Below are 72,089 nucleotides of genomic sequence, written 5' to 3' on the forward strand. Positions count from 1 at the left end.
GCACAAGTATAAATGTTATTTAGGATTAAGGAGTGCTAACATACATTGACTTGCAAAGTTAAGGTTTTATCGGAACAATAAGGCAAAAATAATGGAAAGGCCTTATTTCACTTCAGTAACAGTATTACCCTAGACGAACATCTCCACGTCTTAGAAACACATGACGTTTACATAAAAAGTTAAACCTTACCGGGCAAGACTCAATTGAGATTAGGAAAACCCAAAAGCTTTGACACAAGCTTTATATTTGATTTTAAAAATCACATAAATAATATTAGTAATTGTCGTTATAGTCATAGTGCTATTACTAGCACTTAAATTACCAAGACAGGCCAAATAGTTACAAGCCGCCGCTGATAAAAATTTAGGAAAGTTTGTTCCATCCTTCTCTATCCTCATATGAGAAGTAGATCATAATGGTGGAAATAGCATATAAACAAACATGTTGAAATTTGGCTCGGTTCATTCCTTCAAGAGAGTCAGCAACTTCATTTCCTTCCCTGAAAGTACGTCTCTAAGGATTGGATTCGAGGGAATCTGTCTTTAATAACCTGCAATCATGAACAATATTAGAGCACCGAGTAAAAAATGAAGAGATTAGGGAAGTGTTCGTGAGTTGGAAATTAAATACTCCACCCGTTTCAATTTAAATGATATACTTTCCTTATTAATCTGTTCCAAATAGAATAACACATTTATATATTTGGAAACAATTTAACTTTATTTAAACTTTTCATTTTACCCATAATAAGAAGCTTTTATAGTCACACGAATGCATGACCCTACAAAGCTTTTACCCCTTAAACTTTTGGGACCATATAAATCAAGTCTCCTTTTTTTTTCTTAAACTTTGTGTCAAATCAAAGTATATCATCTAAATTGAAACGCATAAAGTATAAACTTAACACCTATTCTAGGGTTTGTTTGAATCACCTGATGTTGTTGGATGGTTGTATTGTGGATGGACAAGCAATACAACGAGTGTTTATTGCTGGGACAATTATAACTCAAATGATCTGACCTTGAATTTCCTTAAATCGACTCAGATATTCTCTTCTCCACATAATTTTTTTTTAATCAACTTTCAACAGGGGCGGATCCAGTTTGCGACTTACGGGTTCACGTGAACACAATAGCTTTTGTCAAAACAGTGTAAATTTATTCCAAAAATTCACTAAATATCTATAAATATTTGAATGTGAACCAAGTTACTATTGAAAATTTACTCGAGGTCGTTACAGAAACTCATACATATTAAACCTTGGATCCACCTCTGACTTTCAAGTGTGATGTATTAGCATTGATAAAAATAGACGATTGATCTATCATTTTCATATGAACTTCAAAAAAGACTACTTTTAAACCCTTATCAGCACTGATAAAAATAAACAATTGATCTATCAATTTCATATGACATTGAAAAAAGAATACTTTTAAACCCTTATCTTTGAACCCCCCACCCCTCCCACATAATTATCAGACATTGGCATGGATTGCTTATACTTCTTGCTGCCTTTACTTTGTGTCAATTCTGCTGTCGTATGCCTAATGCCTTGTGATTAAGATATAGCCATCGTCAAAATCTATTGCAGTACTGCAACAATCTTTCATATTCCAGGGAACTATATCGGAATAATAGCGTGCAACACAATAGCACATACCTGGAGATCGTACACGTACTCCAAAAACAAAGGAACCTCAGGAAAGCGATATTGGTCACTGTCTTGATTTCGAAGGGATTTCTGAAAGCAAATAATATCCCCATCTCCAAGCTGCAAAACATGAGTAGTATTGCACACTATTTTCATTGCAAATAAATCAAGAAACAAAAAGAAAAAACTATTGAAAGAAATTGACCACGCCATCAAATCCCAAGGTGGCAACTGGCTTGATTGCATATACCTGACTATCGCGAAAACTCAGATTACTGTCAATGTGTTCGCACATCACATTGGGTTCAAATTTTATTTCCTGAGATTAAACAAAACCTGAAAAATCACATATCATATGTTAAAGAGTTAAAAAACTGGTAGCGAGATAAAAGAAAACTAACCTCAAAAAGTTCAATTTCTTCATCAGGCGAAAAGCCAGCCAACTCATTTAACTTCGTTAATATCTCCAATGGCGTGCCACTTTCTTTTACAAAAAGCCGTCCAACATACCTGACAACAAAAAGGAAAGGAAAGGGAGAAAGACCAAAAGAGCATCATCTAAAGCATGGCTTTTCACATATGCAGGTCCAAGAAGTTGGACTTTAAAAGCATTTCATGTTTCAAATTAGAGTATTGGAAAGCCACCAAGTAATTGGAATTGGTGTAATTACTATGGTAGTAATTACACAATATTATAATTACGACAACCTGTTTGTTTGTCATAGTGTAATTACAAGTGTAGTGTTTGGTTGCACAAGTGTAATTACGCAGTTAGATTAAATTTTAAATATAAAGTTAATTGTCAAAAATTAAAAGTTAAGATTTAACAAATATATGCTTTTATAAATAATGTTAAATTTGACATTTAAGATAGATATTGTTTCTGGAAAATATATTAATTACTAATCATATATTTGTACTAATATTATATAAATTTAAGTAAATATAATTCAAAAGAAAAGGAAAACATAAGTCTATAACCTCATTCAACAATGAGATTCTACTTTAATGACATCACTCGTTATATGCTAAGTTTATTAATGATGTTATAATTTCTAATATTAAGAGGAGTTTCAAAACTAGAAATATTAAAAAGCAATCTATCATTTTAACATAGTTAAGTTTGCATATAACCCAATCCAATAACAAAGTTCAACATTAATGACATCACTCATTATAATTCAAGTTTGTGGATGACTTATTCTTTCTAAGATTACGAGGTAATTGTTTTTTAGAAAAAATAGAATTATAACATAGTTAAGTATAATAAAAAAATAAAGAAAAATACTTTAAAAAGAATATGAGAAATTATGTAGAAACACATAAAGTAAATGTTGGAAAATGGGAAATAAGAAAATATAAAAAAATAATTTAAAAGATTAAAAAAAATAATAGAAATATAAAGTAAATTAAAAAGAAAAGAAAGAGATTCAAAAAATAATCTGGTAATTACATGGGTAGTTACACCATGTAATTACCAGCAATTCTCAGCTCCCCTCGAGAACTGCAGAGTGTAATAACGCCCCCCTCAATTCAACCAATTACATGCTGACCAAGTAATTAGTTGGTCAGACAAACATGCCAAAACTGTGTAATTACACCCAATTACATCCAAATCCAATTACACGGTGGCTTTCCAAACAAGCCCTAAATTTTGAAATTACCCTACTATTTTGATAGCCTCATCAAGTTCAAAGCTTTGACCTGGTCTTCTTCTTCTTCTTCTTTCTATGTCACATTCAATTCTCTATGATGCTGTTTTAGACCTCTAGATTGAGTAAAAGTACAAAGCACTTTCCCATGCAGTCGTTTTTTCTCAAAATAAATGAGGAGATCCCAAATTCAAACATGAAAATCACTACTTAAATGAAAGAATTCCTACTATCCAGAAGCAAGATACAATACCTTATCTTTTCTTTCAGAGGGTCATAAAGTTTAAAAAATAGAAGGATTTCTTCTTTGGTCGTCCCTGGTGGAGCAAAAGGTCGTAAATCCTGCAAGAATGCACAAAGTAAAATAAACCGCAAACATAAAACATGTAGATAGGCCTCACAGAGAAAACATGCAACATGTGAATCGCCTAAAGAGAAGACAAGTAGGCAAGTGATGCATTACCAGGCATAAATCAACTTCCAGAAACAGTTTTAGCTCAGCACAATCCTGTTTATCTGAAACCTCTCTCAGTTGATCAACCTGAAAACATATCATGTAAGATCATTAACACTGAGTTAATCAAGTGCTACCATCGTTTAAAACATGGTAGAAACCATGCACTACAGAAGAATGGCAGAAAAAATAATCATAATGCCCTACATAATTGTCACGCTTCAAGAAAATCACTCTCAAGGGGGCCGAGGGGTTGCAATACTTAGTCCAATAAAAAAAATGACGGGTGGTGGGGGTGGGGAGGAAGGAGTTAAGGGGATACAAAGAGATAGAGAGGGAGCAATGGACTTGTGGACGAGCAATGAATGAACCAACATGAAATATCGATCCAATTGACTAGCAACAGAAGATATCTATTTTGCTAAGTAAAGCGATATTGGCGGATGTGAAGTTCATAATAAAAAAATTCAGGAAACAGAGTAAAGATTGCAATAAGTATTACATTCTTTAGTGGATTGAAGTCCACATAACTTTTTTTGTGACAATGGTATCCTGGCCAGCTAGCGGAAACCTCAACTATTCTCCGGCACAAGTATCGGGTTGAGTCCACTTAACTATATTACTTTCTTTATTCTTGCAAACATACAAATTGATTATCCTTACGTATAGCCTCTTTTTTCGGTGGAAGACAGATCAAGCACAAGAAATTAATGAATCAAACTGTCCCATCTAGCTGCAGAAAATATAAGAAATTGTCTGGTAATGACCTATAGCTTCACACGACTGACAAGAATATTATGCTAAGATCATTCCTTTTTCTCATGTGATGGGATAATCCAAGGAGAAATTGTTTTATGTGGAAAACCAAATATGAAATATAAAAAGAACATCACCAGTAAAACTGCAGTGATAATTCAGACCACAAGAATACTACAGAAAAATAGGATTGTCAGACAGAACTTACGGATTGAATTTCTTCTTGAGCTGTCAATGGACGATTAGGACGATATGAATGGTTTTGGCGTTTTGTCCATAGCCAGTAACGTTGAAATTGCACCGGTATACCAAATTCCTTAGCAACTTCCTCCTGGAAACAGATGTATCATCAGACACATGCCATAGTTAAGACTTATGGTGATTGACCAATGACAATCACAGGAAGTATGTTTATCTTGTGCCTGAGAGAGCATAAATAATTTTGTGAACCCTCATACCCTAACCATGAGAACTACTCATTCTCAATTTTAATGATTGTTTGTATTTTCTTTAATTGTTACTTACAATAACACTCATAGTTTGATGTTTTATCTTTTATGTCAATATAAACACAAGTACAGTTGTTTACATTCCATATTTCGAGTTGTATAACCAGCAAATTTCACATGACGCCTCTTTATTAAACAAGGGCAAACTGAATTGATTCTCAGGCAGTATATACAATTGCTCAGCATGTTTGAAAAGAGCAGTATGGATATGGCTTTTCAAATCTATAAGAAAAAGAAATGCAATGGAATGATAAACGTACCTTGAATAGAGTAAAAGGCATTTGTTTCCGAATACGAAAACTGTGCACTTTATCATGATCCACAAGATCAAAATAAATCTCCTTTCCGATCTGTTCACCGAGGTCTTCATCACGAGCTACCTGAAAATGAAATGACTAATTTCAGCTAAACATTTCCGAAGTATAAAGACGCAAGAACTAAAGGATAGAGACAAAAGGATGAAAGAAACCTTGATGATTTTGTAGAGATGAGCTTTTTCCTTTTTCTTCTGTTCCGGTTCTTCTTGCTCTTTATTTAGTTTTATCTGAAATTTGAGGTTGATAAAAGATTACTTTGACTGAACAAATAGAAAGAAACAAACAACAACATAACCCGTGTAATCCCACAAGTGGAGTCTAGGGAGGGTAGAGTGTACGCACACCTTACCCCTGTCTTCTAACCCCTGTCTTCTTATAGGTTGTTTCCGATAGACCATCAGCTCAGGAAGGGAAAAGGAGAGGGGCAATAACAAGCAAACTGATGTGACAACCGAAGCGAAAATACAAAACTAGCAATAGGTAATGCAATCAGAAACTGAAACAAAAGACAACAAGTAGTAACAAAAGTCTAGGGATACGAAAAAAAAACACGAAAGACACCAAGTGGTCTATCAAAGCTACTGTTACAAACAAGGACAACACTTGGTTAGCTAGCCCTTTACCTTTATTCATAACCTCCAAACTTTCATATCTATGGTCATGTCCTCAGTAAGCTGGAGCAACGCCATATCTTGCCTAATCACCTCTTCCAAATACTTCTTCGGTCTGCCTCTACCTATCCGTTGGCCCTCAAATGCTAGCCTCTCACACCTCCTCACCGGAGCATCAATGCCTCTCCTCTTCTCATGCCCGAACCATCTAAAGTCTCGCCTCTCGCATCTTGTCCTCCACAGGGGCCACACCCACCTTGTCTCTAATAACTTTATTTTTACTTTTATCTAACCTGGTATGCCCGCACATCAACATCCTCATCTCACCCACCTTCATCTTTTGGACATGGGAGTTCTTGACTGGCCAACATTCCACCCCATACAGCATAGTCGGTCTGACCACCGCTTTATAGAACTTACCTTTAAGTTTTTGGTGGCACATTCTTATCACACAGAACACCGGAAACGATCCTCCATTTCATACATCCCTCCCCAATACGATGTGTGACATCCTCGTCGATCTCCTCATTCCCTTGTATAGCATACCCAAGGTACTTGAAACTCTCTCCTAGGATGACTTATGAATCAAGTCTCACGTTTCCGTCCACTTCCTGAGTCGCGCCACTGAACTTATACTCCAAGTATTTTATTTTGGTCCTGTTCAACTTGAAACCTTTAGACTCTAGGGTCTGTCTCAATACCTCTAACCTCTCGTTAACACCACAATGTCTCGTCAATCAGTACAATGTCATCTGCAAATAACATGCACCACGACACCTTCCCTTGAATGTGACGCGTCAGTGCGTCGATCACCAGGGCAAACAAAAATGGGCTGAGGACTGAACCCTAATGCATCCCCATCACAACCGGGAAGTGTTCTGAGTCCCCTCCCACAGTCCTCACTCGAGTCTTAGTACCATCGTACATGTCCTTAATAGCCCAAATGTATGCAACAAGAACGCCTCTAGCCTCCAAACATCTCCACGACACTTTATCGTAAGCCTTCTCTAAGTCGATGGACACCATATGTAAATCCCTCTTCCTCTCTTTATACTTTTCCATCAACCCCCTAAACAAGGTGAATAGCTTCTGTAGTCGAACGCCCTGGCATAAATCCGAATTAGTTCTCTGAAATAAACACAATCCTCCTCACCCTCAGCTCCACCACCCTCTCCCATACTTTCACAATATGGCTCAGTAGCTTGATACCCCGATAATTGTTGCAATTTTGGATATCATCCTTGTTCTTATACAACGGGATCATCAGACTCCATCTCCATTCTTCGGGTATCTTCTTCGTCCTAAAAATAACATTGAATATCCCAGTTAGCCATTCCAAGCCCGCATATCCACGTTCTTCCAAAATTCCACCAGGATTTTGTCTGGCCCGGTCATCTTACGCATAACCTCCTCTACCTTCTCAATTTTTATACGCCAGCAATACCCAAAGTCCCGACGACTCTCGGAGTTTTCTAAGTCACCCAGTACAATATTCCTATCCCCCTTTTTGTTCAGGAGTTTATGGAAGTGCGTCTATCATCTCTGTCAAATCAGAGCCTCGTCCAACAACACTCTACCTTCCTCATCCTTGACGCACTTCACTTGGTCTAGGTCACAGCCTTCTTTTCTCGCACCTTGGCTAAACTGTACAGCTTCTTGTCCCCTCCCTTGCCTCCAAGTTCTTCATACAAGCGCTCAAACGTTGCAGTCTTAGTCGCAGTAACTACTAACTTCGCTTCCTTCGTAGCCACCTTATACCGCTCCTTGTTCATCCTCTTTTCCTCCTTGTCCATGCTCTCCAAATGTATCAAATAAGCCACTTTCTTGGCTTGTACTTTACCTTGGACCTCATTGCTCCAGCACCAGTCCTCTAATCCTCTTTGCGGCCACCAGATGGGCCCTTCGAGACCCCCAATACCTCCCTAATGCAATTCGCAGTTGCGGTACACATATCACTCGCGTCCCCGCTTCTCCTCCATGCTCCCATAGCCAACAACTTATCCCCCAACTCCTGGGCTCTGACCTTAATAAAAGCTCCCCACTTGATCATAGGAAGACCGTACGCAACCCACGTTCTTCGCTTCCTCGTAATCTCCAAATCCATGACCCTATATTGGGTCGTGAAGTTCTCACTCGGGGTGACCTTGTTGTCCGCGCACAGACATCTATCAGACTTTTTGAGAAGTAGATAGTCAATCTAAGTCCTGGTAGTAGAAACCCACCCTGAGATGCTCGGCTATGTCCTTTTCATCCAAATTGTGTATAACAATTTCCTTGTCACTTTCACGTATATAAACAAGCATATGCACATTTGAATATTTTACAAGATCGAACGGTGAATTGTTGCCAAATTGTAGACTACTAAAAGTTATCGAATTTCCGACGGCCTAAGATCTGATATAATTCATACGGCTGGAAATACTATGTTGCCAATGAATAGCCATCGGATCAATCTGAAGACATGTTGTGCCAGTTCGCAAGAGAATTTTAGCGCTACTTTTCCAGGCGGCTAGCCATATGAAATTTACTAAATAAATGAATTATTTATTAAATTTCACTGTCCCGAAATGTATAGATAATAAACAATTTAATTATTTAGCATTTTCCTACGTCCAGTCATGGTGTCTTACCGACATAAGTGATTTCCGAAGGGAAGTTTTTAAATTGCAATGACTAGCTTCCAGGTATGTCTTATTAACTCCCCGACCAGTACCTTTTCTTCCTCCTTTTTTCCTCTCTAACCCTTATCCCCCTTCCGTTACTCTCCTCCAATAGGAGAGTGCAGCACATACCTGGAAATTGTGCATGTACTCAAAAAATGAAGGAACCTCAGGAAAGCGGTATTGTTCACTGCATTGATTTTGAAGGGATTTCTGAAAGCAAATTATATCCCCATCTCCTATCTGCAAAGCCAGACCAGTATTGCATAATAAATTTCTTTGCTAATACATCCAGCCGAAGAAACAAAAAGAAAAAAACTATTGAAATAAATTGACTACACCAGCAAGTGCATATAAACCCCAAACAACTGGAAATTGATTGTGCATACCTCACAGTCACGAAAACTCCGCTTACTATCAATGTGTTCACAGATAACGTTGGGTTCAAATTTTATTTCCTGAGAATAACAAAATCTGAAAAATCACATATCATATGCTAAGAGTTGAAACAAAATGGTAGGAAGAGAAGAAGAAAACTAACCTCAAAAAGTTCAATTTTTTCATCAGGCGAAAAGCCTACCAATTCATTAATCTTTGTTAATATTTCCAGCGGCTTGCCACTTTCTTTTACAAGAAGCCGTCCGACATACCTGACAACAAAAGGAAATGAAATGGAGAAATACGAGAAACCATATCCATATCATGGCATCTCATATTTGCAGCGCCAAACAGTTGGACTTTAACAGCACTTCAAGTTTCAAATTCATTACTCCCTCCGATCCATATTAGTTGTCCTCCTTACTAAATATATCTGGTCCAAAATTATCAATTTAGAAAATCCAAGTAGTATAATTTATCATCCCCCCCTCCCCTTCCCCCCAATTTTGCCCTTAGTATTGAATGTCCTTGAAAGTAAAAAACTAGCATAGAAATTTAAATGGAAGAGTAGAAGTTAGTAATGTTATGATTGTTAAGATTGTAAAAACCTTGGTTTTCCAAAACATTTAGTCAAGTCCATTACTACTCCTGTGAATGCATTTAATTCAAGTTGAAATTTTTTCCAATATGTCATTTTGAATTTTCTTTTGGAGGAAACGATTATGAGTGCAATAGAAATTCAATTTAGAAAAGGTCAATTTACATGCTTAGTTTTCAACATTTGGGTGCAATGTTGAAGCCAGATTAGTGTTTTTTATATTTATTCTTCCAATGTGTTCTCATTTTGCTCTAGTGGTAAGCACACTCCACTTCCAACCAAGATGTTTTGAGTTCGAGTCATCCCAAGAGCAAGGTGGGGAGTTCTTGGAGGCAGGGAGCCGAGGGTCTCTTGGAAACAATAGAGGTAAGGTCTGCGTACACACTACCCTCTCCAGACCCCACTAGTGAGATTATACTGGGTTATTGTTGTTGTTGTGTTCTCATTTAGTTTATTCCTAAATGTCTGTTTATCTACTCTATGCCAGTGAAGTCTTCGTATGCATCATCTGACTTGTACATGTCGAAGTGAGTTTATTTTAGATTTGTTATTGGTGGATAAGGCACATAAATAAAGAGAATGTTTATTGAAAAGAGATTAATATGTTGAATGACTAAAGATATAAGTAAGGGTATTGTAGTAAAAAACCTCTTCTATTAATAGTTTCTTAAAGAACGTGTAAAATAGAAACATGACAACTAATATGGACCAGAGGGAATTAATTTTGAATTAAAAATATTAATATGATGGTGTCATCAAGTCCAAAGCTTTGACTTAGCTTCTTTTTACCCCTTTTTATTGTACATTCGTGCTAACTACAGTGTCGGAGTCAATTCTCTACGACGACCTACAGAAGTAAAACAACAAAGCACATTGCTTGTAGTCGTGCTTTGTCAAAATAAATGAGTAGATCCCAAGTTCAAACATGACAATTATTACTTTAATGAAAGTATTCCATCAATAGAGAATCAAGATGTAATACCTTATCTTCTCTTTGAGAGGGTCATAAAATTTGAAAAATAGAAGGATATCTTCCTTGGTCTTCTCAGGTGGAGGAAAAGGTCGCAAATCCTGCAAGAATGCACAAAATAAACAAAAATGCAAAAGTAAAACATGTAGAATAGGGCATCACAAAGAAAACATGCAACATGTGAATCACCAAAAAGGGAAGACAAGTAGGAAAATGATGCATTACCAGGCATAATTCTACTTCCAGAAACAGTTTTAGCTCAGCAGTATTTCCTTCTCTCAGTTGACCAACCTGAGAACACATCATGTAAGACCATTAACACCGAGTTGATCAAGTGGTCCCGTTGTTTAACAAGCTGCAGAAAACACAGGCTACTTTTTTTTAAGAAACCATGGACTACAGAAGAAATATTTCCATAATTGTCACTCTTCAAGAAAATCACTCTCAAGGGGGCCTGAGGTGTTCCGACGCTGAGTCCTATCAAAAAACATGTTTGGAAGGTGTGGTGGAGGGAGTTAGCGGCAGAAACAGAGAGATAGAGAGGGAGCAATGGACTTGTGGACCAGTAACCAGTGAAACATCATCAGAAAAAATTGATCATATTCACTAGCAACTGAAGACATCTATTTTCTAAGCAAGTCGAAATTGGGGGATGCCAAGTTCATAATAAAAAATTTCAAGAAACTGAGTTAAGATTGCAATTTCCGTAATGGATTGGAATCCACGTAGCTTTTTTTATTTTATATAATGGCGGTCCCCTTTCTAGATTGCACAAACCTCGACTATTCCACCGGGTACGTGCTATCTTTCATCAGAAGTACCGAGTTGAGTCCACTTAACTATATTACTTTCTTTATTCTTGCAAACATACAAATTTGATTAACCGTACCTATTGCCTTTTTTTCAGTAGAAGACATATCAAGAACGAGAAACTAATGAATCAAACTATCCCATATAGCTTGCAGATCACACATGGAATTGTCTGGTAATGGCCGATAGCTTCACACCACCGACAAGAATATCATACTAAGATCATTCCTCTTTACTTTCATGTGATGGGATAAGCCAAGGAGAACAAATTTTATGTGGGAGACTAAATATGAATCATGAAATGTACAAAGAACATCACCAGTAAGACTGCAGTCATAAATCAGACGACGAGCAACAACAACAACAAACCCAGTATAATCCCACAAGTGGGGTCTGGATAAATCAAACGAAGAGAACACTGCAGAAATATAAGATTTTCAGATAGAACTTACGGATTGAACTTCCTCTTGAACTGTCAATGCACGATCAGGCCGATAAGTATGGTTCTGACGTTTCGCCCATAGCCAGTAACGTTGAAATTGTACCGGGATACGAAATACCTTAGCTACTACATCCTGGAAGCAGATGTACCATGAGACAAATGCCATACTTAAGACTTACGGTGAATCAGTGATTGACCAATGACATTCATAAGAAATAATTTTGTGAACCCTCACATCCTAACCAGTAGAATTCTCAATTTTTAAGATTATTCTATTCTCTGCGATTTTACCTACATTAGAACTCTGAATTTGAAGTTTTATCTTTTAACTCAATATAAAACAGAAGTACACAAATTTACGTTCCATATTTCAAGTTGTAGAAGATGCAGATTTCACATGACTCTCTTTATTAAACAAGGTCAAACTGAATTCATTCTCATGCAGTACATACAATTGTTCATCATGTTTGGTAAGAACAGTATGGCTATAACTTTTCAAATCTATGAGAAAAATGCAACAGAGTGATAATTGTACCTTGAATTGAGTAAATGGCATCTGTTTCTGAATATGAAAAGCATGCACTTTATCATGATCCACAAGATCAAAATACATCTCCTTTCCAATTTGTTCGGCGAGGTCTTCATCACGAGCTACCTGAACATGAAAAGAAATTTTCAGTTAAAACGTTTCCTAAATATAAAGATACAAGAAGTAACGCATAGAGACTAAAAGTTGAAAGAAACCTTGATGATTGTGTAGAGACGATCTTCTACTTTCTCCTTTCTCTTTTGTTCCTTTTCTTCTTGCTCTTTCTTCAGTGTCATCTGAAAGTTGAGGTTGATAAAAGATAGAATGAAAAGCTAAATCAACAGTATTGAGTAGAAACCCACCTTGAGATGCTCGGCTAAGTCCTCATCCGCATTGCATAAAATATTTTCCTTGTAACTTTCACGTATATAAATAAGCATATACTCATTTGAATATTTTATAAGTTCAAATGGTGAATTGCTGCCAAAATATAGACTACTCAAATTTTTTGAATTTCCGACGGCCTAAGTTGTGACATAATTCATGCGGCTGGAAATACTACGTTGCCGATGGACAGCAGTCAGAATCCATCAGAAGACATGTAATGCCAATTCCCAGAAAAAATTTAGCCCTACATTTTTTAAGGCGGAAACTTACTAGAATTCGATCTAACAAAGCTTGAAAATTTTGATAATCTTTCCCATTAAAAAAGAGAAATTTACTGTCAACTTTACACCTTGATGAACTTCTGTAGACATAACGTAGTCAAGTAGAAGAACATCTTCTGCTGCCAGCGCTTGAAATCAATCCCGGAAAATTTTCCGGGTTTTTCTGCCGGTGCCAACGCCGGTGTTCGGCTTGTCGTTGCGTTGGCAGTTGCCATCGGAACAGCTTGGTTCTCGTTTTCAGTCATCATCTTTTCTGTAAAAGAATGACACAAACAAACGTTTAATACACGTTTTCAAACTGGAGTAAAAATCACGTAGATTTTAATATCCAACAAAACGCCACGAAGGCTTAACTCTCCAAAACGGGAGTACACAAACCACAAAGGTTTTAGTTTGCAGAATAATTAGAATACTACAAATACAGAAATAAATATTAAATTCCTTAAGATTGTTGTTTCCCGTCAATATAGCTGTATTTGTAAATAATAATTCTAATTCTGCAAAATATAAATTTACGTAATAAAACAGTAAATAATTCGAGCCCACTGAATTCACAGTGTTTCCTTAAGGAATTTAATCCCCTCCTAGTACCCAAGGTAATGGATTATTTCCTCCCAGGATAGAACGAATAACACACTGGTGTAGCGGTACTTCAAACCCCAGTGTTTCAGCGAACACAAAGTTCGGTAGCAAATCACACTTACAGTTGCTTTGTTTGAAGTTAAAAACAATGCAGAACGAAGGAGTATAAACTCAGAAAATCGTATGGAAATGCTGAGAGGAAGGAGTGCAATGTATAACCAATTTGTTGAGCGAATTGTGTATTGTGTGTTGAGTGTCTTTCTTCAACATCTGCTGCACATATATATAGCAGCAAAATGTTGAAGAAGACCAAACGTCCACCCTCCATGGTGGAGCAAGCATTACATGTTTGTGGAGCAAGCACATTCATGTTTGTGGAGCAAGCACATTCATGGTGGGAAGAGCATTAGGCGGCTGCCAAATGGTCAATACACGGATTGGAAAATATCCGTTACAAATGCGGATAATCTTACGTTAATATTTACTATTAACAAATAAATTTGGTCCAAAAAAATTAATCAATCAATCGATCATTTGACCAAATCCAAATCCAAATCCAAATCCAAAGCCGAAGCCGAAGCCGAAGCCGAAGCCGAAGCCGTAGCCGTAGCCGTAGCCGAAGCCGAGCCGAGCGACGACGACGACGGCGCAAGGCTTGCTTTTTTCTTAACTCTTTAAGAGCTACAAGAAGAGCAATTATATATATACCCATCAAAAATGTCTTCCTCTTTCAATATGGGACAATGTCTCATTGTTAAGAGGGGGAAACTTAAAATTTTACTCAAAATTTCATTTTCCCTCCATTTCCCATTCACCCTCATTTTAAGAATATTACATCTTAAAAATAAAACCTCAACAATCCCCCACATGAATGGGGAATGGCTATATCACGGAAGTATGCATGAAAAACTGTGTGATTTACAAGCAAGGATTAATTGCATCTGGATAAGTAGGTTTCCCTTTGAACTTTCCGTAGTAAACTTATGTCGGATATACTCGGTCAATCGGTAGATTTGATATCTTTGAACCGTCGATCTTTGGTGTATACCTAGACAACCATAAGTCACACAATCAACCCTTAACCGTCTTTGGTTCTCATTGTTGTGTTCGTTTCAGCCATGAACACCGCCTGGTTTCATAAGTGCGTAGAGAACTGGCCTTACAAAGTTCTCCTTGAAGCGGCTAACACTTCACACTTACATAGGTGATTCCTAAACGTGTCATCCTGTAGATACACTATTTGATATACCCCGTATCAAATTTAGAAATCATTAAAAAGCCTTAATGCTTTATCCTTGGTACTGAACATTGTCTCATCACGAGAATGGACTAAAATTTTATTTGACAATGTTGAACCGTCATTAATGACTTTGTTTGATCTCCTTGAACCTAGATCTTGGGATCTCCAGTCTTCTAGGTAGAGTTACCGCCACAATGACTTGTTCTCGGCCATAGCCCCATTCCCCTTGATGATTTCTCAACTACCTCTCTAGTTAGGCCTTTTGTAAGTGGATCCGACACATTATCACTTGACTTTACATAGTCAATCGTGATAATTCCTCTAGAGAGTAATTGCCTAACGGTTTTATGTCTTCGTCGTATATGACGAGATTTACCGTTATACATAACGCTCCCAGCCCTTCCAATTGCCGCTTGACTATCACAATGTATGCATATTGGTGCCAACGGTTTGGGCCAAAATGGAATGTCTTCTAAGAAATTCCGGAGCCATTCAGCTTCTTCACCGGCTTTATCTAAGGCTATGAATTCAGCCTCCATTGTAGAGCGGGCAATACATGTTTGTTTGGACGACTTTCAAGATACCGCTCCTCCACCAATAGTGAATACATATCCACTCGTGGACTTAGAATCAGTTGAACCGGTGATCCAATTTGCATCACAGTATCCCTCAATCACCGCAGGAAAATTACTGTAGTGCAATTCAAAGTTATGGGTATGTTCTAAATATCCCAAAACTCATTTCATTGCCATCCAATGAGATTGGCCTGGATTGCTCGTATATCGACTCAGTTTACTTATAGCACAAGCTATATCTGGTCGTGTACAATTCATGATATACATTAAGCATCCCAACACACGAGCATAATCCAATTGTGATATGCTTTGGCCTTTGTTCTTTGCTAATGCAAGATTCACGTCAATTGGAGTCTTTGCAACTTTAAAGCCCAAGTGCTTGAATTTTTCAAGTACTGTCTTAATATAATGAGATTGTGACAATGTCAGACCTTGAGGAGTCTTATGGATCTTAATTCCCAGAATTAAATCAGCAACTCCCAAGTCTTTCATATCAAACTTGCTATTGAGCATACGCGTAGTAGCATTTATGTTGGCAATGTCATTACTCATTATCAGCATATCATCCACATATAGGCAAACAATGACTATGTGATTTGAAACATTTTTAATGTACACACATTTATCACATTCATTTATCTTAAAACCATTTGACAACATTGTTTGGTCAAATTTCGCATGCCATTGTTTGGGTGCTTGTTTTAGTCCGTAAAGAGACTTAACAAGTCTACATACTTCTTTTCTTTACCTGGAACCACAAACCCTTTCAGGTTGTTCCATGTAAATTTCTTCCTCCAACTCTCCATTCAAGAAGGCAGTCTTAACATCCATTTGATGAATTTCAAGACCATACACTGCAGCTAATGCTACCAACATTCGTATGGACGTAATTCTTGTAACTGGAGAGTATGTATCAAAGTAGTCTAGACCTTCTCGTTGTCTATATCCTTTGACTACGAGCCTTGCCTTGAATTTATCAATAGTGCCATCATCTTTGATTTTTCTCTTAAAAATCCATTTAGAACCCAAAGGTTTATTTCCAGGAGGAAGATCAACCAATTCCCATGTATGGTTGTTCAATATGGATTCTATTTCACTATTGACTGCCTCTTTCCAAAACAATGATTCCGAAGAAGTCATAGCTTCTTTAAATGTTTGAGGCTCATTCTCCAATAAGAAAGTCACAAAATCTGGTCCAAATGAAGTAGACGTTCTTTGACGTTTACTACGTCTTGGATTCTCCTGATTACATGTACTTTCTTTTGTTTCTTCCCGAGGTCGTTTAGATCCTTCATCAAACGACTCACATTCCTTTTTATACGGATATATATTTTCAAAGAACTCAGCATTATCTGATTCTATAACCGTATTATTATGAATGTCGGGATTTTCTGATTTATGAACCAGAAATCGATATGCTTTACTATTTGTCGCATATCCTATGAAAACACAATCAACGGTTTTCGGTCCTATCTTTACCCTTTTGGGTTTAGGAACTTGCACTTTTGCCAAACACCCCCACACTTTAAAGTAATTCAAGTTGGGCTTCCTTCCTTTCCATTTTTCATATGGAATGGATTGTGTTTTGCTATGGGGCACTCGATTTAATATTCGATTAGCCGTAAGAATGGCTTCCCCCACAAGTTCTGTGGCAAACCAGAACTTATCAACAACGCATTCATCATCTCCTTTAATGTGCGATTCTTTCTTTCCGCAATCCCATTAGATTGGGGCGTGTAAGGGGCTGTTGTTTGATGAATAATTCCATATTCTAAACATATTTCTTCAAAAGAAGATTCATATTCACCACCCCTATCACTTCTTATCATTTTTACTTTCTTGTTAAGTTGCGTTTCAACTTCATTTTTGTATTGCCTGAATGCGTCTATTGCTTCATCTTTACTATTCAGTAAGTAAACATAGCAATATCGAGTACCATCGTCAATAAAAGTTATGAAATACTTCTTTCCACCGCGAGATGGTATTGACTTCATGTCACAAATATCTGTGTGAATTAAGTCTAAAGGATTTGAATTCCTTTCAACTGACTTATAAGGATGTTTAACATACTTAGATTCCACACATGTTTGACATTTTGATTTTTCGCATTCAAACTTGGGCAGTACTTCCAAGTTAATCATTTTCCGTAAGGTTTTATAATTAACATGACCCAAACGTACATGCCATAAATCATTTGACTCAAGTAAGTAAGAAGAAGCTGAAATATTATTATTATTTTTCACAACCATTACATTTAGGTTGAAAAGGCCCTCGGTGAGGTAACCTTTTCCTACAAATATTTCATTCTTACTAATTACAACCTTGTTTGACACAAAAACGCACTTAAAACCGTGCTTAACAAGAAGTCCAGTAGAGACTAAATTCTTTCTCATTTCGGGAACATGAAGGACATTGTTCAAAGTCATGACCTTGCCAGAAGTCATTTTCAGAAATATCTTTCCATATCCTTCAACTTTTGCTGTTGAAGCATTTCCCATATAAACTGTCTCTCCGGGTTCAGCAAGAGCATAAGTAGCAAAAGCTTCTCTAACTGCACAAACATGGCGAGTGGCTCCTGAATCAAACCACCACAGTTTAGGATTTCCCACCAAGTTACATTCAGAAAGCATGGCACACAAGTTATCAACATCATCATGGTTTACTACCATGTTTGCTTGACCCACTTTTCTTGTCTTTCTTCGGAGCACGACACTCCGTAGATTTGTGTCCGGTTTTTTCACAGTTGTAGCAGTTTCCACTGAACCGCTTCTTGGTTGGGTTGTATTTCGGACCAGAAGCCTTCTTCCTCTTTTTGTTAGCTTCAACAATATTTGCTCCCATTATTGTTGAATTTCCACGGCCTCTCCTTTCAGCAGCTTTATTGTCCTCTCCGATTCTCAACCGAACAATGAGATCTTCAAGGGACATTTCCTTTCGTTTGTGTTTCAAATAATTTTTGAAGTCCTTCCACAACGGAGGCAACTACTCAATCATTGCTGCTACTTGGAATGCTTCGTTGATGACAAGACCTTCAGCAAGTAGATCATGAATAATCACTTGCAATTTCTGGACTTGGGTAATAACAGATTTGCTATCTACCATTTTGTAGTCCAAAAATTTTGCGGCAACGAATTTCTTCATCCCGGCATCTTCAGTTTTATATTTCTTTTCAAGCGCATTCCACAATTCTTTTGACGTCTCCACGCTACTGTATACATTATACAGATTATCATCCAGTCCGCTAAGAATATAATTCTTGCAAAAAAATCAGAATGCTTCCACGCTTCAATCACGAGAAAGCGTTCATTATCTGGAGTTTTATCTGGCAGATCAGGAACATCTTCCTTGATGAACTTCTGTAGACATAACGTAGTTAAGTAGAAGAACATCTTCTGCTGCCAGCGCTTGAAATCAATCCCGGAAAATTTTTCGTGTTTTTCTGCCGGTGCCAACGCCGGTGTTCGGCTTGTCGATGCGTTGGCAGTTACCATCGGAACAACTTGGTTTTCGCTTTCAGTCATCATTTTTTCTGTAAAAGAATGACACAAACAAACGTTTAATACACGTTTTCAAACTGGAGTAAAAATCACGTAGATTTTAATATCCAACAAAACGCCACGAAGGTTTAACTCTCCAAAACGGGAGTACACAAACCACAAAGGTTTTAGTTTGCAGAATAATAAGAATAACACAAATACAGAAATTAATATTAAATTCCTTAAGATTGTTATTCCTGTCAATATAGCTGTATTTGTAAATAATAATTCTAATTCTGCAAAATATAAATTTACGTAATAAAACAGTAAATAATTCGAGCCCACTGAATTCACAGTGTTTCCTTAAGGAATTTAATCCCCTCCTAGTACCCAAGGTAATGGATTATTTCCTCCCAGGATAGAACGAATAACACACTGGTGTAGCGGTACTTCAAACCCCAGTGTTTCAGCGAACACAAAGTTCGGTAGCAAATCACACTTACAGTTGCTTTGTTTGAAGTTAAAAACAATGCAGAACGAAGGAGTATAAACTCAGAAAATCGTATGGAAATGCTGAGAGGAAGGAGTGCAATGTATAGCCAATTTGTTGAGCGAATTGTGTGTTGTGTGTTGAGTGTCTTTCTTCAATATCTGCTGCACATATATATAGCAGCAAAATGTTGAAGAAGACCAAACGTCCACCCTCCATGGTGGAGCAAGCATTACATGTTTGTGGAGCAAGCACATTCATGTTTGTGGAGCAAGCACATTCATGGTGGGAAGAGCATTAGGCGGCTGCCAAATGGTCAATACACGGATTGGAAAATATCCGTTACAAATGCGGATAATCTTACGTTAATATTTACTATTAACAAATAAATTTGGTCCAAAAAAAATCAATCAATCAATCGATCATTTGACCAAATCCAAATCCAAATCCAAAGCCGAGCGAGCGACGACGACGACGACGGCGCGAGGCTTGCTTTCTTCTTAACTCTTTAAGAGCTACAAGAAGAGCAATTATATATATATATACCCACCAAAAATGTCTTCCTCTTCCAATATGGGACAATGTCTCATTGTCAAGAGGGGGAAACTTAAAATTTTACTCAAAATTTTATTTTTCCTCCATTTCCCATTCATCCTCATTTTAAGAATATTTCATCTTAAAAACAAAACCTCAACAATTTAAACTAAAAAGGGTGCAAAACAGAGAAAAACTGGAAAAACAAATATTTGAATTCACACAGAAATACGGCTAATAAATTCATTCAGTAATGCATTTTAAAGAAATTTTAGGTCAATTTCACACCACAATCACAGCAGACTATGGGTGTGCTCAGTATGGAGGAAACTAATGTTTTTCAATTTTCTTATATTTGATTGGTCATTATACTTTGGAAAATATTTTCTCCAGGAAAACAAGTTCCTTCTCTGGTAAGTGGTAGGGGTAGAGAAAACAAGTTCTATAAGCGGCATTTCAGTTGCATTGTCTCCTCCGACCCCCAACACCCCACTCCCACCCTTACCCGCTTCCCCACCAGCCACCACCCCACTACCCCACCACTCCCACTCCAAAGTATTCGCCGGAAAATATTTTTTGTGAAAACCAAACACACCCTATATTCAGGGTATATATGTTCAAAACAACACCATGCAAAGCTGCAAAGTAAGAGTAATAGCCTGTTTCGTCAAGCTACTTTTTGGCCAAAAGTATATTTTTCTAAAATTAAGTTATTTAGTGAAGCTTTTAATAGAAAAAAAAAGGTGTTTTTTTGGTAGAAGCGATTGTTTTGAGTAGAAGCCAAAAAAGTATCCTTTCAAAAAACTTCAGAAAAAATATTTTTTAAGAACTTGACCGCAGCACTAATTAGTGTTTTTCAAATTAATTAGTCAAATATCAACTAAAAATCTTGGCCAAACAGGCTATAAAACAGTAAAAGCCAATGAATTCACATAGCAAAATTAACAGAGAAATGAAGAGAAAGATTATTACACCTACCGGATGAGGAGTGAGTAGAGTCATTGCGGAGAACTCTGACCGTACGATCGGCGGCTAAGCGTAGAGTTTTCGGTAATTGAGAATTAAATAAAAGGATTATATATGAGTTGGAGTTACTTGTATAACAAGGAAAAGGAAGGTTTAATCAAGGGGTAGTTCCTTGGTTCCAAAGGCTTTTTTTCTCCTTTTATTATTTGCTGCAGTACTTTTCAGCGGGGCCTTAATAATTTTAAAGGAAAAGAGTCAAAAACTGTCCCTCACGTATTGAGATTACCCTCAATAGGTCCATTCGAATAAAAATGCCCCTACCGTTATCTTATCTTTTGAGCTTAACATTATCTTTATTACCAACAGAAAATTCTGAAAAAAAAAATTAATTAATATCCACGTGTCACCGTCCGATCGACCTAACATAAACCCTAAGTCAAATTATAATTAAATCTACCCGCAAGCCGCCCGCATATTGACCCGCTCCAATCTTAAAATATCTCTCTCTCACACACCATCTGCCTTTTCGCCGTTTTTATTTATTAGTATTTTTGTACGAATTATATGGCTATGTATGACTGTTCATGAGGCAAATCCAAAATTGAGTTCTCTGTTATTTTATGTAAGATGGAAGGAAGTATCATATTTCTTCTTTATCCCAAAAGTTTAGATTCTTCTTTGTTTGTACAATGCGTAACCTTTATTGTGTAAGCTTTTTTTATTCAAAATTTCTAGGGGTTTTCTTCACCATTTTTTATCATTCCGTTATGAAAATCTGAGGATTATTTCCAAATTTTTACCGTATATGAATGTGCATTTCTATTTTAAATTTATTTCGTTATTTTCTCTATTAATATGTAAGTTTTCTCATTTGTGTAATGGGTATTGTGCAATTGTCACATTTCACACACTGTGTTCATATGATGTACTAATAATAGTTGACATTTTTTTAGATAATTTTTCACTAATATTTGTTTTCTTTTTTTTGAATTCTTTTTTTGTTATCATGGAATCCATTTTCTGAATTAGATTATTGGACTAAGTCTAGTAAAAGGGACTTTCTATTCATAATTTGCAAGTGAGATGAGACTGTTGTGTTTGTTGCTATTACCGGTGGATTCCGCCCAAGCAGCAACGAAGAGAAGAAGGCAGAGAGAGAGAGAGAAAGAGAGGGATGTATTTTAAAATCGGAGTGGGTCAATATTCGAACGTGTTACGGGTGAGTTTAATTATATTTAGGGTAAATTTTAAGTTGGGCAATGGGACAGTGACACGTATCCATTAATTAATTTTTTCCCCATAATTTTCTGTTAATAAAAAGGGTAATGTTGAGCCAAAAAAATAACGGTAAGGGCATTTTTATTCAAATATATGAACGAAAAATATTTTTGTACCAATTCCGATACTTCAGAGGCAATTTTGGCCTTTTCGTAATTTTAATGGTCTTTCTTTTTGGAGAAATTTGAATGGTAAGATCTTATTTTACATTTGTTCTGTTTTAAACATTAAAGATCGGTTACTGCATTATTTTCTTTTTTAACCAAACCAAAAAAACAAAAACAAAAAACAAACATGAAGATAGAGTAGTTTCTCAGTTACTCTCATCTTTCTAGAGATTTTGCATATAAATTGTCGAGAGCTCTCACTGTAATCCTGGGATAACTAATTACGGAATTAATTATACTGTAATTTTCTCTTAACCAAAATGAATAAACTCTTCTTAAATTTAATCTTAAAATAAATTATTTTTTATCTCACGTGCCAAACGAGCCCTAAAGAATTTAATATTCCCTTGAAAAGCTAACGGATGTGTACTGCACGCTCGTTCACATGTCAAATTTTAACTATATAATTTTTCCACTTCTTTTTTCCCTCTTTTTTCATTCCCCCCCCCCCCCTCCCCCCCCCCCCAAAAAAAAAAATCCCTCGTCCCTATCCTACCCCACATAAGATTTTAATGGTGCTAAAGTAAATAAGAATCAACCAAAAAGAAAAAGAACATGATACCCTCTTCTTAGAAGAACAACAAAAAGGAGTGTTAAAAAAAAAATCAAGAAAAATTAATCTTGCTCGAATGAAATTTTTCGGCCAAATCACACATAGGATTTTCTCACTTTTCGGTGTAATTTAGACCGACTTATTTTAGACCAATTATGAACTTTGAATTATTCCTACTCAAGTTCATTAACGGACCTTATTATTTTTCAATTATTAACAACTTTCCTCATATCTCTTGCAGCAAATGAGACAAATAATGTGGATTAGCCAAAAGCATTTTAATGGACCATTCTAATGTAATTTCTAAAAGTACATATTTGTAACAACAAGAAGGTCATGTCCTTATTTACTTTCCTAGAATATACTTGACTTACGCACAACTCTGCTTTAGCTTGATTTTGGGTTAGGGGCATATAGGGGGCGAGGATCTCCTCCTTTTATTTTGTTTTTATCTTTATTTTATTTTGATAAAGCTTCGTAAAATAAAAAGTGGACCCTCACTTGTTAAGTTTTATTAAGTCCCAATTGTAAAAAAATTTACAATATTTTATGTATGTTTTTTACTTTTCACGCGCTTAACATGGGTGAAGATTACTTTTTTTGTCACTTCACCACTTAAAGAGATAATAAATTTACTTGAAACAAAATTAGGGGGTAAAAGGTCACCCGTAAAATTAAAATATATAACTGAGCTTTCGAAATAAGTTTAGGTAGCAACTTATATATTTTCCTTGTAATTATTAAAATTTTATCGTTTTGTGAAACGGTTGAAATAGCTTCACCCTTAAACAAATATGTTTGAGTCTGGGTTTTGAAAACAAAAAATATTTTGGTAAGGAACATTCAACACACCTAAATAGGAGTTCTTTTGTAGTGAAATGTTGGAGAGTCCAATGCAAAGAATAAAATACAGCTATTACAATTTTACAAATAGACATATTTGTTAAAGGAAGGTGATATTATGTTGGAAACCTAGACTTAACACTTTATCTAAAAATTATTTTGAATCACTTGATGTCGGACTATTGTATCAATGGAATAGATAAGCAAAGAGAGTTATTAATGGTCCAATTACAACTCTCTTATATTGTTTTAGATTTTTTTTTAATAAAGAAAATGAGATTTTTGTACCTTAACGTAAAAATTTGTCTAACTTATCAATTTCTAACTATATTTTAAACAATTAACAACATAACAATATATTAGTATTGGTTAATATACGCGACTGATTTTTCATTTTCATGTAAACCAGGATTAAAACAAATATTCATAAACCTTATTTTTTACCACTCATCAACTACTATATTGCTACTCCCTCTGGTCCACAATAAGTAATTTTTTGACCTTTTTTATGGTCTAAAATAAGTGATTTTTTCAGATTTCATGAATGAATTAATTATTTTTTTTCCTACATTGCCCTTGGAGCAAATAGTGTTGGAATATGTGTTAGGAGTGTTTATGTGAAGAGATAGTAAATGTTAATATGATCAATTTCATTGTTAATTAATATTAAAAGGTGAATTTCTTAATCTATGTGAAAACAACTAAAAAATCACTTATAGCATGTTTGGCCAAGCTAGAAAAATCAGCTTATTTTGAGAAGTGCTTTTTTTAAAAGTACTTTTGGAGAAAAACAGTTTGTGTTTGGCTAATCACTCTGAAAAACACTTTTGAGCAATAATTTGTGTTTGACCAACCTTTTCAGAAAGTGTTTTTAAGTATCAAATTACGAATAAGGACATGAATAAATTTACTTAATAGTTAATATTATAAGTAAATAAATAATCTTAAAAATTTGTTATTACACACAATAATTAAATTATTTTATTTTATTTAAGTAAAATATGAAAATAAAATTTAAAAGTACTTAATTCTTTTAATATAAGTTAAATATATTAAAAATCATTTAACAAATATAAAAGCATTCACCCCTAAAGTCACTATATATTAGAAAGTTATCCTAAAAATAATAAAAAATATTTATACATAAATATCCTAAGTATTAGGTTTAACGGTTATTTTGGTATATACTATATTTTATTAAGGGTATTTTTGGTAAGAAAAAAGTCAAAATTGTTTCTGCTTTTGGGAAGAAGCTACTTTTTTCTGCTTCTCACAAACTGCTTTCTTCCCAAAAGCACTTTTTTCCCTAAAACAAACTTGGTCAAACAACTCAAGTTAGGAAAAAAAAGTGCTTTTGAGAAGAAAAAAAAACACTTTTGGCCTCTTGAGAAGCTTGACCAAACGAGTTATTATTGTGGACTAGAGGGAGTATCTATTTTACTCCTCAATATACCACATATATATTGGCATTTAATTTACGGCGAAGGGCCAAATATACCCATGTACTTTCGAAAATGGTTTTAGAATACCCCTCGTTATATTATTGGGCTATATATACCCTTCCCGTCATACTTTGGAATAAATATACCCTTATTTTGGATGGAGTGCCACGTGTCAGCACCAGATAAAAACGACCCATTTCTTTTTTTTTTAACCCAATCCGTTTTAAAAAACCCACCACCCGACCCGTTTTAAAATTTAATTTTTTAAAGCATATATTTTGTAAAAACTGAATTCTTTTTTTGTAAAAACTGAAAAAAGGAATTTGCAAAATATATATTTTTAAGTCTTTTCAGTTTTTTTAAGTATTGTTTTTGTAAAAACTGAAAACAATTTTTTTAAAAAATAAATGCTTTAAAAATCAAAAAATATATATTTTGTAAAAACTGGTAAAAAAAGAAATTTGCAAAATATATATTTTAAGCCTTTTCAGTTATTTTAAAGTATTTTTTTTGTAAAAACTGAAAAAATATATTTTTTTTAAAAACTGAAAAAAAGACTCTCCTAAAGCAGTGGACTACATATGCATTAGTTTCAAAAAAATAAAAATATTTTACAAAATAAATACTTTAAAAAACTGAAAAAACTAAAAAATATATATTTTGCAAATTTCTTTTTTTTTCTCCAGTTTTTACAGAATATATATTTTTCAGTTTTAAAGCATTTTTTAATTTTTTTTTCTAGTTTTTAGAAAACAAATGCTTTAAAAAAACTGAAAAAACTTAAAAATATATAATTTGCAAATTCCTTTTTTCCCCCTAGTTTTTACAAAATATATGCTTTAAAAAAACTGAATTTTAAAACGGGTTGGGTGGTGGGTTTTTAAAACGGATCGGGTAAAAAAAAAATGGGTCGTTTTCATCTGGTGCTGACACGTGGCACTCCATCCAAAGTAAGGGTATATTTGTTTCAAAGTATGACGGGAAGGGTATATATAGCCCAATAGTATAACGAGGGGTATTCTTAGACCATTTTTGAAAGTACATGGGTATATTTGGCCCTTTTCCGTTTAATTTAACTCGCACTCTTTTACTTTGTGTTAAATTTAGTTGCTGCATTCTTACTTATTTAGACAATTTCCAAAATAATAGTATGGAACTTTCCCTTTGTGGCAAGCGTTGTGGTTTTATTTTTGCTCACAGATGAGAGAAATCAATTTCAAATCCTTAAAGCATGTCCATTTTCAGTTAATGATTCTTGTGACAGTTCATTCCAAAATGTTTTTAGCTTTGAGTTACGAACTTTACTAAACTTAAAATACTACAAAATTTAAGCAATGCTAATATACATTGACTTGAAGAGTTAAGGTTTATTATATTGGAGCAATAAGGCAAAAATAATTGAAAGGCCTTATTTTACATAGATTACAATATTACTCTTGGCGAATATCTCCAACGTCTTAGAAACACATGACATGTATATATAAAGTTGAAACTTACGGGCAGAGCGACAATTGAGTTTATGAGTTCGAAAAATTTAGTAGCTTTGGCACAAATCATACATTTGTGTTAAACAAAATTCACTTAATATGTATAAATAATTTATTCAAAACCCAATAAATTTTATTTTCTAAAATCTAAAAAGGAAAAGCTCAAATCCTAGCTCCGTCTTCGAAGCATTTCGCCAAATTATTATAATTGCACGAAGAGATATTAATGTACATTGTTGGTCCTCACCTTCTCACATAAATAGGAATTTAAGGGGTATTAAAAAATTTCACCAGGCAAAATTTGGGGAGATATAATGATCCTCGAAGGGTGAAAAATTGGGTATTCATGAATTAGCAGATAAGAAGAAAGTGTTAGACACGAGTTATATATGTATTAAATGTTGAAATTCTTACGATCGAGAAGGTGTGACAAGATCGTTGCAACATTTTGATTTAGCTAGACATTTCGTGTCCAAGCTTAGCAATTCGAGAACCTATAGATAAAGAATGTTTACCTCCTTAGTGAACCGTCGCGACATGAATCTAAATTAGTCTAAGTGTGAATTTCAGATCTGGTTGCCTACATAAAAAAAAAATGATATTTTTTGATTTTTTTTCCACGGATATTTCTATATCTTCATTGTATTCATATCCAATATTATTTATTTTATGGTCATTAGGTTGAAAGGTGTAGTGTCTATTGGTGTCAATCTAGTAGATCGAGATTTCTATCAAAATCACATTTACATGTACATTACATTGTTTAAAAGAAAAAAAATTAAGTGGCCTTGTGGTCTGAAGAGGTCTTGTGGGCAGTGGATAACGCCAAAGGCGGCTGAGGCAAATGTGTACAGATTGTGCATGTCTGCAAGTGTTTATCACAACTGGATGGAGAGAAATTTGGGGGTCTTCCAAGGAAAGACCAGATCAACGGATAGCATTATAAGAATGATAGCTAAGGAGGTCTATTGTCGAAATGAAAGTACAACAGAGGTGAATTGTAACCGATTTAAAAATTTTAATTGATTATGTAGGAATTTAGTCGATTAGACTTTACATAGTGATTGATCGCAGTAAAAGTAAACTTGAGGAAACAGAAAAGTAAAGAAGACACAATAATTTTTATACTGATTCAGTATCGGTGTGGTACCTACGTTCAGTTCTCTTGGGTCACAAGGGTTCTCTTAGATCTTTTGTAAGTATTTACAACAGTGATGGTTTTAGTATGTTCACCACCAATGATATACATCAACAATGATTCTTTCTGATGTTGACACAACTCTCGTTTTGTTCTTTTGTGACACTTGTAGACTCAAGAATATATTGTTTGTACTAAGAACTAGAAAGACGTAGAAACAAATGATGTAGTTGCGTATCTTTAGATGTTCTTCTACTTCTTCCTTTATAGCTCGATGAGTCTTATGTTTGTCACGACCCAAAATCTCACCTGTCGTTATGGCGCCTATCTCAATACTAGGCAAGCCGAATATCTCAATAAACCACCATATCTTTTATGTTTAAAAACAAAGTGATTAAATTCAGCGGAAAAAAATCTCACAATTTAAAATCTAACACCCCCAAAACCCGGTGTCACTGAGTACATGAGCATCTAAATTAATACAAAGTCTGACTGATAAGCATCAATGTCTGAAGTATAGAACAGTACAATAATTGAATAGGAAGGGAATCAAGTCTGCGGTCGTCAAGCAGCTACCTTGATACTTTCCAACAGAAATAATTCCAATTTCTAGCAGTCGTCGTATCCGGGAGTAGGGCTGCTTATCGGGTAGATTGAACGGTTAATTACTCTTAACGGTTTGGCTTAACGGTTATCAGCTTCTAAATGTATTAATCCGCTAGCCACCCGATAAGATATCGGGCGGATTGGTATCGGTTTAGCTCTTATCGAGCGGTTTATCGGCCTAATTCAATCTATATTGCGTGCATTAATTGTTTGCTGACCGCCTAGCATACAAATTCTGGATAGAAAATTACACATTGAGTCCAGACAGACATGTTTGTTAACGCCTACATAAGAATGATGTAGTGTGTCATGTGTTGTAGAGTGAAAAAAAGCAGAATATATTGTAGGATAGTTCTAATGGATATGCCACTGTAACTCTTGCTATCTATAACATAGATCATACAAGGATATCAAATTTCACTGAGATAACTATGTGATTGCCTGGGTTTAGATGCAAAGGAACAATTTCAGTAGTTTAGCTCATTAAATATAATGGTATCTAAGCTTTTACTAATTTATTCATAGCACAAACGAAGCAAAATTACAATAAACGTGTGGTCCTTCCCTTTGTTTCTTGTTCATTTCTCTTAGAAAGGTAACAATATATTAATAATCAACACAAAGGATGTGTTGGAGCCATATTTACAATTTTAAAAAGCAAAAATATGAGCTTACTTTTCATACTAGGGCACTAAGATAGAGTGCTTGAAGTCTGGAAGTCGACGAGATAGAGTACTAGGGTGGCTGCTGGTTGAATTTCTACTGAAACTGGTTGAATTATGGTCGAATCAAGAGAACCATAATTCTGCTGGTGGCTACTGGTTGAAGTTTAGGCGTTAGGGTTCTGATTATTTAGGAATTAGGCGTTAGAACTTAGAGATAGAGTACAGGAAGAAGTGGAAGGGTTTTTGATATTTAATATATATATATGAATAAAAATAAATTACATATATATATATATATATATATATATATATATATATATATATATATATATGTTCTTAACGGATTAATGGATTATCCGTTAAGAAAATTGAATAATCCGCCCCCAAACCGATAAGCCGTTAATAAAAAAATTTTAATCAGTTCCCCGTCCATTTAATCGTTAACCCGATACCAATAAGCCATTAAGTTTCGATTTCGGTTCGGTTTTGAACATCCCTATCCGGGAGCACCTGAATCTGCACACGAGGTGCAGAGTGTAGTATGAGTACAACTAACTCAATAAGTAACAAGACTAACCTCTGGACTGAAAGAAATGATGAGCTCCGCAGGTACAGCCCAGTAAAAATAATGGTAAAGAAATGTAGGCATGCTTTCAAGTTCAACAGTTAAACTCAATACAAGTGAAATAGATCAATACTGCATGATATGAGGCATATGACATCTCAGTAGAAAGACCTCATGTAAATACTGTTCACAAATTATTCGGTCACTTGGTACTGTTTATGGCCAATCCAGCCCAGGGGTGTTCCAACCCGTATATATATGTACATCGACTGACAGTCAGTCACTCAGTACCGTATAAGGCCAATCCAGCCATGGGATAATTTATCACTAAATATAAATATAAGTAGTAAGTAAGGCAAGTCCATGCCCTGGGAAAATCCATCCCAAATATATATATAAGCAGTAAGTAAGGCAAGTCTATACCCTGGGAAAATCCATCCCGTATATCGATGATCATCTACGCTCACTGGGGTGTGTACAGACTCCGGAGGGGCTCCTTCAACCCAAGCTTAATACAAAGCCAATAAGGCTTGCTGCAGGCGGGCAACCCCGATTCATAAAATAATAAAGCCAATAAGGCCTGCTGCAGGCGGGCAGCCCCGATCCAGAACAATAATAATGTATAAAGCCATTCTGGCCTGCTGCAGGCGGGCAACCCCGATCCATTTAATAATAACATATATAAAGCCAAATGGCCTGCTGCGTTGCGTAACTCAATCCCATAAATATCCTTACAATGGACAATTATTACTGAGTGTGAAATGTATTTTTTTTTTGAACAATTAATTCAACAGCATCACGACCCCATAGGTCCTAAAATATCGGCACATAGCCTAAACATGATCTTTATTACTAGCCTCAGCTTAATTCCTCTAACACGTGCCACATGTTTAAATAATCACATGATTCTTTAATTTTACTACTTCACAGGATTTATTCAAGACACACTTTCTGTGGTGCACGTCTACATGTTTGTCACCTATCGTGTGTGTCACCTCCAAACAATTCATATCATACCAAATTCGGGGATTCATACCCTCAGAACCAAGATTAGAAGTGTTACTTACCTCAAACCGTGTAATTCTTTACTCCGGTATGCCTTTACCTCGTGAATTTACCTCCAAACGCCTCGAATCTAGCCACAAATAATTCATTTCAATCAATAAAACTTATTGGAATTAATTCCATAAGAAAATGTTAATTTTCCATAAAAACCCGACTTTTAGCTCAAAAATCGCCTGTGGGACCCACCTCTCGGAACCCGACAAAAGTTACAAAAAATGAAAGCCTATTCAACCACGAGTTTAACCATATAAATTTTACCAAAATCCGACCTCAACTCGACCCCCAAAGCTTTAAATCTTATTTTCAAATCCCTAAGTTCCAACCTCCGATTTACACCTCAAAAACATATAATCTAGTCGGATTATTAGATGATAATTCAATATTATAGAGTAGAAATGATCACAAGGGACTTACCTCAAGTTTTCCCGTGAAAACCTTGCTCAAAATCGCCCAACCCGAGCTTGAAATGCCCAAAAATGGCAAAAGCTCGGAACCCCTCTAATTTTGTACTGTCCATGGATTTTTGCATCTGCGGCAACTTGGCCGCTTCTGCGCCAACCGCATGTGCAGAAAAAGTCTCGCATCTGCGCGCCTATTTGTGCTCCTGTGCAGGCCGCTTCTGCGTGCGTCCCTCCGCATTTGCGCTCACGCAGGTGCGGAATTTCCTTCGCACCTGCTACCACTGCCCCATAGTCCATTTGCTCATCTACGCTTGCCAAGCTCGCTTCTGCGAGCTCGCACCTGCGATAGAATTTCCGCAGGTGCGATTGCAGCAGAGGGCAGAAACTTCAGCTATTTCTTCTAAGTTCGAATTTGATCTGTTAACCATTCGAAACTTACCCGAGACCCTCGGGACCTCAACCAAATATACCAACCAGTCTTACAATATCATACGAACTTATTTGAAACCTCAAATCACATAAAACGACGCTAAAACCACGAATTATGCTCCAATTCAAGCTTAATGAAGCTTAAAATTTCTAACTTCTACATTCGATGTCGAAACCTACCAAATCAACTCCGATTGACTTCAAATTTTGCACACAAGTCATAAATGATGTAACAGAGCTATGAAAATTTTCAGAACTGTATTCCGACTCCGGTATCAAAAAGTCAACTCCCCGATCAAACTTCCAAACTTAAATTCTTGTTTTAGCCATTTCAAGCCTAATTTTACTACGGACTTCCAAATAAAATTTCGATTACGCTTCTAAGTACAAAATCACCATACGGAGCTGTAGGAATCATCAAAATTCTATTCCGGGGTCGTTTGTACATAATTCGACATCTGATCACTATTTGAACTTAAATTCTTTAATTGTTTCATCAAAATTCCATATCTCGGGCTAGGGACCTCGGAATTTAATTTCGGGCATACGCCCAAGTCCCAAATCAAGATACGGACCTACCGAAACTATCAAAATACTGATCCGAGTCCGTTTGCTCAAAATATTGACCAAAGTCAAACTTGGCCTTTTAAAGCCAACTTAAGGAACCAAGTGTTCCGACTTCAACCCAAACACTTCCAAATCCCGAACCAACCATCCCCACAAGTCATAAATCTTTAAAGCACATACGGGAAGTTTTATTTAGGGGAACGAGGTTCTAAAAGTCAAAACGGTTGGTTGGGTCGTTACATTCTCCCCCACTTAAACATACGTTCGTCCTCGAACGTGCCAAGAGTTGTTCTTAACCTTCAAATCTCTATTCCACTTTACCACACACATAACCTGGGTGATCCCACGCCACCCTATTCCACATAGGCCTGACAACACAATACAATTGAAAATCTTTAATTTAACCTTAGCCCAAAAACCTTCGAATTCAATTCCCAACCTTCAGAATTTCTTTTCAAGACACGAATCTTACATTTACACATTGTATGAGTCTGAATAAGTTACATCGAGATATAACTATAATCACGGATATAATCACCTAGCATATTACACAGCTTGCCCGCTCGTAGCACCATTCCTGATCACAATAACTACTTCAAACCAACCAAGTACTAGTATAAAACCCTGCATGCAATAGAACTTCATTCTAAAACCTTCGTAAACTGCCAATGATTAAAGAAACAATCAAAAACTCATAACCACTCATCAGATCAACTAACCATGGAGCTCTCTTGCTCCCACCAAAACCACACTCCTCTCCTAAGCCGACTTTCAATATTATCCTCCCGAATATACCATAACCAAGCCTGATAGTACCCATTCTAGGTCCAATGACCTTATTTTATTAAACACAACCATTCCACGGACAAGCCACATCAATATAACTCAAGCCACAACTGGGCAATCCGTGTACCCAAATATGGAAGATGTCTCAAAGAAAAGAACCGTATTGCAAGTTCAACAACCACCACTACAACTGTAATATTATAAGCTCATTATATATAGTAGAACCAAGACACACAAATTTAATAACAGTAACCAGCTCTTCTAGAGCTCATATTAACATCACTCGCACGGACAACTCACGTGCTATAGTATCAATACCTTGAATATCATTAGTCTATCAACCAGGAGAGTACCGTAATACCAATGAATATCTGTAATTCAAAACAAAAAACCCCGTTTCAACCGCACACCGTTCTTAGGGATTACCGAGCAACTATGGCATTCATCTAAATATATAACACTGACCATTTGGTTCAGAATTTGTGATCTTCCTTTCAAGAACGAATCTCTACCTCGTACTTATAAATCTAAATCCCTCACAACACACCGCTATGCTCAAATCTAAATTGTACCTCCCTAACAAGCCGAAGGACATGTGCTCTTTTAGCACAATCAACACTCAAATAAGTAACCATACCTTCACACGACCAATCAAATTCATACTTCGTGTGCACTACATCCTTCAAAATAATAATTTACTCATTCCATAATTTTCATACTTTCTTAAAGCGCAATATAACCCGCATTCAAGAAATTTTCTTACTCGAGTCATCCCCGATCTCAACCTCTGCAAGTCATAACTAATCAACAAGTATGCTTCGGACCAAAACCAATACCACACCTAATCATGCAATCAAATCGTAGATAGCAGACTCCCCCACTTGGCCCAAGGCCATATAACAAAACATATGATATCCCACCATACCCAATTAATATCTAAATTGACCATGCTAAGCAAAATATCTAAATTGACCATGTAAGCAATAAAAGACCAACTCAAGTCTCGTCCCCCAATTATTCCTGCACACGACCGATACACCCGGTACACAATTATAGTGTCGCCCATTAGCATAGATACATGAACAGGTAAAACTAAGGACTCACGGGGCATATCCAGAAATGAACAAAATATGATGAAACCAGGGTCAAATAATATAGATGCCTCCCTATGGCACACTGAGATAATACATGTGATCACTGCATCTGAAGTAACAATATCTGGCCTGGCAGGAAAAGGATAGAATCGGCCCTGACCGCCACCGGATCGGCCGCCCCCTCTTGGGTGACCCCTAGCTGACTGAGCTCCACCCTGAGCTGGCTGAGCGGGTGGTGGAGCAACTGGTACAGAAGTAGTAGCCTGACTCCTCTGCAGAACTGCACCTCGCGTACGGCGGGGACAATATTTCCTCACATGGCCCAGCTCTCCACAGTCATAACACTCCATCTCGAAGAATGGTGGCGAGTTCTGAGGCGGACCTTGGGAACCAGAATGACTACTAGAAGGACCTGGTACATATGATCCTTGAACTGATGGTACACGGACCGTACTCGGGGCTGGAAGTGCACTGAGAAATGACTGACTCTGATGAGAACTGTATGAACCATGGTTAGATGATGCACCATTGTGAACTGGACGACTCGTCTGAGCGTGTCTGTAAGATCGAACCCTACCGCGGTAAAACTGACCCCCTGAAGGAACACCGCTGTAATCACCTGGACCACGAGGCCTCTTAGCCTCTCTCTCTTCACGTTCCTGGCTACGAACCATCTCTATCTGCCTAGCAATGTCCACTACCTCATCAAAAGTAGCACCAGATACTCTCTCCCTAGTCATAAGTAACTGCAGCTGATATGTGAGGCCATCAATAAACCTCCTAATCCTCTCCCTCTCAGTGGGAACCAACCAGACAGTGTGACAAGACAACTCAGAAAATCTCATCTCGTACTACGTCACGGACATATCACCCTGGCGAAGCTACTCAAACTGTCTGCGCAACTCCTATCTGCAGGAATGAGGCACGAACTTCTCCAAAAAGACTATGGAGAACTGCTGCCAAGTAAGGGGTGCTGTGCCAACAGGCCTTCGCCTTTCGTAAGTCTCCCACCATCTGAGTGCAGCCCCAGAAAACTGAAAAGTAGTGAATGAGACCCCACTGGTCTCCAGAATACCCGCTGTCCGAAGCATCCGTTGACACTTATCCAGAAAATTCTGAGCATCTTTTGACTCGGTACAGTGGAGGTCGAAGCCTCTCAAATCTCTCAAGTCTCCTCTGCTTACCATCTGTCATAATAGGAACTACTGGGGCCTGAGCAGCAATAACCGGCTGAGCTGGTAGTGCTCTCGGTATATGAAGTCTCTACATTACCTGGTCCGGAGTACGGGCAACAGGGGTATGAGTAGCTCCCCCGGCCTGAGAAATGGTAGGTGCGGCCTTAGCCAAAACCACCTGAGCAAGGCCATTGCAGGTTGCCAATATCTGGGCCAAAGTCTCCTGAAGGCCTGGAATCTCAATGGGTACAGCTGGTGCCTGAGTTGATCCTGTCGGCTCAACTATATCCGGAATCTACTTCTGAGTTGGAGTAACTGGTGGTATTACAGGTGCTGGTCCAACTGTGGTACGAGCTACACCTCGACCTCTACCTCGGCCCCAACCTCTACCACGGCTCTGGCCTCTCGCGGCCCTAACTGGTGGCACTGGTGGTTGAACATCCGATCTGGTAGTACGTGTCCTCACCATCTGTGAGAGAATAGAATAGCAGAAATTTAGTGTCCAGAATCAACAAATTCGCACGACAGAATACAAGAAAGTGAAATTTTCCTAAGGGTTTCGCAGCCTCTCGAAGATAAGTATAGACGTCTCCGTACCAATCCACAAGTCTATACTAAACCTGCTCATGACTCGTGAGACCTATGATACCTAGAGCTCTGATACCAACTTGTCACGACCCAAAATCTCACATGCCGTGATGGCGCCTATCTCAATACTAGGCAAGCCGAATATCTCAATAAATCACCATATCTCTTATGTTTAAAAACAAAGTGATTAAATTCAGCGGAAGAAAATATCACAATTTAAAATCTAACACCCCCAAAACTTGGTGTCACTAAGTACATGAGCATCTAAATGAATACAAAGTCTGACTGATAAACATCATTGTCTGAAGTATAGAACAGTACAATAACTGAATAGGAAGGGAATCAAGTCTGCGATCGTCAAGCAGCTACCTTGATACTTTCCAACAGAAATAACTCCAATTTCTACCAGTCGTCGTATCCGAGAGCACCTGAATCTGCACACGAGGTACAGAGTGTAGTTTGAGTACAACTAACTCAATAAGTAACAAGACTAACCTCTGGGCTAAAAGAAATAATAAGCTCCGCAGGTACAGCCCAGTAAAAATAATGGTACAGAAATGTAGGCATGCTTTCAACTTCAACAGTTAAACTCAATACAAGTGAAATAGATCAATACTACATGATATGAGGCATATGACATCTTAGTAGAAAGACCTCATGTAAATACTGTTCACAAATTATTCGGTCACTTCATACTGTTTATGGCCAATCCAGCCCAGGGGTGTTCCAACCCGTATATATATACACACATCGACTGACAGTCAGTCACCCAGTACCGTATAAGGCCAATCTAGCCCGGGGATAATTTATCCCTAAATATAAATATACGCAGTAAGTAAGGCAAGTCCATGCCCTGGAAAAATCCATCCCAAATATATATATAAGCAGTAAGTAAGGCAAGTCCATGCTCTGGAAAAATCCATCCCGAATATCGATGCTCATCTACACTCACTGGGGATGTGTACATACTCGAAGAGGCTCCTTCAGCCCAAGCGTAATACAAAGCCAATAAGGCCCGCTGCAGGCGGGCAGCCCCGATCCATAAAATAGTAAAGCGAATAAGGCCTGCTGCAGGCGGGCAACCCCGATCCAGAACAATAATAATGTATAAAGCCATTCTAGCATGCTGCAGGCGGGCAGCCCTGATCCATTTAATAATAACATATATAAAGCCAAATGGCCTGCTGCGTTGCGCAACTCAATCCCATAAATATCCTTACAATGGACAATTATTACTGAGTGTGAAATGTATATTTATTTTTTGAACAATTAATTCAACAGCATCACGACCCCATGGGTCCTAAAATATCGGCACATAGCCTAAACATGATCTTTATTACTAGCCTCAGCTTAATACCTCTAACACGTGCCACATGTTCAAATAATCACATGATTCTTTAATTTTACTACTTCACAGGATTTATTCAAGATACACTTTCTGTGGTGCACGTCTACATGTTCGTCACCTATCTTGTGTGTCACCTCCAAACAATTCATATCATACCAAATTCGGGGATTCATACCCTCAGAACCAAGTTTAGAAGTGTTACTTACCTTAAACCGTGTAATTCTTTACTCCGGTATGCCTTTACCTCGTGGATTGGCCTCCAAACGCCTCGAATCTAGCCACAAATAATTCATTTCAATCAATAAAACTAATTGAAATTAATTCCATAAGAAAATGCTAATTTTCCATAAAAACCCGAATTTTAGCTCAAACATTGCCTGTGGGGCCCACATCTCGGAACCCGACAAAAGTTATAAAATCCGAAAGCCTATTCAACCACGAGTCTAACCATACAAATTTTACCAAAATCCGACCTCAACTCAACCCCCAAAGCTTCAAATCTTATTTTCAAATCCCTAAGTTCCATCCCACGATTTACACCTCAAAAACATGTAATTTAGTCGGATTATTTGATGATACTCCAATATTATCCAGTAGAAATGATCCCAAGGGACTTACCTCAAGTTTTTCCGTGAAAACCTTGCTCAAAATCGCCCAACCCGAGCTTGAAATACCCAAAAATGGCAAAAGCTCGGAACCCCTATATTTTTGTAATGTCCAGGGATTTTCGCATATGCGGCAACTTGGTCGCTTCTGCACCAACCGCATGTGCAGAAAAAGTCTTGCATCTACGCCTTTGCCCGCATCTGCGCGCCTGTTTGTGCTCCTGCGTAGGCCGCATCTGCGCGCGTCCCTCCGCATCTGCGCTAACGCAGGTGCGGAATTTCCCTCGCACCTGCGACCACTGCCCCATAGTCCATTTGCGCATCTGCACTTGCCAGGCTTGCTTCTCCGAGCTCGCACCTGCGATAGAATTTCCGCACGTGCGATTGCAGCAGAGAGCAGAAACTTCAGCTATTTCTTCTAAGTCTGAATTTGATACGTTAACCATCCGAAACTCACCTGAGGCACTCGGGACCTCAACCAAATATACCAACCAGTCCTACAATATCATATAAACTTATTTGAAACCTCAAATCACATAAAACGACGCTAAAACCATGAATTATGCTCCAATTCAAGCTTAATGAAACTTAAAATTTCCAACTTCTACATTCGATGTCGAAACCTATCAAATCAACTTCGATTGACCTTAAATTTTGCACACAAGTCATAAATGACATAATGGAGCTATGAAAATTTTCGGAACTGTATTCTGATTCTGGTGTCAAAAAGTCAACTCCCCGGTCAAACTTCTAAACTTAAATTCTTGTTTTATCCATTTCAAGCCTAATTTTACTACGGACTTCCAAATAAAATCCCGCTCACGCTTCTAAGTCCAAAATCACCATACGGAGCTGTTGGAATCATCAAAATTCTATTCCGGGGTCATTTGCACATAATTCGATATCCGATCACTATTTGAACTTAAATTCTTTAATTGTTTCATCAAAATTCCATATCTCGGTCTAGGGACCTCGGAATTTGATTCCGGGCATACGCCCAAGTCCCAAATCATGATATGGACCTACTAAAACTGTCAAAATATTGATCCGAGTCCGTTTGCTCAAAATATTAACCAAAGTCAAACTTGGCCTTTTAAAGCCAACTTAAGGAACCAAGTGTTCCGATTTCAACCCAAACACTTCCAAATCCCGAACCAACCATACCCACAAGTCATAAATCATTAAAGCACATATGAAAAGTTTTAATTAGGGGAACGGGATTCTAAAAGTCAAAACGACCGATTGGGTCGTTACAATGTTTCCTTGACTTTTGGGATTGTATGGCAGCAATTATTGGAGACCTTTCCTTATGAGGTATAGACATCTAAGAGTGAGACCTAAGGGTATCCTCATGAATCTAGCTTGAAAGAGTTGCTATATTCATCCTTAATCATGATGAATTGTTTCCTCTATTTCTCCTTGATTTGAGCTTCCGCAGATTGTTCTAGATTTGGTCTCCAGCCATGATTATCTCTCTTCCCATTATTGCGCGCGCTTGAGAATCTTTGACAAGTTTGACTGATATTTTTTCCTTTTTTGTTCTTTAATTGATTGATTCATTTTTCATATAGAGCAAAGTTCAAAATACATAGCCGTTGAGTATGATCTTATTTCCTTTCATCAACGTCTTTGCTTTCCAGATCTGCACACAATGAGATGTCATTAGTTAAGGCTTCTTTAAATTATTGTTCATTATTAAAATTCTAAACCTAACAATCTCTCTCTTTTTGATGATGACAATAATCTAAAAAGTGTTCGACTAATTTATGGGTACTTCCCTTTTACGAGTGTACTCCCCCTATCTTGGAGCTCTTCCTTATCTTCCTTTGTTTGTGTGTACTCCCCATGTCTTGGAGCTCTTCCTTGTCTTACTTTGTTTGTTTCTCCCCTGTCTTTGTACTCTTTCTTTTCTCTCCCTTTGACGTCAATCAAAAAGAGCAAGAAGAATAATATCTAACAATAGTACTAGTTAAGTAGGCAAAAATTATATACAACTAGTAGTTATACTGAGCATACACTTAATTCTTTGGTGACTTTGGTCAGCTTCTCAACTACATCATGCATAGACCTGATTCCCTGCCTCCTTGTGGCTTGGAGAGTGATTTTTAGCCTAGCCACATCTGCTCCAGTTTCCTTGGTTATTGCCCTAATCTTGTCTACCCGTTCATGCATAGATGTTAGTAATTCCTTGATACCTGCAATGTTTGCTGCATTAGCAGCAACTGATCTGAGGAAGAGAATTTGCTGGCTTCAGATTTAATCCCTCCAGTACTCTGATGAGGGATGGACTCAGGTGTTTTGTCTTTCTTAAGGCATGTTCCCTCAATCAAGGTGTATCCCATCATGGCAAATGCAGTCTTGTCATATGTGCTGGAGATAGTTTTAGGATCATAGAGGGACATATCCACTTTCATAACTTTTAAGATGTGAGAGATTAGTAAACCATAGGGCAAACTATTAGCATAAGATGAGACATCCATGATGCATTCAAGCATGTACTAACGTACCCAGGCAAACCAATTGATGGCCTTCCCATTTACCAAATAGTACAAAACAAACATATCTCTGAGAGACATAGTACTAAGTGAACCAGTACGGGATAACAATGTGGCATTAATAATGTGGGCTAGTACGCAGTGTTCAAATTTCAAAATTTTTGGACCAATATCAGGAGGGTTTTCACACAACATACTTTTGGCTTCCTCAGACGACACTTCAAAATTATCTGGCTAGGAGTGCTGCACAAAAAAAAATTATAATCAACAAACTTTGTTGCAAAGATTTTCTCAAACTGATAGGAGTCAAGAATAATACGAGTTCCTAAAAGCATGGATTCTATATCGTCTTTGTCATTCACAAATAGATTTGCATAAAACATACACGGATGCTCTTCATAGATAGTATCACCAACAATAGCAAATAGAGAGACAAGTTTCTGAGTTTCGAACACAAAGATAACATCACAGTGAGAGTTTTGCATGGATTTTAAACTTACAGTGCGGCCAAAAGCAATCGACTTTCCTTTGAAAGCAACAAACCTGGCCTTCTCTTCAGGTCCATAGAAGTTCATCTTGTCTTCAGGGCCAAACTCTACACTTTCAGTTTTTCCTCTTTTCTGAGAAGATTGTTTGGGGATGGACTCCATTGGTCATTTTCCCTCTCTCTTTTGGGAGATGAGAATTTCTTCTTGAGAATCACTGGAATCTTCCTCGGTCATTAGATGGTCTGTGCTTTCTGGGGATTCTACATCAACAGGATTATCTTTAGTTTTCTTGAAGCGATGGCTTTTTCTGGGTATGGAGGATGAAGGAGAAGGTTTGGTTTTGGCCATGAGTAAAAGAAAACAAAGTGATAGAGATTGAATTTCTTTGAGAGAGTGGGAGATATGATCGAGGGAAAGGGATTAAAAGAATTTTGAGAGGACGCCTCGATTCTCGAAGAGACATATGAAGGGCAACTGAAAAGTTGCCTTCTACAAACTCACCGTTAGTTCACAATTAATGTATGTATAGACTAATCAAGTACCAAAAGATTTTTTTGGCAAAAATTATGAAGAATATATATGGACAAAAGTTAAACTTAGACAATTATAGAAAACACTAAGTACAGCTATACGGAATTGTACAAATACCAATTTTGTTACGAAGGAAACATAATCTTTCTTCAAGCAATGGTTTTGTAAAAATATCTGCTAACTAATTTTCAGTATTGACAAATTCTAACACAATATCACCTTTAGCAACATGATCACGTATAAAATGATGCTTAATCTCAATATTCTTAGCCCTAGAATGATACATAGAGTTGTTTGATAAGCAAATAGCAATAATATTATCACACATAATAGGAAGGCAGGTAAGGCGTAAATCATAATCTAATAGTTGATGCACAAACAATAGGACTTGTGTGCATCAGTTGCCTACTGCCAAATACTTAGCTTCAGTAGTAGATAAGGCTATACAACTTTGTTTCTTGTTGTGCCAGGATATTAGAGAATTTCCAAGTAATTGGCACGTTCCACTTGTGCTTTTCCTGTCAATTTTATCTCCTGCAAAATCTGCATCTGAAAAACCTTTGAGATCAAAGATATCTAAGCTTTCTTACCATAATCCATAGTCGACTGTTCCAATCAAATATCTGACAATATGTCTATCAACAGTCAAGTGAGATTCTTTAGGAGCTGATATCTTGCACATTTGCAAACGCTGAACATAATATCTGATCGACTAGCTGTAAGATAGAGTAGAGAACCAATCATACCTCGATACATTATTTTATCGACACTCTTACCATCTTTATCTTCATCCAAGGTAGTTGATGGACTCTTAGGCGTTCCTATGACCTTTGCATTCGACATTCCAAATTGTTTTTTGAGCTCTTTTGTATATTTTGTTTGACTAATGAAAATTGCTTTCTGTACTTGCTTGATTTGAAGACCAAGGAAAAAGTTAATTCCCCCATCATGCTCATTTCAAATTCCCGTTTCATGATATTTGTAAAGTCCTTGCATAGAACATGGTTAGTGCTACCAAAAATAATATCATCTATGTAGATTTGTACAATTAAATTACCTTGAGACGATCGTTTGATAAAAAGAGTAGTATCAATATTACCTCTGTCAAATCCATGTTCGACTAAGAATGAGACAGTCTTTCATACCAAGCTCTAGGAGCTTGCTTTAGACCATACAGTACTTTGGACAATTTGTAGACATGATTTGAAAAGATTCATTTACAAATCCTGGAGGTTGCTTAACAAATACTTCCTTAGAGATGAACCCATTTAAGAAAGCACTTTTCATATCCATCTGAAATAGTCTAAAACATTTGTGAGCAGCATAGGCTAATAGAATGCGAATAGATTCTAACCTGGCAACATGGGCGAAGATTTCCTTGTAATCAATTCCTCCTTTCAGTGAATAGCCTTGTGCGACCAGTCTAGCTTTATTTCGTACAACTTGTCCAGATTCATTCAGATTATTTCTGTACACTCATTTTTTTCCTACAATGGATGCATTTGGTGGCTTAGGAATGAGTTCTCATACCTTATTTTTCTCAAATTGGTCAAGCTCTTCCTTCATTGCAGTTATCCAGCTTTTGTCCCGAAGTGCCTCATTCACTTTTTTTTGGTTAGAACTGGGATATGAGAGCAATATTTGATGTATGCTTTAGTGATCTTCTAGTTTTCATTCCTTCCTAAGAATCTCCAATGATGTACTTATGTGGATATCCAGGCTCACTTTTCCATTCATTTGGAACAATTGATACCGACTCCTTTTCAATAGAACTTGTCTGAATAGTTGTAGAAGGTTCCTGATAGTCTATAGGACTGTTAGTTGTTTGTTCTTACTGTTCAATCACTTCGTCATGAGTATTTTCACATGTATTGATAGACTTTGGAACTATGAAAATTTCCTCATCTTCAAGAAGTTTTTCATTCCTTAAGCGAGGATTAGTATCCATAAAAACAACATGTATAGATTCTTCAATAGAAAGAGTGCGCTTATGAAAAACTCTATATGCTCAACTAGAGGGAGAGTATCCTAGAAAAATAACTTCATCGCTTTTGGGATCAAACTTACCAAAATTGTCTTTTCCATTGTTATGTATGAAGCATTTGCAACCAAAAGAGTCCTTTCCATAATTCATATAGAGTCTTCTTGAGAATGGGTTGAATTAAGCATCTCTTGATGATGTGACATGTGGTGCTTACAGCTTCTGCCCAGAAGTTGTGTGGAAGTGAGTTTTCCACAATCATAGTTCTTGCCATATCTTGCAAAGTTCTATTTTTGCGTTCAACCACTCCATTTTGTTGCGGTGATCTTGGAGATGAAAAATTATGAGATCCCTTGATCATTGCAGAAGTTCTCAAATGCTTTGCTTTCAAATTCTCCTCCATGATCACTTCTTATGGAGGATATGTAGTAACTTTTTTCCCACAGCACCTTCTTGCAGAAGACTTCAAAGTTCCTTAATGACTCATCCTTATGACTTAGAAAGATAACCCAGGTAAATCTAGAAAAATCATGTATTATAACAAAGGCATATTTTCTACCACATATACTAGCAGTTCTAGTTGGACAAAAAAGGTCCATATGCAGGAGTTGGAGAGGTTTTGTAGTAGAGACAATATTTTTAACCTTAAAAGAGGACCTGGTTTGTTTTCCTGGTTGACATGCATCACAAATATGATCTTTTGAAAAATCTAGTTTTGGAAGACCAATGACTAAATCTTTTTTGGAAAGTTTATGAATAGTATGCATGCTGGCATGACCAAGTTTTCTTTGCCATACCCAAGGATCATCAATCATAGAGGCTAGAAAAATTTGATTACCAAGACTATCTATGTTACTGATGGTATAGACATTTCTGTCTCTATTTCCAGAAAGAATAACTTTACCTGATTCGTCTTTAATAAACTAACCATGTTTTTAAAAATGAACCTCATAGTCATTGTCACATAGTTGACTGATACTGAGAAGGTTGTAACCAAGTTCATCAACCAGGTACACTTCGTCTACATCATATATTGAGCTGAGAGGAACTCTTCCGACTCCAATTATATTTCCTTTGGATTTGTCTCCAAAAGTGATTGTTCCTCCATCTAGTTTGTTGACAGTTTTGAATAGTTATTTGTTACCAGTCATATATCTGGAACACGCGCTATCAAGGTACCATTTTCTTTTTTGATTCTTCTTGCGGTGTTACTGTAAAATATAAATTACTTATTTTTAGGTACCCAAGCCTGCTTAGGTCCTGAATGGTTAGTGCTCTGAGTGCCAACTTGACTAGAGGGCTTAGGTCGCTAGACCCATCTCCTGTTGTTCTTAAACCTGCAATGTTTATAGGTATGACCGAGTTTTCTGCAATAAAAATAGGAGGGGTTATTGGAATTTTCATAGACTTTTTCTCCTCTAATTTTAAGCATGTAGTGGTTAGTGTTGTGACCATTTTTTCCACAATGGGTACATACATAGAGATTTCTATTTCTAGTTGAAGATTTATGTGAAGCAAATTGATTCGATCTAACTGAACTATGACTGGTGGATTTTCGCAATCCATTCAGTTGAAGTTGAAGTTCATTAACTGAATCTTGAAGCATATCTCTCTCAATTTCACATACTTCTAACTTCAAAGCCTAGTCTTTCTTTTCTCTTTGGATTTTTTGAAGCTCATTCAAAACTTTCTCAATATCTGCAAGAGCAATATTAATAAATTCTTGAAGTTCATGATAGTTAGGACATGTCGGAAGATGTACCTAACTTGTTCCTTCGTCTTCTATGAGACCAAGTTCACGTGAGTCTTCATCACTATCTTCTTTGATGGCCATGAAGAACATGCTGGCAATTTTCTCGTGATCATATTCTTCTTCATCACTCTAAGCTCCAAAGGATTTCTTCTTTTGAAAGTTCCTGCTTAGTTTCTTTTTCAGTTCAGGGCATTCGGCTTGAATGTGTCCATATTTTCCACATTCATAGCATCTTCCATCATTTTTGTCATTTTCATTATTTGTCTTTCCTTTTCTGAAGTTTGTTTTGCCTCTTCTGCTATTTCGGTTTTCCTCATCATGTTTGTTACAACCTTGGAGAGCATAGCTATATTCTCATCTTGTTCTCCTCATCTTTATTCTTCTTCTTCTTCTTCTTCTTAATTTTCTCATTCAGCCACAATTGCTTTGAATGCAACTGTCTTCCTTTTTTCTTGTTGAACTTGCCTGTCTAAGTGGGTTTTCTCGAACGTAATTAGATCATCTCTGAATTCATCATAGAATATTTTGTCAAGATCCTGACATTCCAAAGCAATGACTTTGGGTTGCCAAATTGTGGGAAGACTCCTCAAAAATTTTCTGACTTGTTCTCCACTTTTGATTGGTCTGCCAAAGGATTTTAAGTCTCCAAGGATTTTGTGAACCTAGAAAATATTTCCTCCACTGATTCTTCATCCTTCATTTGAAATAATTCATAGTCTCGAACTAGGAGATTGATCCTTACCTCTTTCACTTTGTTGGATCCTTCATATGTGACCTCTAACTTATCCCACATTTCCTTTGTAGTTTCACAGCTTGATATCTTTTCGTATTCTTCCCCACTGATAACATTGTACATCAGATTTTTTGCCTTGGCATTCACTTGAATAACAACTTATTGTTCTTCTGTGTAGTCATTTAAATCAAGAGGATCAGAAGATACTATAATTTGACCGTCTTTATCCTTTATTGGCGGAATTGGAAGAATTCCCTTTTTAATCACACGCCAAACCTTAATGTCATATGACATAGTATAGGTCTCTGTGTGCACTTTCCAATGAGAGAAGTGCTGGCCATTGAAGTATCGGGGTCGTATCTGAGAGGTTCCTTCTTGAAATAATGCTCCAATGACTATTTTTGATGCCATGATCTTTTTCTCATTTGCTGTTAAGCAATGTTCGTGAGTCCTGCTCTGATACCAATTGAAAGTACAAGAGGGGAGGTGAATTGTAACGGATTTAAAATTTAGTTGACTATGTAGGAATTTAGTCAACTAGACTTTACACAGTGATTGATCACTGTAGAAGTAAACTTGAGGAGACAGAAAAGTAAAGAAGACACATCAATTTTTAAATTGATTCAGTACCGGTGCGGTACCTACGTCCAGTTCCCTTGGGTCACACATGTTCTCTTAGATCTTTTGTAAGTGTTTACAATATTGATGGTTTTAGTACGTTCACCACCAACGATATACATCAACAGTGATTCTTTCTTATTTTGACACAACTCTCATTTTGTTTTCTATCTATTCCTATATTTTGTGACATTTATAGACTTAAGAATACAGTATTTATACTAAGAACTAGAAAGGCGTAGAAACAGATGATGTAGTTGTGTATCTTTGGATGTTCTTCTACTTCTTCCTTTATAGCTCGATGAGTCTTCTATTTCCTTGTCTTCTAGGATTATATGGCAACAATTATTGGAGACATTTCCTTGTGAGGCATAGACATCTAAGATTGAGACCCAAGGGTATCCTCATAAATATAGCTTGAAAGAGTCGCTAGATTCATCCTTAATCATGATGAATTATTTCCTCCATTTCCCCTTGATTTGAGCTTTGACAGATTGTTCTAGATTTGGTCTCCAACCGTGATTAGCTCTCTTCTCATTCTTGTGCGCGCTTGAGAATCTTTGACAAGTTTGACTGATTTTCTTTCTTTCTTTGTTCTTTAATTGATTAATTCATTTTCCATGTAGAGCAAAGTTCAAAATACATAGTCGTTGAGTATGATCTTCTTTTCTTTCATCAACGTCTTTGCTTTCCAAATCTGCACACAATGAGATATCATTAGTCAAGGCTTTTTTTAGATTATTGATCATTATTAAAATTCTAAACTTAACAGAAAGATGGCTGAGAAATTACAAGACATGGAGTGGTATCCTAAAGGATAAGTATATCCAAATTTGTAAACCACACAAGTTGCAGCAGGTAGTATAGGATTGTAATGATTCGACCGGTTGTTTTATGTATTTAAGTCATGTTTCCCCTTTTGATGCTTCACACATGTGCATTTGTGGTTTTATGACTTACGATGATGGTTAGTTTTGTTACAGAAAAGGTTTTGGGTTAATTTGGACCATTTGATTCTTGGTTTAGTAACTTAAGTTAGAAATATTGATCGAAGTTTGACTTTTATATAAACGACCCTGGAACGGTATTTTGATAGCTCCGATAGGTTCGTATCGTGATTTTAGATTTGGGAGTATGCCCGGACTTGGATTCGGAGCTCCCTAGGTTGATTTGAATTATTTTGTCGAAAGTTGGCAATTTGAGGTTCAGAAGTTTCCCTAAGTTTGATCGTAGGTTGAATCGGGTTCAGAATTTAATTTTGGGACTTAGAATAGCTCTGTTTTGCTATTTGGAACTTGTCTGCAAAGTTTGGTGTAATTTGGAGTTGGTTTGATAGGATTCGAATGCTTGGTTGCAATTCTAGAAGTTCTTGAGTTTTCTTTTGAATTTCATATGTTTTGATGTCCGATTCGTGGTTCTAGATGCTATTTTTATATTTTGATCATACGAGCGAGTTCGTATGATATTTTTAGACTTGTGTAGATGTTTGATTTGGATCCTTGAGGGCTCGAGTGAGTTTCAGACGCGTTTCAGAATGTTTTGACTCAATTTCAGGTTGCTGGTGCTCCAGTTATTGCAATTGTGAGCACCAATATTGCAATTGTGATCATAGTAGGGGGTCTTAGGAATCGCATTTGCGATACCTGGATTGCATTTGCGAAGTGAGGCTAGCAAAGGTAGGCTCGCATTTGCGACTATTTTATCACATTTGCGATGGGAACATGCTTTGCAAATGCGAAGCCAATGTCGCATTTGCGACTTCCCAATTAGACTGTCAGGCACCGCAATTGCAATTCCGTCTTCGCAATTGCGAGGGTTTGCAACTGCGAACCCAGTGTCGCAATTGCGATATCTGCACCTGAACAAAAGGGCTAGACAATTAGGATTTTATCTTATTTCTCTCATTTTAGAACCCTAGACTCGGTATGAGGCGATTTGCAGAGAGAATTTTCACCTGCAATTATTGGGTAAGTGATGTTGATAAATTTTTAACTATATTACATGATTATATATGAGATTTAACGTCAAATTTATGCGAATAAAAGAGAAATTTTATCTATATTTTGAAAAAAAATTAAAAAATTTAGGATTTGAGAGTCGAATTGGACTCGGATTTGAAACAAAACATATATATGAACTCGTGGAATTATAGATAGTCGGGATCTACCCTTGGACTTGAATTTTGACCGGACGGGCCCGGAGTCGACTTTTGTTGACTTTTGAAAAATTGTATAAATATCTTAACTTTATTAATCAAAATTGATTTCTCTTACATTGTTTGATGATATTAAGTCATTTTTTGTTAGATTTGAGCTGTGTAGAGGCAAACTTTAAGGGAAAGGCTATTTTTGATTATTGATTTGGCCTAGTTGAGGTAAGTATCTTGTCTAATATTATATGGGGGAACTACCCCTCAGGACTTGGGTTGATTGTACTATTTGAATTATGTGGAAGACGTGTACACGAGCTGACAAGTGTGTATACAGGCCTATATATGATATTTGACTGGTTTAGACTCTTAGGTTACTTATAAGAACTTAATTGAAGTTATTATTATTTATTATATCTTTCTTTGTCATTTTTATTCTTACATACTTTAATTGAAGTTGTTATTACATGTTCTAATTTTTTATTGTCAAAGTTACTCTTATGTGCATTTATTTGTAGTTGTTGTAACATGTCATTCTTTCTATTATTGAGTTATTGTCTTGCATTTAGACTTAGTTGTTATTTCATGCTATCTCTTTCATTATTGAACTTATGTTTTGCACTTGAATTGGAAGTTTCCATCCCATGAGAATACCTTTATTGTGAGTTATTGAAGTTGTAGTTGTGAAACTTATTAACACATTGAGGCTGAAGTTCTTGATTATTGAGACATCTTTCCTCGTTAAGTTGTTTCTTATTAATTTTTTGTTGTTATTGAGATTTTTGCACATATTGTACTTGAGCCGTGGGCTATATATTGTGATGACATTTGGTATTGTTAATTTTTGCAATGTTGTGGCATATGGGCACGTGTGGTGCGAGTTGATTATTGTGTTGTGATATTGATGCGCATGCGGCGGTATAAGGTATGATTTATATGCGTATTGCTATTAAGGGAATTACTTGAAGCCACACGGTGAAATAAGGGGGCTAAAGCGCGTGTAGCTATTTCGAAAAAAATATTTTAAAAAATATTAATGTAAGGCTCACGCGGCGATATAACGAACATTGTGATTGTAAATTGTGACATGTGGATATGAGGTGTGGTGCCTCAGTTGTGATTCTTGTTGTATATTATATGTTCAAAAGGCTTGTTGATTTGAGCGGTTATTATCTTTCCTTCATTGTTTTACTTGTATTTTCACGGTACTTGATCACTTGTTATTCCTAGCATACGTTCACTCTTTGTTGGTATTTATTGCTTTAAACTTCCGGTGTTAGCCTTACATCATCGTAATGCTCTGATGTCATCTATTTCTTTGTCTCCCGTTATTAGATTATATTATATATTGTTTAGGTTTCTTTTGTCTAGTAGGTGTCTTGACTTGGCCTCGTCACTATTCTACCGAGGTTAAGCTTGATACTTATTGGGTACCATTGTGGTGTACCCATGCTATGTTTCTGCACATTGTTTTGTAGATCTATGTAGTTATGCTCGTGCCAGACGCCAATAAGTTGATCCAGTTACTTTGGAGACTTCAAGGTATATGTTGACGCTCGTAGGCCTCAGAGTCACCTTCTTCTATTGCCTTACTACTGTTTATCTTCACTTCAAACAAAGTTGTATTTAGAGATTATTAGTGCATTTTCACTCAGTTTCACCGTGTTTTGGGATATCGTGACTGTTGTACCGTTTTGGTTTCACTATGAAAGTTATCAGTTTAAAATTTGTCATCTTAGTTGTTAATTCTGTTAAATCCTCAATGTATGTTAGGTTTACCTAGTTTTAGAGACTAAGCGCTATCACGACATTGTAAGGCATCGTGACAAGGATGATGACTTGAATCAAGGATTTGGGGTATGATGTCCAAATCCTTAGATGAATTTGCGCTGTAATCTCTTTTGGTTTGTGAAATGAAATAATTTACTTACCAAAAAATAAGAAAAAAAGGAAGAAACCTTTTCATTTTGGCTCTTTTGCTAGAGAATCAGCGACTGCATTTCCTTCCCTGAAACTATAACCTTATTCTAGAGTTTGTTAAAGGGAAGTGTTCTTTGTGTTGGAAATTATTAAGAACGTAACACCTTATTCTAGAGTTTGATTGAATCACTTGATGTTGTTGAGCGGTTGTATTGTGGATGAACAAGAAATGAGTGTTATTGTTGGGCCAATTATAACTCAAATGATCTGATCTTGAATTTACTTAAATAGATCTATATGCTATAGTGACGTATCCCAAAAGTTTGTGACGGAACTCGGGAAACGAATCATATTTATAAACATGTTCTTTGTAAACATTTTCACACTTTTTAAATAAATATTCCTATGTTTTGATGCATATACTTAAATCACAAACAATAGTTCACATAACCGATTCTCTCTTATTCGCCAATCTCCGACGTCATCTCTGTCCAAACATGTATATGGTCGAACCAGATCTTATACATTTTTGATAAAATGAGTTAGGTAGAGGAAATTTAGTTTATATCGTAACAATGTAATCCATTGTGCACTTGAGAATAGAATCGCCTTTTGAAATGATTGTTATCTTATTATTTTTGGGCCAATTTTTTTTTTTTTCAAAAATTAAGATGTTTGGACAAGTTTTTAGTTGGAAAAAAAAAAGTGATTTTGAAGAGAAACAGAAGCAGTTTTTAAGAAGCAGAAAAAAGTAACTTCTTTCCAAAAGTACTTTTCTGAGAAGCGCTTTTGAAAAAAATACACTTTGAAGCAGTTTTTAAAATCTTAGTCAGACACTAATTACTGCTCAAAAGTATTTTTCAAATTAATTAGCCAAACACAAACTGCTTATCACCAAAAGCACTTTTTGAAAAATACTTTTGAAAAAAACACTTCTCAAAATAAGCTAATTTTAAAAACTAGGCCAAACAGGCAGTTTTCTTGATTTTTCACCTTTTTATAGTTTTGAAGCTTGAGATTAGAACTGGTTTTAGTACATTGAGAAATGTATAAAACTACTATAGGGCGATATTAATTTAGAGAATAAATAAGAGAGATATTCTCTTAGTTTTGACTTCATTTGCTCTTCTTTTTTCTTTCTTTTTTTCTGTTAGACAATTTAACATCTCCATTTATGAGCTCTTTTACGGTTTCAAACTTTTCTAAATCTCCTAAAGTTTCTTTTTATGATGTTTGGCCTTCTCTTTTCTTTTTTCTTTTTAAAGATGGTTTGTTTGCTTAGCTTAAATTAATTACGGCATAAATCAATTGTTACTGTTGTTTTCGCATTTTACTTTTTAAAATTTAAAGACTTTGTAAATGTTTTATTTTCAAGTTTCTCTGCCTATCTCCTGAGAAGATTGAAAATTCACGATTAGCAAATCAGTAAAACAATTCATTAGGGAGTCAAAAAAAAATGATGTTTACGTGGCATTTCTTTTAGATCAGTAAATTTATTTATTTCTCACTTTTTTGTTTTCTCCCTCATTTTCCGTCTACAGTAGTTTGAACATGCCAACAGTCACCAAGTATAGTTATCATAAAAATTAGTTGCAACAGTAAATATTATTTATGAACACTGACATTGTAAAACTACAAATTGATTGGAAATGCTTTTACTTATTTGGTTTTGTCGTTTTGCTCTATTTTATTCTTATACAATTGGTTTGCAATTCTTTTTCTTATGAATGCCTTATATATATATAGGGTTGGCAAGTGGGCCGGTCCCGGGCTTAAACGGGCCAAGTGGATCGGTCCAAACGGTATCGGGCCTGGTCCCCAAATTAAACGGGCCAAACGGACCCAGGCTAACAGACTTTTTTGTAGGGACCGGCCCGGTACCGGGACCGTTTGGTCCCGGACTAAACGGTCCCGGCCCGCGAACTAAACGGGCTAAGTGGGCTGAGTGGGCCCAACATATATTTTTTTAAAAAAAATAAATAAATAGATATTAGAGACAAAAGAATGTTAAAAAAAATATCTAAGGCAATACTTTGTAAATTTTATTATAGAATTGTGACCTAAATTTTATTTAACATCCTAAATTTTAATATTTAATATTTAATATCGAATATATATAGTATATAAGATGTATATATAGTATAGTATATATATTAAATATATATATAGTATATATATATATATATATATAGTAATAACAATAATAACATCTTATATACTATATATAAGATGTATATATAGTATAGTATAGTGTAGTATATATATTAAATGTATAATATATATATATAAGTAACAAGCTATATTCGATAAGTTATATATACATCTTATATACTATATATAAGATGTATATATAGTATAGTATAGTATAGTATATATATTAAATGTATAATATATTTAATAGTAGTAACATGAAATGACCAAAGTATGGTACTTCTTAGTTGGTATAAATATGGAATGATAGAAGATCAAGTTTTAGCTCAACTCAGATTACAGTTTCAACTAAAACTGAGTTGAGCTAAAACTTGATCTTCTATCATTCCATATTTATACTAGCTAAAAAGTACCATACTTTGGTCATTTCATGTTACTACTAAAAAGTATATATATACTAAGTGTATAGTATATAAGTATATAACTTATATACTATATATATACACATCGATATATTCATAGATATATATATATATATATATAATCTATATTCGATAAGCTATATATACATCTTATATAGCTTATATATAGTATAGTATAGTATAGTATATATAGTATAGTATAGTATATATACTAAATGTATAATATATAAGCTATATATATATATATATATATATATATATATATATATATATATATATATATCGAATATACCTTATATATTATACACTCAGTAACAATAAAGTAAACAATAGTAGCAATTATAGAAGAAAATTAGAGAGAGATTGTGATAGATTGATGATTTTGTAAGAAAAAATGAAAGAATAATGGGGTATTTATAGTTGAAAATAGGGAAAAAGTATAATTATAAAAAGTTTGGGATTAAAACAAAGTTTGGGGGGTTAAATGACTATTTTATAAATAGCCAACGGCTATTTTTGACAGCCCAACGGCTATATTTAAAAAAAAATAGCCGTTAGGACCGTTTGGCCCGCTAAGGGACCGATCCGGTCCCGGACCGGTCTCCGTCCCTAGCGGGCTAAATGGTCCCGGGCCTGATGGGCCCAAATCATAAGATCGGCCCACGAGACCGGCCCAGACCCACTAAAACCGGGCCAAACATTCCTGGCCAGTTTAGCCCGCGGTCCCAGGCCTGGACCGGAATTGTCACATATATATATATATATATATATATATATATATATATATATATATATATATATATATATATATCAACTCTTCAAAGTATTACCATTGGTTAATTAAGAATTTCAATTTCATTTCATCTTCGGAAACGAATGTTAAAATACTTGTACTTGCAATTAGATTGAAGGAGTGACAAAAATAAATATAAGAGATAACTCTGGACGAAGGAAACTGAAAAGAAGATTTTACTGGAACCAAATATCACCCTCCCAACCATGCATATTTTTATATCATACCTCATTAGTTCCACTTTATGTCAATTTATCATTTTTAATTTGTATTAATAAAAAGAATTGCACATCTTTTAATATTTAGAATGTTTTTTACTTGAACTTCAATTTTACCCTTAATAATAAGATCACAAGATGTAAGATAAAAGTATTCCTTTTTTTCTTAAATTATGCGTCAAGCTAGGAATATTTGCATTAGCTAGTAATTACTATGGGAAATGCTAGCCAGAGATCCCAATGCTCAAAAAGGCTGTCTAAGTACTTTCAACAGACTTTGGATTAACATCTATAGAGCTACTACGCTATGACCAGTGAATTTCAAAAACTTGAATAACTGTTTAGTGGAGGAATGAATCCTCTACATTAGTGATGCATAGATCCTTACTTAAAACCTTTCAGAGATCAATTGGCTTTGCGCACAGCAACATCAGCTTCAATTATGACAGTATCATCCATAATATAACCTTTTTCAGGATGACATAGATCACTAAGAAGCATGAATGATGTGAAACCCCAGTCCTTCTCTCTTTCATTAAACTGGTGTTGAGTATCTGCAATAAGGATCATACAATTAAAGAACATAGTCAGCACTTCCACAGTCAAATAGTTATCACATAAATAAGAAGTCTCAAGAAGCGTGAATTAAAAAAGATCACCGGCTATTCTAGTGTGAAAGACTAGAGATAATAGCTGCCTAACACATTATACCAAGACATAAAGGCAGTGGGACTATCCTCACTTTCCTTAAGTCCCTCCCGTTTGTTGGGGGGGGGGGGGGGGGGAAGAAAGCCATCAGGCAAACCAATCCGGTGGCTACAGGTTTTGAAATTTAAGGGGAACAAAAAGAACTAAGAAAACTGAGCAGGCAAGAAGAATATGTCTCTTGCTTTAAATTCATAAGTTGGATGCAGAAGGAGATTTAGATATCCTACATGGGACTACTATATACTAGAGACTGAGCGAATTCATAAAAATAGTATTATATTCCACCATATCGACGGAACAAAGCAGAAAAACAACCTTAGTTCTGCAGCCCAAACTGGTTATATTCTTAAACACCGGCACGGCTCCGAGGATAATTCAGGCCCACCGTCGCAGCAAACAGAAGCCTTTAGAGGAATATACTACCCCTCCTGCTACTTGTGGTACTTCATGAATATATTATTCTTTATGGATTAGTTATAAGAGTAGAAAGCTCAGCATTAATTCTGTCTCTGTGCCTTTTCACTGCTTCACAATGGCTTCAAGGTGCATGGTGAGATTTCCATTCAAGTAAACTAATGGTGTCATGATTAAACTTAACAAAGACCAAAAATGCTCACTTTTGATAAACTTAAAGGACTAAATATGCTAAGTGGTATATTAAATGGACGACTTTAGACCTACACTCGAACACAAGGGACCATTTATGTCATTTTCTCTAAGAAAATACATATAAGTACATTAGAAGATGTTGTCTATAAAAACTCTACATATGACGGGTACAGAGCCCTTGAAGTTTTTCTAAGGTTTTGTCCAAGATGGGCACTACCTTTGAGGGGTTAGAGGATGAATTTTGTACATTTGAGGAATAGCCTCTTATTCTTAGTTAGCTTTTGGTGCACACATAAAGTTCTCGCGTGTAGAAGATTGGATAACATTTTCAGGAACATACTATTCTGTAGGTTCTCTACTTATTGGTATTACGTCTTGAATACGGGAGCTTTTCCCACATTTTTTAAATAGTTTTCCCCACATTAATTAAAAAAAATTACCTTATCGGGAAAAAGATGACTCGTACAGGCCGACAAGATTCAATTTAATGAACAGATCTTTCCAGAATCAATTAGATATGACAGTATTAAAGAGGCCTTTTAGACAATACTACAGGTTAAAAAAATAATGATAAAGATGAACCCATATGTCTTTCAGCAAAACAAACAAAAGAAACTCATGGAGAATTAGCATCACAATGTTGAAGCATTGTTGGCAGAAGAATTGAGCAATAAAACATTTATGAACCCACATCATTGTTGGAGCACTTTTGAAATCAACAGCCCAATGAAAACCTAGATGGCATGTTTTATTATTAACAGTCAAAACTCAAAACGATAATACATGGGTGGAAGTTCATTAATTAATTAGTTCCTTACGGATGAAAGAAAAATCAAACATATGCACAGAATACTACCTGAAATAAGTTATCCAGAAAAGTCTAAAGTTTGATGATTACTCTCCACAGCTGACTATGACGAAAATCAGAAAAAATCTAACGCAACAAAACCTTATTCAAACGGCTTAAAACATGCAGTTGTTAGAAAACCTATAGATTTTCCCTCATTTTATAATTCATGCGCGAAATTCATATCTTTTATACACAAGTGAGATCTCTGACCTTTTCTCACTGTGAACTTGTTCTGAATTTGATTGTGAACAGCTAAGCTAAACTGAGCATATTTACTCCACCCGTAAGGCAAGCTTGCAGAATCTGCCACATCTAAGTAGATTGATAAACAGTCTACCTTGTTCCCTTTTGGGAATATCAATATCCTCCTGCCAGCCACAATGCACCATATAGTACATCAATATCATATCCCCATTAAATTTGTAGCAATCCACTAAAAAAGGGGGTGTTGAAAATAATTACCATTTATATCCTCCTACATTAAAAACTTCAGAGTACAACTTCTTCACATTCAACCTTGAAAAATTATCGATAGTCCATGTGAACTGGGCTGATGCCGGATCATCAACCGCCTGTGCATCCACCGTACTTGCTGTGTCCGCTGGTGCAACTGCCAAAAAATAAGGCGTGCCAAATCTTTGAAAGGCAGAAAAAAGTAAGATATCGATCAATCAACCACACCTCTATGCCAAACTTGCCGGGGTCGGCAATATGAATCTTTTACATATTCTGCTCAATTTGGCTCCATTTCATTCTAAAACTGGTAGTAATTAGTGCAAATTACGCATACTACAATTCAACCAATGTAAAGTAGGTGAGATACCTTTGATAGTCTGAGGTATCTTAGTAGGAGAGTCGGAAATAGGAACAACCATTTGGTGCTCTTCTGGCTGCCAAGGACGAAGCAAAATGATAAATCTTTCGCATGTAAGGAGAGAATTTAGGTAAAGTTTACACCGTAGTAGCATCATATTATTAAACTAAGCACATATTCATCCAAGACATCAATTTGTTTGGGGACTCCACCCAGCAGAAACAGAGTAAAGCTGTAAATAATTGAATTCATAGGGCAACAGAGTGGATTAAATCCATCACTATCGCATTTTAGGGAAATTTAAATCAATTATCAGCAACTATAAATCCCAAAAGAATCATAAATTTTTCAAAATGCCACCAAATAAAGCTAGTTTAAACAAAAAGATGTGAAACGGAGTAACACTGTAAAAACAAAGTAAATTCACACAGCAACACAACTAATAGATTCAGTCAATATCATATTATAAAGAGACTTTAGGTCAACTTCACACCGCAATCACAGCGGATATATGAGCACCTGTAAATAAATAAACAAAAAAATCTATACTTTGAAAACTATACCAACCAAAGCTACTTTAAATACAAAAACAAGCGAAACAGAGCAAAGCTGTAGAAGCAAAGTGAATTAACAGAGCAAAAATTACAGAGAATCATTGCCCGGGTACCCGGTGTACAATCAGCGGTGAATATGAGATACTTCACTAATTGAGAATTCAAGTATGTGAGATTAATCTAAACGTTTGAGATGATGGATCTAAGAACTTTCTTGAGTTCAAGTTATTGTGTGACGAGGAAAAGGAAGAGGTAGTGAAGAGAAAAAAGGTTTACATTGGGGGGTTCAGAATTTCCAGAGATGTTTTTTATAGTAGTATTTGAACACGGATATGTTAATCAGTATAAGGCATTAAGCAGGGAGTTTTTTGTTTCTTTGAAAAATTTCTTCTCTCTTTTCCCTTTCATGTGGGAGAAGGTTGTTGTTAGTTTAGGTTGTTGTTAGTTTAACAGTAGTTGAATGTTGATAGTGTGTCTATTTCAAAACATGTCTGTCTCATTGATATTTCAAAACATGTCTGTTCCTAGAGTATTAATAGACGATATTCTGACCATCAAAAGGTTTGATAGAATAGTGGGAACCTTTTACCTTATAGCTAGAGGTTCCTTGTCGAGCTTTGCGAATTGAGAACCTTTAGATAAAGAGTTTTTACCTCCTTATTGAATCTACCTGTCGTGAATCTGAATAAGTCAAGTGTGTGAATTTCAAATACTGGATGTCTACATAAAAAATATTGTTAAAATTTTAATCTTTTTCATGGATATTTGAATATCATCGTTGTCTTAGTATCCAATATTATCTATTGTCTGGTGATTAGGTTAAAAATTGTATTGTAAATTGGTGTGATCGAGGTTTCTACAAAAATTGCATTTATACATGCGTCACAGATTTTAAAAGAAAAAGAAAGAGATTTACTTGTTAAAGGGAAGCGTTCTTGTGTTGAAATTTATTATGAACTTAAGACCTTCTCTAGAGTTTGTTTAATCACTTGATGTTGTAGGATGGCTGTATCGTGGATGAACAAGCAATAAGTGTTATTGCTGGACCAATTACAACTCTAATGATTTGATCTTGAATTTCCGTAAATAAATGAGATATTCTCATCTCACAGTGAGGATTTTCTTATTAACTTTCAAATATGCTTTATAATATAACCAACATAATGATGTATTAGCATTGATTAAAAGAAAACAATTGATTTATCATTCATATAAACTTCAAAAGGAATACTTGTAAACCCTTATCTTTCAGTTCCTCCTCCATAATTATCACAGATTGGCATAGATTGTGTACTTCTGTTGTATGCCTTCCTATCAATGAGGTCAGTTGCCAAAACATACACTATTAGCATTTATCGAATTTCCGATGGCCGAAGATCTGTCAGAATAGCAAAAAAATTCCGACAGAAGGAAATACTACATTACAGATGGAAGGCGACGAAATCCGTCGGAAGACTTGTGGCACCAGTTTGAGTGAAAACTTTAGTGCAACTTTTTCAGGTGGCTAGCCGGTGGACATTTGTTAAATATATAAATTGTTTATTGTTAAATAAATTTTCACCATCCGAAATGTATAAATATTAATTTAATTATTTAGAATTTTTCAACGGCTAGCTGCGGCGTACTTATTGAAATAAGTGATTTCCGACGGGGACTCTTTAAATTCCAATGACTAGCTGTCTAAAATGTCTTAACACCTCCTTCAGTCCCCTTTCTTCCCCATTTTTTCCTCTCTCAAACTTAGTCTTGTTCTGTTATTCTCCTCCAAGAAATGACTTTTTTAGCCATTCAAGAGCTTCCATCGACCACCTTCTTTTCCAGCCAATCACTACTCTCCCGGCCACGTTCCTTGGGGAAAAGACCACCAAGTTAGCAAGTAAGGAAGTCGTTCAATAGCCGGACTTCCTCACTGAGAAACCAAATTCCGGTGGAGCATCTCGCAGGTGATTCGTGGCTCCTGCTTCAATATATGTCTGCTGCGATTCGTGATTTAACAATACTACAACAGGTAATCTCTAGATTTCTACATGTCTTTGAATCTGTCTCTTTCTCATGACTATGTTGGTTCCCGGGTTCGGTTGTTTGGTTAAGTCAAAGTGAGCAAAATACAAGTATGGCAGGCGTACTACCAAAGATATAGCCATCATCAAAATCTATTGCAATGTTGCAACAATCTCTCATACTCCAATGACAATATCACAATAAGAGCGTGCCACACATACCTGGCGATTGTGCACGTACTCCAAAAATGAAGGAACCTCAGGAAAGCGATATTGTTCACTGACGTGATTTCGAAGGGATTTCTGAAAGCAAATTATATCCCCATCTCCTATCTACAAAGCCAGAGCAGTATTGCATAAAATTTTCATTGCTAATAATTCCAGCAGAAGAAACAAAAAGAAAAAATTATTGGAAGAAATTGACTACATCAGCAAGTGCATAAAAACCCCAAGCAACTGGCAATTTATTGCACATACCTCACAGTCACGAAAACTCTGGTTACTGTCAATGTGTTCACACATCACTTTGGGTTCAAATTTTATTTCCTGTGAATAACAAAACCTGAAAAATCACATATCATATGTTAAGAGTTAAAAAAAACTGGTGGCAAGAGAAGAAGAAACTAACCTCAAAAAGTTCAATTTCTTCATCAGGCGAAAAGCCAACCAATTCATTTAGCTTTGTTAATATCTCCATCGGCTTGCCACTTTCTTTTACAAAAAGCCGTCCAACATACCTGACAACAAAAAGAAAATTAAACGGAGAGAGATCAAAAAACTCGTCCACATCATGGCTTCTCGTATATGCAGCCCCATGCAGTTGGACTTTAACAGCATATCAAGTTTCAAATCCATTAAATTTTGAATTAACACTATTAATATGAACCGTCATCAAGTCCAAAGCTTAGATCTAGTCGTCGTCTTCTCCCTTTTTCCCTTCTTTGTTGTACACTCATGCTAACTACAGTGTCACATTCAATTCTCTACGATGTCGGTTTTAGACCTCTAGACTGTGTAAAAGTACAAAGCACCTTTTCCATGTGGTCGTGTTGTCTCAAAACAAATGAGCAAATCCCAAATTCAAACATGAAAATCGCTACTTTAGTGAAAGTATTAAACCTATATAGAAGCAAGATGTAATACCTTATCTTCTCTTTCAGGGGGTCATAAAATTTGAAAAATAGAAGGATATCTTCCTTGGTCTTCTCTGGTGGAGGAAAAGGTCGCAAATCCTGCAAAAATACACAAAATAAAATAAAACACAAAAGTGAAACATGTAGATAAAGCCTCACAGAGAAAACATGCAACATGTGAATCATCAAAAGGGAAGACAAGTAGGCAAGTGATGCATTACCAGGCATAATTCTACGTCCAGAAACAGTTTTAGCTCAGCACTATTCCTGTCTCTCAGTTGACCAACCTGAAAACACATAATGTGAAATCATTAACACTGAGTTAATCAAGCTGTACCATTGTTTAACAAACTGTAGAAACCATGGACTATAGAAGAAAGATTGCAAGACAAAATGATCATAATACCTGCCACAATTGTCACGCTTCAAGAAAATCACTTTCAAGGGGGGCGAGGGGTCACAATACTTGGTCCAATCCAAAAACATGTCCAGAGTGTGGGGAAGAGGGAGTTAAGGGGATACAGAGAGATAGAGAAGGAGAATGGACTTGTGGACCAGCAATGGATGAACCAACATGATCAGAAATATTGATCTTATTCACTAGCAACTGAAGACATCTATTTTGCTAAGCAACGGGAAATTGGTGGACGCCAAGTTCTTGATCAAAATTTTCAGGAAACAGAGTTACGTTTGCAGTAAGTATTACATTCCATAGTCGATTAGGGCCCACATAGCTTTTGTTGATAATGTTGGTGTCCTAACTAGATTGTGCACCTCGACTGTTCCACCGGGTACTTACTATCTTCCACTAGCACACCTATCAAGCTGAGTCCACGTAACTATATTACTTTCTTTATTCTTGCAAACATACAAATTGATTATCAATAAATATAGCCTCTTTTTTGGGTAGAAGACAGATCAAGCACGAGAAATCACTGAATCAAACTGTCCCATATAGCTGCAGACCATATATGGAATTGTCTCGTAATGTCAGATAGCTTCACACCACTGACAAGAATATCATGCTACGGTCATTCCTTTTTCGTTTCATGTGAAGGGACAAGCCAAGGAGAATAAACTTTATGTAGAAGACAAAACATGAAATATACAAAGAACATCACCATGAAAACTGCACTCATAACTCAGACGAAGAGCACACTGCAGAAAGACAGCATTGTCAGACAGAACTTACGGATTGAGTTTCCTCATGAGCTGTCAATGCACGATCAGGCCGATACGTATGGTTCTGGCGTTTTGCCCATATCCAGTAACGTTGAAATTGCACCGGTATACCCAATTCCTTAGCAACTTCCTCCTAGAAACAGATGTACCATCAGACATGCCATACTTAAGACTTAGTGATTGTCTGATTGACCAATGACATTCAAGAGAAATATGCTTATCTTGTCTGCTGAGAGAGCACTAGTAATTATGTGAACCCTCCCACCCTAACCATTAGAACTCCGTATTCTCAATTTTTATGATTGTTTGTATTCTACTCAAATTTTACCTATAATTAGCACTCAGAATTCAAAGTTTCATCTTTTAACTCGATATAAACACAAGTTACAGAAGTTTACCTTCCATATTTCAAGTTGTAGAAGAAACAAATTTCACATGACGCCTCTTTATTAGATAAGGTCAAACCGACTTCATTCTTATGTCTACATACAATTGCGCGTCATGTTTAGTAAGAGCAATATGGCTATAACTTTTCAAATCTATGAGAAAAAGAAATGCAACAGAATGATAACTGTACCTTCAATTGAGTAAATGGCATCTGTTTCTGAATACGAAAAGTACGCACTTTATCATGATCCACAAGATCAAAATAAATCTCCTTTCCGATTTGTTCGCCGAGGTCTTCATCACGAGCTACCTGAAAATGAAATGAAATTTTTAGTTAAACGTTTCCTAAATATAAAGATACAAGAAGTAAAGCATAGAGACTAAAAGTTGAAAGAAACCTTGATGATTGTGTAGAGATGATCCTCTACTTTCTCCTTTCTCTTTTGTTCCTTTTCTTCTTGCTCTTTCTTCAGTGTTATCTGAAAGTTGAGGTTGATAAAAGATTACTACGACTGAACTAATAGAATGAGAAACTAAATCAACAGTATTGAGTATAAACCCACCCGGAGATGCTCGACTATATCCTTCTCATCCACATTGCATTAATCTTTTCCTTGTCACTTACGTATATAAACAAGCACATACGCGTATTAATATTTATAAAACCGGACGGTGAGTTTTGCTAAAATAAAGATAAAAGTATAGACAACTCGAATTTATTGAATTTCCAATGGTTGGAAATACTACATTATCGATGGACAACCGTCGGAATCCATCGGAAGACTTGTGGCGCCAGTTAGCGAGAAAATTTTAGCATACTTTTTCAATTGGCTAGCCAACGGAAATTTACTAGAAATCAATCTAACAAAGCTTAACAGTTTTGATCAATCTTTCGCATTTAAAAAGAGAAAATTACGTCAATTTTACACTGCAATAGCATCGGATTATTAAATTCAGCACATATCCATCCCTAAGATCATTTTTTCCGAAACTCCACCAAGTAAAGCACCTTAGAACAAAACCACGCAAAACAACAACATAGTGGATTAAGCATCACGATCGCACTTCAGACAAAATTTTGGTCAATTTCAAAGTGCAATCATAAATCTTGCAAAAGCTACTTTAAACCAAAAACAAAACAACGCAAAACAGAGTAAAACTGAAAAACAAAATGAATTCACACAGCAACACAGCCAATAAATTCACTCAGTATCATATTTTAAGGATATTTTAGGTCAATTTCACCCCACAATCACGGCTGCTTAAATTCACCAACAATAAATTTTAAAAGAATCAATAAACTAAGCAAAGATACACCAAATAAAGCTATTTTAAACCCCAAAAAATACACAAAATGGAGTAAAACTGGAAAAAAATTGAATTCATAGAGCAACACGGCTAATAAATTAATTCAGTATGGCTTTTTAAAGAAAGCTTAGGTCAATTTCACACCACAATCATAGCGGACTAAATTCAGCACCTATAAAGAAAATCAATATTTTCACAACTAGACCAAGCACAGCTACTTTAAACAAAAAAAATATATGCAAAATTGAGTAGAGCTGTAAAAACAAAGTGAATTCACACAGCAACACAGCTAATAAACTCAGTAACAGTCACATTTTAAAAGAAATTTAATGTCAATTTCACACCACAATCACAGCAAAGTGCAAACTATGGGTGTGTTTGGTATAGAGGAAAATAATTTTTTTCAATTTTCCAATGTTTGGTTGGTCATAATGTTTTTTGGAAAATATTTTATTCCTTAAAATACCAGAAAAGAATAAGGAAAACAAGTTCCATAAGCAGCATTTTCATCCTGATTGTGTCGTCCCCACCCCCAACACCTCGGCTCCAACCCTGTCCCCTCCCCCAACAACCCGACCCACCACCGACCCCCCAACCCAACCCCTATATCACCCCCACTCCCACTCCCATCTCATCTCATCCCCGCCCCACCACCAGAGGCGTATCCATGTTTATGGATATGGGTTCACGTGAACCCATACTCCTCTACCAAAATCATATATAACAATGTTATATTTCTTTAATATTACTTAAATATATGTGTGTGAACCCATGATCAAAGACTCCTATGGTACAAGTATTGTTGGGTGCACCTCTACAAGTCAAAATTGGCGGTTCAAATTCCACTCTGAACGATCTTGATTTAGGCACGAAGTATAGATATATATGTGAAAATTACTAAATTTTCAAAAAGAATATAATTTTGAACATATAATTTCAAAAGTGTAGTGGATTCATGGGAAGAGACTAAAGTTAAAGCCGTCAAATATAAATTCTAGATACACTTCTCCACAATAGTGCACCCATCCTCTTGAAATCCTGGATCAGCCTCTGCCCACCACACCACTTCCACCCCCACTAATAGCTAGTATAAAAACTTTTGGGACAAAACTTTCTGCTTACTTACCAAATACCAGAAAATCACTTATTTTCTAGGAAAACATTTTTTGGTGGAAACCAAACACACCTTATAATCAGCACCTATATTTTTGAAACTACACCAGGAAAAGCTACTGTAAACAAAAAATAGGCAGAACAGAGTAAAACTGTAAAAGCAAATAAGTTCACAGAGCATAAGTTACAGAGGAATCAAGAGTAAGATTATTACACCTACCGGAGGAGGATCGGGGAGAGACATTGCCGGAGAACTGTGACCGTACGATCGGTGGCGAATGGGAGAAACTTCCGTACTTGAAAATAAAGGAAGAGGAAGAGCTAGTGAAAATAAAGAGGTTTACTTTTGGGGGTAGTTTCGTGATTTCAAGAGGTGTTTTCTTTTTCAGTGGAACTGTAGATGAGTGCCATGTGTTCAAATAAATTTTAATGGTCAAGGTCTTACTTTACAATTTTTTTCTAGTTTGGATATAAATTCGATGAAAGTTGCGGTTGAAAAATAATTTTTTTAAAATAAAATTGTGCTTGCATATATATTTTATTTGACTAAAAATTTTATAAATGAAAGAAAAAATTTCACCCAAAAACTACTCTAAATAAGTTTTTTGTGAACTTGAAAAAAACTTCAATATGTTTTTCAAAAATTGATCATGTTCCATAACAAACGGTGTTTCTAAATCTAAAATTTATGATCAAACGGGTGCTAAATTTATTTTTTGCATTACACATCAATTATTAAAAATATAGGTTTTCTTTAAACACAAAAATACCAATCCTCGGTAGTGGTATGTCAGGAAATCATATGCAAATAATTAAATACATGGAAGCTCTATATCATATGCGCGAGCGCAGACACAATTTTTTTCTTTTTTTCTTTTTTTGATGAGATATGATATTGTACGGGGATACTTGCACCTTACAGTAATAATGATTATTTCTTACTAATTTTCAACTATACTTTGGTACTATTACAACCCTAATAATATACATTAGCATTTTGGTATTTTCCTGTTTCATGTAAACTCCAAAACAAATATTTGTAAACTCTTTTTCTGTCACTCATCAACTATTACATTTCAATATATATATTCAACACCCCCTACTCCACACAATAGCATGGGGATGTATACGTCTTGTTATTGCATGCCTGCTCTTATTTATGGCAGTTACGAAAATAGTAAATAATAAATATAGTACTATAGTAGTTTGTAACTTTTTCTCTTTGTGGCAAGTGTTGTAGTCTTATTGTCACTCACAGTTCGAGGAAATCAAATTCATATCTAAAAGGCATGTCCCTTTTTCAGTTATTGATTCGTATGACAGTTCATTTCAAAATGCTTTTGGCTTAGAGTTTTGAAAATTTTAATATACTTAAGATACTTATAATCCATATTCAAGGGGTACTAACTAAAACACATACTAAAAGAGATGATTTGCGAGAGCTTCAATTTTGAATTAAAAGTATATGTACAGAAACAATAGAAAAGCTTTTTCTCGCATAGATAATATATCAACCTAGACAAATATTTTTAATTTAAAAAAATAAAAAATAAAAAGACAAAGATTTTTATTGTCATAGAAAACGTTACCTTCATATATAGAAGCACATGAGGCTTCCGCTGTACTATAAAGGGGAAGAGATACTATATGAGGAGATGTTAATGTATATTTCTTTGACCTTACACCTTTTTTCACGTAAATAGGAATTTAAAGAGCATTAAAAAAATTCACCACGCAAATTTTGAGAGACTAATAGTTGTCGAAAGGTTAAAATGATAGGGTGTTCATAAATGATAGGGTGTTAATGATGTATTATAAGATACTCCATAATATAGAGCCCAATGTGAGTGACACAATGTAGAAAAAGATGTAGATAATGGGTTTGTTTGGTAAGAAGGAAAATATTTTTTATGGAAAATGTTTTCATGAAAAATGAGTGATTTTATTACTTATTTTCTCTTGTTTGATTGGTAAGTGGAAAACTAATTTCGAAAAATATTTTCTAGTGTTTGGTTAGAGAGTAAAAAATATTTTTTGGGGAAAATATCTTTTTATGCTACTCTCCTCACCCCACCCCTTCCCTCAAGTCCCTAGACTCTATTTTCTTCAATAATTTAATTATTCTTCTAAAAATTCACACAAATCCAAAGGAAATAATGTGTTGCTTTATTTTTTCACGAAAACGTTGAAATTTGTGCTCCGTGACTAAAAAGAAAATACTCTTTTTTGGTTGAAAAAGAAAGTACTCTTTCTACAACATGAAAATAAAGTACTCATTTTATTGAAATAAAAGAAAATACTTTTTCTATATCATGAAAAGAAAATACTCATTTTGTTGAAATGAAAAAAAAAATACATCATGAAAAGAAAATACTTTTTCTATTGAAATGAAAGAAAATATTTTTTCTATATGTAAAAAAAGAATTTTTTTTGTTAAGATGAAAAAAATATTTTTATATATCATGGAAAAAAAAATACTCATTTGGTTAAGGGGATATTTGCTACTCTGAATGAGTGACGGGTTAAGGGGAACGTCTGTAAAATCGAAGTGTATGAATTAATAACTTTACGTGACAATTTTACAATGCAATTATGTATTTTTCCTCACATGAGTAAGGAAAATGCTTGTCACATATCCCAAAAAACAATGCTCGTGAAGTCGTATATAAGCACCATCAGTTTGCTTTCAACTAATTTGGATATTAACACTTATATATAACTATTGTTAAGAAAAATCAAATTATGGTGGATGTCTGCTATTCGTCTATGATCTTCATCTCAAATGCTTAATGACATATTCAATGACATATTTTTTTCACTTTTTATGCATATATAAAGACCTTGTAATAGATAGGAAAATACACACAATTGAAGAAGAAAATCTCTTCCTTCTCTCTATCTCTCTATATCTCTTAGCTTGTTTTTCCTTGTCATATATTGTTACTTTGAGCTATATTTTATAACACGTTATCAGCACGAATTAGCTTCTGCTCAAGTCCGATCAGGCACACACTAGCTACCACCACTCTACTTTCTGGTATGTTTCTTTTAAAGTTGTCATAGCATTGTTATTACGTCTGAATAATTTTCTTTTTCCCAAGGTTGATTGCTAATCTACACATATACCAGTTAATTTAGATGCTATTATTCTTTAAATATTTTCAACCAATCAATTCTATGCTTATATAAGCTCCCATTACATGGACCTAATTATTCTGGTAACCACAAAAAAGTGATGCATTCATATAATTTGTGGTTTAAGACACTATGCTGTTATTTTTATGAGTATACTGTCAACAAGTTTTAACATAATTATAGATTGGCATTTTATTAAAAATATAAAAATACATACATATGTCAAATTTCTAACATGATTTCTACTACATAGAGAATGTGGGTCCCTATAGTGCCAACAAATAGTCTAAACATGATTTCTAACATGATTTGTGGTAAAATTTTTCTACTACATGGAGAATGTGCAGATGACAACAGATTATTCAACTACACAGTTCCACGGAATTTGACCAAGTCACAATTCCTACGGTCCACGTCCACACGCCCGTCACCTAGCATGTGCGTCACCTCAAGACCTAATACATGACACGTAATACAGGATTTCGTACCCTCATAACCAAATTTAGAATGGTTGCTTACCTCAATTTGAACAAATCTCTACTCCAACACACCCCTACCTCCCGAAACGGCCTCTAAATGCTTCGAATCTAGCCATAAACAATGTGATATAATCAATACGTGCTAAAGGAATTAACTCCATAAGAAAATGCTAAGCTATTAATCAAAATCAAAAATCAGCTCAAAAGTCACCCCGGGGTCCACGTCTCGAAATTTGATAAAAGTCACAAAACCCGAAAGTCTACTCAACCACGAGTCTAATCATACCAAATTTATCAAAATCCTACACCAAATCGTCACCAAAATCCCCAAAACAAACTCTCTAAATCCCTAGCCTCAACCCCTAATCTACACCTTAAATACACACCAACTAGGTAGAAAAATTAATGGGGAAGCAAGATTATTGATCACAAATGGGCACAAGTAACCTACCTCAAGAATCTCCTCGAAAACCCTCTCAAAGAATGCCTAAATCGTGCTTGAAATGTTTAAAATGAAGCCAAAATCGCAAACCCTTATATTTAACTTTCTGCCCAGCCTTTCCGCTTATGCGGACACGTAACTGCATCTACGGTGTCGCAGAAGCGACCAAAATTTCACTTATGCGGTGAACCACTGGAGTTGGGCCTCCATTTCTACAGTCCTCGCCTCGCATCTACGCGACCGCGGGTGCGGAACTCCCCATCGCACCTGCGAGCCCTCCGCTTCTGCGCCATTAACGTCGTATCTGTGACCACGCAGGTGCGAAAATAACCTCGCACTTGCGACCTCTGCTCACTCCCTTCCTGGTCGTTTCTGCGGGTCCCTTTTCGCTTCTGCGAGAACGCACCTGCGATCCCCACTCTACAGGTGCGATTACACCAAAAGCTGATGAGCTTCAACATTCCCTCTAACTTCAAATCGATCTGATAACCATCCGAAATAAACTCGAGGCCCCCGGGACCTCAACCAAACATACAAAAGAGTCCTAAAACACGATACGAATTTAGTCGATCCCCCAAATCACCTCGAACAACATCAAAAACACGATTCACATATAGATTCAAGCCTAATGAATTTTGAACTTTTAATTTCTACAAACGGCATTGAAACCTATCAAAACACGTCCAATTGACCCAAAATTTTGCACACAAGTAATATTTGACATTACGGACCTACTCCAACTTTTGGTATCGGAAGCCGACCTCGATATCAAAAAAGTCCACTCCCGGTCAAACTTTTCAAAATTTTAACTTTCGTCATTTCAAGCCAAATTCCACTACAGACCTCCAAATCATAATCTGGACATGCTCCTAAGTCCAAAATCACCTAATGGAGCTAACTGGACCATCAAAACTCCGTTCCGGAATCGTTTACTCAAAGATCAACATCCGGTCAATCATTTCAATTTAAACTTTTAACCTTGAGACTAAGTGTCTCATTTCATACTGAAAATCTCACCGAACCCGAACCGACTACCCCATCAAGTCACATAACAGCTATAAAGTACAAAATGAGCAGTAAATGGAGAAACGAGGCTACAACTCTCAAAATGATCTGCTGGGTCGTTACATCCTCCCCCTCTTAAACAAATGTTCGTCCTCGAATGGGTCTAGAAACATACCCGGAGTCTCGAAAAGGTGTGGATATCTGCTCTACATCTCCCACTCGGTCTCTCAAGTAGCTTCCTCAACTAGCTGACCTCTCCACCGCACCTTCACTGAATCTATGTCCTTTGACCTCAACTTTTGAACCTGTCGATCTAAAATAGCGACCGGCTCCACAACAACAACAATATACCCAGTAATATCCCACACCCGTGAGGTCTGGGGAGGGTAGTGTGTACGCAGACCTTACCCCTACCTTGTGAGGATAGAGAGGTTATTTCTAATAGACCATCGGCTTAGGAAAATATAAGCACCACATTAATGAAAATATAGAGAATAAGGGACAGTACCAAGAAGCCATATAAAAGCAGAATAAAAATAACCAGATAGTAAGGTGATCAACAATGAAAAAAACAACGGTTAGTCATAAAAACCTACTACCAACAGAAAGCGAGACTGCGTGCCAATACTACTATTATGAACACTCTAGACTACCTATTCTACTACCATAATCCTCGACCTCTATACCTTCCTATCAAGGGTCATGTCCTCGGTCAGCTGAAGTTGTGTCATGTCTTGCCTAATCACCTCTCCCCACCTCTTTTTGGCCTACCTCTACCTCTCCGTAGGCCCTCCAATGTTAACCTCTCACACCTCCTCACCGGGACGTCGTGCTCATCCTCCTCACATGACCAAACCACATAAATCACGCTTACTGCATCTTATCCTCAATAAGGGCCACACCCACCTTGTCGCGAATAACCTCATTTCTGATTCTATCTAACCTTGTGTGCCTGCACATCCATCTCAGCATCCTCATCTCTACTAACTTCATCTTCTGGACATGAGCGACCGGTTTCACATCATAAGTCAAATCACTTTTTAACTAAATCGTGCTGAAATCCAAAACATGAGACGGATCGCCGACATACTTCCGGAGCATAGAAACATGAAACACTAGATGCACACTCGACAAACTAGGTGGCAAGGCAAGCTTGTAAGCCACCTCCCCAATCCTCTGAAGTACCTCAAACGACCCAATATATCGAGGGCTCAACTTGCCCTTCTTCCAGAACCTCATAACACCCTTAATGGGTGAAACCCTGAGCAGTACCTTATCCCAACCATGTAAGCAACAACATGGACCTTCCTATTGGCATAACTCTTCTATCTAGACTGCGCCATGCGAAGTCGCTCCTGAATTATCTTAACCTTATCCAAAGCATCCTGGACCAAGTTAGTACCCAATAACCTAGCCTCACTAGGCTCAAACCAATCCACCAGAAATCTACACCGTCTCCCATACAAAGCCTCATACGGAGCCATCTAAATGCTCGACTGGTAGCTGTTGTTGTAGGCAAACTCCGCGAGTGGCAGAAACTGATCCCAAGAACCCACAAAATCAATAACACAAGCGCGTAACATATCCTCCAATATCTGAATAGTGCGCTCGGACTGTCCATCCGTCCGAGGGTGAAACGTTATGCTTAACTCAACCTGGGTACCAGCTCTTGCTGCAAGGCTCTCCAAAACTGTGATCTGAACGGTGTGCCTGGATCAGAAATGATGGACACTAGCACGTCATGGAGGCAAACAATCACTCAGATGTAAATCTCAGCCAACCGCTCCGAAGAATAAGTACTACCAACTGGGATAAAGTGCGCGGACTTGGTAAGTCGATCCACAATCATCTAAATAGCATCGAACTTCCTCGAAGTCCGTGGGAGCCCAATTACAAAATCCATGGTGATCCGCTCCCATTTCCACTCTGGAATCTATAATCTCAGAAGCAATCTGCCCGGTCTCTGATGCTCGTACTTCACCCACTGACAGTTAAGGCACCGAGCTACGAACCCCACTATATCCTTCTTTATTCTCCTCCACTAATAATGCTGCCTCAAGTCTTGATACATCTTCACGACACCCGGATGGATGGAATACCGCGGACTGTGGGCCTCCTCAAGAATCAACTCACGTAGTGCATCCTCAATATCCATCATTCCTAATAGTAACATCTCTAGCATCACTGTGTTGAATCGTGTCCTTAAGGACAAGAAAATAAGGGTCATCATACTGGCGCTCCCTCATGCGATCATATAAAAAAGACCGAGAAACCACACAAGCTAGAACCTGACCGGGCTCCGAGACATCTAATCTCATGAACTGGTTGGCCAAGGCATGAACACCAACTGCAAGCGGTCTCTCACCAACAGGAATGAATGCAAGGCTACCCATACTCACTGTCTTTCTACTCTAGGCATCGGCCACCACATTGGCCTTCCCGGAATG

The 72,089-nt window shown here is 36.3% G+C and overlaps 2 protein-coding genes across 4 annotated transcripts; both read right to left on the minus strand.

Moving 5' to 3' along the window:
• Window positions 1-210: 210 nt before the first annotated feature.
• Window positions 211-13,074, minus strand: LOC104112363 (ubiquitin C-terminal hydrolase 12-like). Of its 3 annotated transcripts, XR_001972511.3 has the most exons (19): window positions 12,701-13,074; window positions 12,554-12,634; window positions 12,345-12,464; window positions 11,820-11,942; window positions 10,783-10,848; window positions 10,570-10,658; window positions 9,153-9,261; window positions 9,001-9,069; window positions 8,744-8,854; window positions 5,493-5,567; window positions 5,284-5,403; window positions 4,723-4,845; window positions 3,768-3,845; window positions 3,558-3,646; window positions 2,054-2,162; window positions 1,903-1,971; window positions 1,662-1,772; window positions 934-1,110; window positions 211-551 (listed from the first exon to the last, which is right to left on the minus strand). XR_001972511.3 is itself a non-coding variant. In XM_009622253.4 (18 exons), the coding sequence occupies exons 1-18, from the start codon at window positions 12,776-12,778 to the stop codon at window positions 489-491; spliced, it is 1,683 nt and encodes a 560-aa protein (XP_009620548.1). In that variant the 5' UTR covers window positions 12,779-13,074; the 3' UTR covers window positions 211-488. The 3 variants fall into 3 exon arrangements, 1 of the variants encoding a protein (XP_009620548.1); XM_009622253.4 differs by lacking the exon at window positions 934-1,110; XR_011415970.1 differs by lacking the exons at window positions 211-551; window positions 934-1,110 and having other exon boundaries at window positions 1,692-1,772; window positions 1,903-1,988.
• Window positions 13,075-54,064: 40,990 nt separating this feature from the next.
• On the minus strand, window positions 54,065-64,921 carry LOC104092393 (ubiquitin C-terminal hydrolase 12-like). The gene is made up of 13 exons (XM_070202078.1): window positions 64,802-64,921; window positions 62,559-62,639; window positions 62,351-62,470; window positions 61,784-61,906; window positions 60,813-60,878; window positions 60,602-60,690; window positions 60,087-60,195; window positions 59,936-60,004; window positions 59,681-59,791; window positions 56,914-56,980; window positions 56,553-56,700; window positions 56,301-56,458; window positions 54,065-54,477 (listed from the first exon to the last, which is right to left on the minus strand). The coding sequence occupies exons 1-13, from the start codon at window positions 64,823-64,825 to the stop codon at window positions 54,329-54,331; spliced, it is 1,314 nt and encodes a 437-aa protein (XP_070058179.1). The 5' UTR covers window positions 64,826-64,921; the 3' UTR covers window positions 54,065-54,328.
• Window positions 64,922-72,089: the final 7,168 nt, after the last annotated feature.

Source organism: Nicotiana tomentosiformis, chromosome 5 (genome assembly GCF_000390325.3).
Source record: "Nicotiana tomentosiformis chromosome 5, ASM39032v3, whole genome shotgun sequence".
Classification (NCBI taxonomy): Eukaryota; Viridiplantae; Streptophyta; class Magnoliopsida; order Solanales; family Solanaceae; genus Nicotiana; species Nicotiana tomentosiformis.

Bases quoted from the DNA above. Each gene is read 5' to 3' on its own strand.
- LOC104112363 (XM_009622253.4), bottom strand. From the start codon at position 12,778: ATGCTTATTTATATACGTGAAAGTTACAAGGAAAATATTTTATGCAAT. The intron at 12,465-12,553 runs GTTTCTTTCAAC...TTTCATGTTCAG, and splicing joins GTCTCTACACAATCATCAAG to GTAGCTCGTGATGAAGACCT. The intron at 8,855-9,000 runs GTATGCACAATC...CTGGCTTTGCAG, and splicing joins GGAGTTTTCGTGACTGTGAG to ATAGGAGATGGGGATATAAT.
- LOC104092393 (XM_070202078.1), bottom strand. From the start codon at position 64,825: ATGTCTCTCCCCGATCCTCCTCCG. The intron at 56,981-59,680 runs GTATGTGTGGCA...CGTCCTTGGCAG, and splicing joins AGTACGTGCACAATCGCCAG to CCAGAAGAGCACCAAATGGT. The intron at 56,459-56,552 runs GTAATTATTTTC...TGTGGCTGGCAG, and splicing joins AATGTAGGAGGATATAAATG to GAGGATATTGATATTCCCAA.